This window comes from Myodes glareolus, chromosome 14, assembly GCF_982192425.1.
Source record: "Myodes glareolus chromosome 14, mMyoGla1.1, whole genome shotgun sequence".
Lineage (NCBI taxonomy): Eukaryota > Metazoa > Chordata > Mammalia > Rodentia > Cricetidae > Myodes > Myodes glareolus.
Genome location: NC_142039.1, coordinates 60,015,940 through 60,077,806, shown reverse-complemented (window position 1 = coordinate 60,077,806; position 61,867 = coordinate 60,015,940). Strand labels below are relative to the sequence as shown.

Below are 61,867 nucleotides of genomic sequence, written 5' to 3'. Positions count from 1 at the left end.
GATCATCAGACACCTGAACTATCCCCTCCATAGCACCAAGGTCATCAGACACCTGAACTATCTCCTCCATAGCACCAAGGTCATCAGACACCTGAACTATCCCCTCCATGGCACCAAGGTCATCAGACACCTGAACTATCCCCTCCATAGCACCAAGGTCATCAGACACCTGAACTATCCCCTCCATAGCACCAAGGTCATCAGACACCTGAACTATCCCCTCCATAGCACCAAGGTCATCAGACACCCGAGAAGCTCAGGAAACTGCCACAGTCGACAGGCTCTTCATGAGACAGGAAAACTCAGGGTCACGTGATTCTTTGGGCTGATCTTGGAGAAAAAAGGAAGTCACAACCAAGCCAAAGAAAGCCAAACTAGGAGTTTTAAGAATATATCAATATTTTTCTAGTAACTAGAATGAGGGTACCGTATTAGTAAGATGTTAGGCACTAATAGGAGGAGCAATGGCATGTGAGATACACAACAGCAGTCTAATATCTCCTGGATTTTTCTAAAAATGAAAGCTTTATAAAAATAAATGTATTTTTAAAATATTTACTTAATGCCTTTTGTAAGACAGCGTTACTAAGCTTATCTCATATTGTCACCTACCAAAACAAGCCAGGGACTCAAGACCAGAGCTAAAGAACACAGTCAGTGAGCTGTAAAGAAATGAGATTGTGAGCTGAGCGGTAGTGGTGCACGCCTTTAATTGCTACACTCAGGAGGCAGAGGCAGGCGGATCTCTATGAGTTTAAGGCCAGCCTGGTCTACAGAGCTAGCTCCATGACAGGCTTCAATGCTACAGAACCCTGCCTTGAAAAACAAAACAAAACAAACAAACAAAACAAAAACAAAAAAGAATGAGATTGTGTGCTTATGTTTCTAAAGTTTATATTGATATAATCAATATAAAATTCAGAAATAACAGAACCAGCAAATGTGAAAAGTGGGAAGAGATGGATATGAAATACCTCCTTATTCAGAGAGAGAAGTACATGATACTGTGCAAAGCAGACAGGTACACACTTATGCACGTGCACACATGAGCACACAAAAACACACAAGTACACTTTTGCACGCATGCTTTCTCACACACAAGTATGTATATACACAGTCAAAGGGGAGCATGTAGAGTTGGCATGGGAAAAGAAATCATTTCTTTCTCATCTGGTAGCAACCTTAATATAACTACCAGATAAGGAAACTAGGATTGCCATAGCAACTGACGGAGACAATGCATTTAAGGCAGTTAGTGCAGACTCTGGAATGTAGTAAGTGCTCAGTAAAATTTAGGATTATTTCAGGGCCTCCAGAGACATATGTGACAGGAAGGGGAGCAGGGCCTTGGATTCCCCAGAGCCTTACCATTCCTAAGCACAATGTAACTCGGAAATATAGGAAGTGACCACTTCTCAGAGACCCCATCACTTCGGGCTCAATGTGCACAGCTTGTCAGTATTCAGCAACCCGATGCTGTGCTAATTATCCGATGTACAAGTGCCAGACATTTGTACAGACAGCAGTCTCCCATCTACCTGCATAATTAGAAACAAGTGGTGCTTGACAGATGTTTATTTCTGAATTTCCTGCTAGAACAATGCTAGCATCTTGCAAAATAGGTTTTGATGAATAACTTCGCCACAAGAAATCTTTTCAAAGAGAATTATTGGCTTTGATGATCTGAGGTTTTCAGATTATGACTTCATTAATCATTTTAAGTATTATGTCTCACGTTGGCTAAAGAGTTACCGTATACCCTAGAGGCCATGGCGCTTTATTACACTTGAAGTAAAGATTTTACTTTAGATACCTTCTAAGTCAGAAACCATTCATCTATTAAATGTAGAAAATCTTAAAAAAGATTTAAAACCAAAAATTACTGGGCTCTCCCGAACACTTTCACACTAGTATAAGCGAGATGACACTAACAGTCATTATCAAAGATCCTTCCACTTTAGCGAACTTGCCACTGAAGATGGGTTTCTTCCGATTCCGAACTCCAGCCGAACACATCCATGCTTCAGGGGACACCGAGAGTGTCCCTGCGTACACTGAAGCACCCCACTCCTACTGTGCTGTGCATACACATCAACTACCTTCTCTGCAAGATTCTAAAATTTCTGGAACCCACAGAAGCTCAGCGGGCATCACTCCAGCTGAGACATACAATGAGCGCATGCTTTATCCAAAGCTGCTCCTAGGCCAGTGGTAGGAACGGCATGAAGAAGGATGCTTTAGTCATCGTCCTGGTGCTGAGAAGAGACACCATGACCTCAGCAACTCTTAAAAAGAAAGCCTTTAACTGGGGGCTGGCTTACAGCTTCAGAGGCTGACAGCCCATTATCACCATGATGGGGCGAAAATGGCACCCATGGCCCTAGGGCAATAGCTGACAGCTACATCCTGATTTGCAGGCAGAGAGAGACACTGGTCCTGGCATGGGCTTTTACAACATCAAAGTACACCCCCAGTGGCAAACTTCCTCCAACCAGGCCACACCGACTAATGCTTCTAATCCTTTTAAAGATCATTTTTATTCAAACCAACTCAGAGGGGAAGGGCTGTCAAAAACTAGCAATATATTTCACACAGAATCTTGGAAAGCTGGACAGTCAGATGTACCAAGCAGTTGAGAAACTGGGGTGGACACTGTCACAAAGGACACGGCCTCTAAGATACCCTTTCTACTGCAGGCAGCCAGATAACTGCTCCTCTCCAGCCCTTCCTTCCTAGAGCTGGGAGAAGATCTGTCCTCAGAGATGCTATGTGTACCAGATGGGAGAGCACTGCTGTGAATAGGTATTAAATAGTAATCTGAATGGCGGAAAGAGCATCAGACACCCTCCTTCTCCTCCCGCGGGACTGCAAAGCATTAGCATCCAAGGAGAAACTCATCAATGTAAAAGATGTTTAGAATGAGCATTGAGCCTCTGCCACTAAAACAGGAATCCCGCACATGCACCAGCAGGGGCCCAATGGAGACAAACCCACAGGCACACGGTGCTCCCATTGTGTTTATTTGGCTCCCACTAAACTGAAAAGGCTGTCGAAAAGTAGAAGCTCAGGAGACAGTTCTCTATGAAGCAGACCAGTGAACTCAGGAGACAGACAAAACAGGAAGTGAATGAACGCAGGAAAGATCTGAAATCGGTGTTCTCACCAAGACCCAAAATGGTAAGCATTTGTGAAAAGAAGAAGAGAAAGTAGAGGAGGAGAGAAGGGGAGGGAAAAAGAGTGGAAGGGAGAAGAGGAAAGGGGAGGGAGGGATTCAGAGGACAATAAAACACTCTAAGGTTAAAAATAACAGAAACCATAACTCAGGCTTGGTGAAGAAGAAAGGTATTTTCAAATTGTAGAGACTTACAATTTGTACTTGTGAAAATATCCATCAAGTGTTGGAGAAGGTGCTTTGTCAAAATGGAGAAGAAGAAGAAGAAGAAGAAGAAGAAGAAGAAGAAGAAGAAGAAGAAGAGGAAGAGGAAGAGGAAGAGGAAGAGGAAGAGGAAGAGGAAGAGGAAGAGGAAGAAGGAGGAGGAGGAAGGAAGGGGAGAAGGAGAGTGAGGAAGAGGAAGAAAGAAAGAAAAAGAGAGAGAGAGGGAGGGAGAGAGGGAGGGAGGGAAAGAAATAAAGGTTTGAATAAATGGTTCAGCACTTAAGAGCACTGACTCCTCCTCTCAAGGACCAGGGTTCAACTACTAGCATTGTCTCCCAGCAGCTTACAACCATCTAATTCTGGTCCCGGGGAATCTTATACCTTTTTCTGGTCACCTCAGGCACTGTTCACATGGATATAATGTGGATATACATACAGACAAAACACCCAAACACATAAAATAATCTCAAAAATCTCAAAAACAATGCTAAATGAAATAACGAAACCTGTTGGAGATGGCTCAGCAAAGTGCCTGCTGTGCAAGTCAGAGGACTTGAGATCCTCAACGTGCACATGGAAAAGACAGGCATGGTACCACGCGCCTGTGACCCCAGCACTGGAGGGCTGAGTCAAGCTGATCCTGAGGGTTCACCGGCCGGCCAGTCTCACTGAAGCAGTGAGCTCTGGGGTCAGTGAGAGGCTGTCTTAAAAAAGTGGAGAAGTGGTGGAGGAAGACATCATGACGTCAACCTCTGGCGTTAATGTGTGTCTTCATGGGTGAGCAAACCTGTATACAAACATGCACTCACATGTACCCAACACACACACACATACACACACACACACGATGAAGAAAAGGATGGCAAGGACTCAAGAAAAAGGATCAGACTAACATGGTTTAGGCGAATACTGTGAGAGTTGAGAAAGCTTGACCTCAAGGGACAAACTGGCACATTATTATATTAGTGTCACATTTAACTAGAAAGGGTGAAGTTTTAATAGTTAGAAAGAAAGAAATGTAAGGCCATTTTAGAATGGGACAGCTAATTACAGAGAAAGCAAACAGTGATGTAATAGCAAAGACGAAACACTGAGAACAAACCCTGACCACAGCCAGGAACAGTGCACAGTCACGAGAAGCTACATGCCAAATGGTTTTACCAATGTCGATGTAGTGGGGCTTCGTAACAGCTGGGTGTGTGTGTGTGTGTGTGTGTGTGTGTGTGTGTGTGTGTGTGTGTGTAGAAAATAGAAAATAGAAAAATTAAATCCTTATCTCCCACAACAGAATATCAAAAATGACTAAAACTGTGGAGGTGTTTGAGAAAATGTCATAGAAGTTCGGTTTTTAAAACTAAGGAAAGGAGTGGGTAAACAAAATTTAAAGTTGAGTTTTCAGAGTGCAAATGCTTTGCCTTGACTTCTCTAGAACAAGCTATTCAGATAATTATTCCAGTAATTATATACTTATAATGCTAGACACACAGTTTGTAGGGAGTTAACTAATACCTATCCAGCTTGATATTTTGTTAATCATGATGCAATTGTCCATTACCAAGAGTTGGCAAATATTGGCTCAGAAGTAAGAGAGCATAAGGCATGCAGACTCAAAGAAGGACTTGGACCGTGGTGTCCCCCACTGCATAGCATCTGTTTCTATCCCTTGTCCTGTGACTCCTCTGATCATGTCCGTGGGTGGGTTTCTTCTCATTTGCTAAATGAAATGGTCACACTGGAACTGTTAAGTATTCTTAGCACTAACATTAGGATCAAAATTTTACATCTGACACACATTTCCCAGAAGCTGGGATATTGGGTTCCCTTCTAAAAATCCACAGGGGAAGTTTCACAGGCAAAGAAAATAACTAGTATGTAATTACTCCATTTGAGATTTCCTTCTGCATATAGCTAGGAATTTCTGCTGTGTAGAGAGACCCAGGAGACAGATGCTGGCACAAATGTTAGGGATCAAGCTGCAATATCTGGACAGGATCTGCCAATGAGTTGGAAGCAAGTGGGATCTCCATCACCCACCACAGTGCACACTCTCAGCCACCTGTTGCCACCCTCCTTTGCACGTCACATTGTCATCCACTTGGACCCAGCGCATAACCATCGCCTTAATTTTGACTGTCTATTAAATTCATGTTCTGGGTCGGTGACTTCCCGTTCACAGTCAGAGTCTCTATTGTGGCTGGGTTTTTTGTTGGTTTGTTTATTTACCCATTCTCTAAGGCAGACTTTACAGATGTCTTCCATCAAACTAACCCCACCAAGTATCAGCAGATGTCTTGGGAAAGGGTTCTGAGATAGCTAAGTTTGAAAAACACTGCAAAGTTTCGTCCAAGGGACTGTCTTTCAGACACTGCATGGTCCAGATGCTCAGTGAGTCCCTGAGAAGATGACACTGGCCTTTAATCTCCTTCCACTCACACAGCCGGGACGTCTTCCCTTCATGGATCAGCCACTTGGACACATTCCACAACACGCATTCGGAGCAACTGCCATAAGAAGATCCTGCTTTTAAAAACCATAAACCATAATTGTCTTTATATTTTCCCAATGAGCCATGAAAGGCATGGGTATCACATCATAAAATCAGGGGAAATGTGAATATTATGCAGAGTAACAGCTAGAATAGGACTCAAAGTCATGGATCTTTAAGTTCTGCATCAAAGAATCTGGCCAGGTTCTCATCTGGAACATGAAGCTGTGGGCAGGGAACAGAAGAGGTAACTAGTGGCCTTTTCCTCCTCATCCCAAAGCCAGAATTGAGCATTCTTTGGTCTCCAGAGACCAACTCTTCATGCCACCCTCCTTTGGCAGCAGAAAGGCCCACAAAATGAGGTTGTCATTTGTCCCATTTTAACTGGTGGTTTTCAGTCTGTTGAATCACGGGTGAGTGGAAATAATTATATAACTTGAAGACCTAGCCAAAAGAAAAAAAAGACCAAAAATTTAATTGTACAGTTTGTACAGTTAGTTCTAGCTGGAATATTGAGGAAAAGTACAGCAAACAGAAGCAATGTTAACTAATCAGTCCATTGTTTGGCTAAGACAATTTCCGTCATTCAATGATATTGGACATAGTAAAACGGTAGGAATTGTCTCTGAGGCAAGCATTGGAGTCCATTACTCTATGAGCAGCAAGAAAGGTGGTTAATGATTAAAAAAAGAAAGAAAGAAAGAAAGAAAGAAAGAAAGAAAGAAAGAAAGAAAGAAAAAAGAAAAGAAAAGATTTTTTTTTAATATTACTTACCTGGATAATTCAAAGCTTTCGGGGAGACTAACATGCTTCTCTTTCACAGCTGTTACCTAAAATGCCTAAGAATATATGTGTGATGTGTGTATGCATGCATGTGTGGATCATGTGTGTAGATGATACACATGCGTGTTGTGTGTGTGCATGTGTGTGCAGGAGGAAGGTAATGGGTGCATGAGGTTCTTCCATAGATGAAATTTTAAAAAGATCAGAAGATGGGGATGGGGTAAAAGGAAGAGCGGGGGAGTTTGGGTTTAGCACATATCAAAAATAGATGCTCGTTTATTGACTAATAGTGTTCCTTAGCGTTCAAAACAACATCGCAGGCTAAAGTGTTGCTAAAATAATTAAAATTCATTAAAAATGCTGTGAGGAGACAAGCTTTTTAAATCTGGAGACAGACAAAAAAAATTTTAACATATTCCAAACTATCCAGAAGGAATTAACTGAAGCCAGATCTCTGGACCTTACCTTGGTCCAGAATATGTTTAATGACCAAAAGATCATCCTTGATGGCTCAGCCACAGTGAGATCGTGTTGGAAAAAATTAAGGTAAGTGGCAAATTGAGAATTTAGACATCATACATTTACCTAACAAAGAGAACAAACACAGCTAGGCTAGATGCTGATGCTGAGTGTGAAGAGAACCAGCAACAACTGCTCTGTTCATATGACCTAACGATTCTAATTCCACCTTCCTCCTCTGGCGTCTACTGACCACATGCTCTCTGGCTTCCATCCTTCCCCCTCAATGTTCCAGAATCTTCCCTCTGACCACTACCCCTACACATTCAGAGTCCAGGCAAGGAGAGCTCAGCTTTGGCGCTCTTCTTGCTGGGCTTCAGCGTCTCTCCAATGCCTCAGCCCCCGCTGCTTCACAAAGTCAGGTCTCCAGGCCAGATCTCTGCCTTGAGGGGTGTGGACAGAAATGTACAACACAACTTTCTTTACACACTGTGAGAAAAACAAGGTCATAGGTAACCTGCTTGTCCTTGTAACACTCTTGTAACCCTAAGTAACACTCTTTCTCCTGACACTCCAAACATCCCAATATATATGGTACAGTCAATAAATATCTGATTAGTTAAAATGTTGGCCAAGTAATTGTTTTTGCTTAATTAGATATTTTAATTAAATCAAGGCCCAACCACTATAAACGGCAAATTATCACAACTTAGTATTACAGTATTGAGGCTATAGTTTAATTTCTGACCATAAATATCCATACTGAGTTTACTTAGGTTTGGATTATACCATGGATTTAAATAATATAAGAAACTGGGATCACTCCTTACTGTGTCTGAGAGTCATTTAGAATTTACTCACATTCTAATTTTGGTTATCCACATTTAAAATCAGCACCGTTTAGTTGCTGCAGAAATGGCTCAGCAGTTAAGAACACTTGTTGATCTTGCAACAACCATGTCTAACTCCAGTCCCAGGGGATCCAGCACCCTCTTCAGGCCTCAGGCACCAGGCATGTGCATAGCACCAAAAGCACATACAGGTAAAACACCCAGACACATAAAATCGTTAATAAAATTTTTAAAAGGTGTAACATGTAGGGCCCTGCTTGTTTGTGTTTTCTGTCCCCGCCTGGTACCCCACAGCCGGCAGGCGCCAGAGAAAATCAACCACACTGAAATCTCTGTAAGTTATAAAGCTGATTGGCCTTTTAGGTCAGGCTTCTTATTAACTAACTCTCACATCTTGATTAACCCATTATTCTGATCTATTTTAGCCATGTGGCTCAGTACCTTTTTCAGTGGGGCAGCTCACATCCTGCTGCTTAGGTGATCTGGGCAGGAGTGAGAGGAATCAACTTCCTCCTCCCCAGAATTCTCCTGCTCTCTTTGCATCATTTCCACTTCCTGTCTGGTTTTCCTGCCTACACCTCCTGCCTGGCCAATCAGCATTTATTTAAAACATGATTGACAGAATACAAACAATTCTCCCAGACCAAAAAGGAAACATGTTTTAGACCAAAGCAAACTTACAAGGAAAAACCCAATAGTAAGACTACACAAGTAAATATTCATAATAAGTATTGAAGTAAAAATAAATAAATAAAGATGCAAGAAGAGGGCAAAGATATGGAAAACATATAAAATGCAAACTGCAAGAAGAAATGGTTAAGCTCAGGGATTTTGCTGTCACTGCTAGTTTTGAGGAAAGTTCTAGAATAATCTGTAGTCTAGCTGAAACAGTCCAACAAACCAAGGCAAGTTTTAAGACTATATCAGCAAGGAGGGTATAAAGAAGGAACAGGCCCGCCCCCATTGCTCTCTCCCAGGCTACCCTGTTGCCCCCTCCTCTGAGCTCCCCTCTTGGCTCTATCAGTTTGTCTAGCAACATCAGGATTCCTCTGGCTTCTCATCCGTCAGGCTGACACACTGAGAAACTTCATCATGGTTTCTACAATGCTCAAAACCCTGCAGGCATGCATTGTTCCCTAGTCCTCAGCAGCCAAGCCTGAGTTCACAGGGCAGTCACAAGAGACCGGGTAACCATCTTCCTCAACCTGCTTCTTTGCTCACTTGTGCCAAGTGAATTAAACCATTGTTGTTGATTGACAGGTGCTAAGTCACTGATTGTTAGGAACACAGAACTGCTGCGTACTCTCTAATGATTCAACAATGGTCATGATTAGTAGACCCAGTATTTTTTCTAGTTTGATCAGGTTATGCAAGGTAATAATTCCTTTATTTCACTGGATTCTATTGTGTTGAGCAGTTCAGAAAAAGTTAACCCAATCAGACAAAATAAAACATTTCCCGTACGGAGATAATATTCTTATTTCATCTTCCCCAATGTTTCGTCTCCATTTGAAACAAAATGCGAGGGCCTTGGTAGAAGTGTGGTAAATGATGTTAGCTTTGTGAGGAGATTCTAGAAATCTTCGTGCGGATGATAAAGGCACTGGCTTAATGAAGGTTCACTTTGTGGTTATCTGGAGTGGTAATGGCATCTCAACCATAAATCAGAGAAACCAAACATCTCGTTTAGAAATAATAAAATTTAATAGACAAGAAAACAGCGTAGGGATACAACAGTTAAGGGTTGTCCTTTCCACTCGACAGCATGGAGAGCTGCGTAGTTTTGTGTTGCTATTGTCAGACATTTAAAACTCTTTAAAACAAACCAACACATTGGCATTAAGAAAAATATTGCCACAGCACACACAGACACAACTTCAGCACTGCAGACATCACACAAAGTAGCAAAACACAGAGCTGGTCCAGAGCCTTCTGGAAATCTCTTCCTGCGGTTACTCACCACCTCACTCAACATTACAGTTCACACCAAATGAGCATCTTTACAAAAGAAACCTTATAAATATAGAAATTCAAACCACAAAACCTCTTAAATATTGTATTTACTCAAAGTCCAAATGCAATTCTGGAAACCGCATCCACGATACTACCTAAAACTAGGGTTTCTGGAATCATAAATGTATTCAGTTCTAACTTGGGGTTTAAATTTTATTGGACCACATCCCACATATACTTTCTCATTATATGTACTCTGGGCATACATGTTCTCAAAGTCAATCGTGGTGTAACTAAAACGAAACTCCTATTCTAGATAAGTATCCATGTTTCCTTCTATACAGTTTGGAACTGGCCCCCTGTAACTATTTCACACGACAAATATTTCACTACAAACAAGTTAACAGAGTCTTGGTAAAGCCTTTTGCTAAGCATTATGGGTATTTTATTGTTAGTATCAGTAACAAGTCTCAGACACTAAAAAGCTTTCTTTCCTCTTTTTGCCTAGTTTCTGTGAACATCCTATGCCTTCATCTAAACCCTACTACACAACTTATTCCCATAAATATATACATTCAATGTCCCCCAGTCTGTTTCATGAAAAGGGGTCCATACTCAAGTCATGTAACTTATGCTTTTACAGAAAATAAATTGAAGGACTTGAATCTATCCCCAAACTGACTGAACAGCAGGTAGCCACAAGTGAGCTGTACCCGGTCACCTTCACTTCACTCCCTGACCCATCTCTCCAAGGAGGGCATCGGCTTAGCATGGCTTCACCCTTTTCTTTGCCTGGACTTCCATAGGACATAAGCCTGAGCCACTGCAGTCTGGAACCACTCAACAGAACACGGGGGTTCTTGGTGCTAGGACAAGAGCAGTTGGCGGCCTGTTACTGGGATTTCACCATACAGCTTCCCTCAGAGTGTTGCAGGAGTCTGCGAAGTCAGCCCTAAGCAAATTTCTTAAAACAAGGGGAAGAAAACGAAACCTTCATAAGCTGATAACCAGTAATTTAAATAGAACTTCGTTCAGGATATGGCTAGGGGCGGATTGAAGAATGTGGTTAGAAACCAAACAAAACTGAAATGCAATAAGAAGTTACTCCAGTGAATCCTTCCACATGCAAAAACTGCTCAGATCTTCTCCGGGAAGCCTGGGAGAAAAATGTACACGGAAATGGCCATGCCCGGGCAGGAGGTCTACTTCCACGCAAACTTCTCAGAGTCGTCCATCTTCTGTAACAACATGCCAGACAGGAATTCTGCAGGAACCACCAAAGGGGACGAGACTGCGGGGCCCTGGGGCCGGGAGCACCACACAGAAGAGAAAGGGATCTGAGACCTCAGAGAAGCATTACCTCAAGAAAGAAAGCACCTGAAGGTGATTAAGGGCTCCACTGCTCGGAGAATGGGGAAGCACACTGATCTGTTCTGGAGCAACCTACCTCTGACATCTACCTACCATCATGGGATACCCTTAACTTGAAGGAGGCCTCCATTCATCCTGACCTTTTCACCAGGACCCTGCCACCTTGTCTGGTACCTGTCTGAAAGCACTCACTGAGCCCACACCTTTGCTCCCAGACATTTCACAACCGTCAGAGCGCCCTAAAAAGCTAGGCGCACACAATTTGCTTCCTGGCTAACCCCTACGTAGAAAGGAACGTCTCTTAAACATTTTTCAGAATCCAGGAAAACCCATCAAGCCAACATCTGGACAGAAAATGGACCACAGACGTATGGCCAAGGGCTTTGTTGAGGCTGTAGACACTAGTCGTAGAGAATACAAAAGAAAGCAAATCGTACGTACATCATTTGAACGTAGCCGTATGTGCCAAATTTCCTATTTTGCCTATTGATTAAGAAGGAAGTGCCATACAGTCCAGAAATTCATGACAAACGCATTGGCAAAAGCCATATACCATAAGGATGACAAGACTAGAGGGGACGAGGCTAACAAAGACCACCCCAAGGGTGACTTTCTTAGACACCAGTAAATAGATCCCTAAGGGCAAGGAGCTGAAGTACAGCAAACCTAGCAGCCACACTAACACCCGGATGGACGTCTGAAAGAGCAGGGAGGTGCAGTTCCACACTGTCCAGTTGTGGGACACTGTGGTGACAGAGTCGAAACTTGCCGGCCTGTAGAATTCTACCACCGGCGTCGAGCTAAGGGATGGGGAACTCTCTCTCTGCACCTCCATGATGGTGATAACCAAGCAGTTGGAGGACGTGTGGGAAGGACTGACAAGGGAAGCCAGCCTCTTGGGGGTGAGCAGCAGCTCCGTGGGATTCTCGGGCAGGCATTTCTTCCCTTTGTTTCCACAAGTCAAGTTTACAAGGATGTTATTGTCATCAGGCAGGCTGCTCACTTCGTCATCTGGCAGGCACGTCTCGAACCTGCAGAAAGGACAGACGATGACACCTTGGGGAGAGTCCCCAAAGTCTATTATCTTATAGAGGCATTTGGCACAGACCCTGTGACAACACTCCAGAACCTTGGGCTTCCTCTGTTTCAGGTTGTACCGATTGTAGCAAATCTTACACTCCAGCTCATCCGACACCTGAGACTCCACGGGCTCTTCCAGCGGCTGGCTCGCCATCTTGAATTGGGGATACAATCTTTTGTAGATATGCCTAACTGAGGGGTGACTTGGATTAAGGAATCCCTCTGAACATCACATCATCCGAGTCGGGAAACAGGGCTGGAGGGGCTGGAAAAGTAGAGAGAGAGCCCAGAAGTCTTCCGAACATTTTCAGCTCCTGCTTGGCGCTCTCTGTCTCTGATGCTTATTTTTAAAGGCCACCCAAAAGATCTGCAAGGAAAAAACAGAGAGGGTAATAGAGCAAACAGTTTAGTACAAAGGTGTTCTGAGAACTGTTCGTGGCATTTTCTGAGCTCCAAGGATCAGGAGCAATAGACTTAACAGATTAAATCCCTTTCTATTTCACCTTTCCAGCCCTGGAACAGCAAGGTGCATGGCTATGCTTCCGTCCACAAACACCCTAAGAAGGAATTAAACCCTACTGCATGTGAAGTGCACTGACGTACACCTCAGCACCACAGGCTCTTCAATGGTGTACGCTGCAGCTAGGACGGATTATCTCTCGGAAAAAAGTACCAAATTTTGGCCTCTTTGAATCATGGAGGTTATTCACAGCACCATTCTAGAAAACAGCTAAGTACCCTGCACAGTTCTCACAAACATGCCTAAGAATTTTCTTGTTGTTTCTTACTTGTTTTGTTTATTTGATTGATTGATTGAAACAGTCTTACTATATAGCCCAGGCTGGCCCCACATAGCCCAAGCTGACATTGAACTCAGTAACCCCACATCAAAGGCTCACAAACCTTGGAACTGGACGCCATGCCCCATCATGCCCAGCTTCCCAAGCACAGAGTCTTAAGGAGAAGCACTAGGACATGTTTCCGGGAAGCGTTTTACTAGAGATAAGAGCGTTTGTAAGTGAAGCAGATGGCTCTCGTTTCTTATCTGTTTTGCAAATGCCCTTAGTGTTTGACTACTGGAGTCCAATTTTTGTTTCAATGCCCAACTTGTGCATACACATCTACACAAAGTAAAATAAAACACAAAGCCTGTGACATAATCCCGATAAACACCTCTAATTCCTAAGAAAGCGACGCAAACACGGGAAACACATACGATTACACAGAGACCCCATAAACACAGGAAAAGTCGTTCCGAGGTGACTCTCAGGAAATGCTATTTGCCGTCCCCCGGGTGTCATGTCAATTCTGTCTGTGGTAGGCAGAAGGCACCATGCGACGCACAGGCCTGATACTAGCAACAGTGATGGTACTGGCACTGGCATTGGACAAAGGGCAGGGTTTATTCGTATGCACAGTGTGTCCTCTGTAGTGAGCATCAGCGGAACAGAGAAGCAGCGTGGGAAATCTCTAGATCATCTCATTAGCGCTAATATGTGTGATATTGGGGGTAGTAGATCCGTCTGGAAATATGCTGTGCTTGGAATGTATGGAAATGGCTTTGCATTTCTGAGCACATCCCTCCGAGCTATAATAGCAGGAGGCTGTCACAGCATTTCTAAGGAGAGAGCAAACGTGCCGCAACTCAAAATTTGCTATGGCTCACACAGCCCTCAAGGAAAGGGGCAGTGAAGAGCTAAATTAAGCTTGGGCAGTTTTAAAATCGAGAGCACAGAATGTCTTGCTTCTTATTTATATGGATTTTGCAAATTTCCAAATGACTTCCTATTCTGTGCATAATAGGCTTCAGTGGCCAGAAGCGTGCTGTGGCGACACCCGTCAATGTACACTCTGGTTAGGAGCCTAAACTTATAGGCAGGCTTTTCATCTATGTTCAAAACTGCTCTCTAGGTTGTTTCTGTCCTGTGTGGAGCCTGGGCAGCAAACGTTGTGTTTATTCTGAAGATGAACCAGTGTGAGGCTTCAGAACTAGTGTGAACATTAGTAAAATGTGCCCCTTAAATGCTAACGTGAAACTCAGCCACAGGTCCAGAGCCTACCATTGCTGTCTTCAAATCTGCTCTCTGATCCGTCCCCCACCTGTCTTAGGGTTACTATCCAATTCAAGTTTTCTAGCTCTTGGGTCACACTTATATCTGACAAAGAAAAGTCTACTTCGTCTGGGTTCTCCGATTCTTGGTCAAAGAGTTGAATGAAGTTTCTCCTTTGTCTTCTCTAGATGATCACTGTACCTCCAAATACGCCCCTTTTCTCGCTCCCACCTGTTAGGTTTCTAATCACACACAGATTCTTAGGCCAGCTTTACTGTGCTGACCAAAGAACTAACTATATAACGTCTTTGTCCTATTGGGCTTGTTTCCTGCATTTCGGCCTTTTCCTTGATTGCTTCCTCTGATTTACCTTAGGGTGTTTGTCATTCTTTTTCCTCATCTCATAATCAAAAACCATGCTCTGTCTTCATTTAAATGACGGTGTGTCAAGGTGGTGACCTCCTCCTGCCCGTGGTTTCACTCTCTAGAAGTTTCTGTGGACTTTTAAACAGTTTGACATTTGACCTTCTTATTGCTTGTTTTTGTGGGCACAGTCTCACTATGTAGCCTAGGCTAGCCTGGAACTCACTATGTAGACCAGGCCAACCTCCAGTTCACAGAGTCCTCCTGCCGCTGCCTCCCCAGTGCTGGAAAGAAAGGTGTGCACCATCATGTCTGGCTCATCTGACTTTTTATTTACCCTTTGATACAAAGGTTATTTCAATCTTTTCTTTTATAACTTTATAAATGATTTATAAAAACATTGTCCTTTAAATATCTTTTTCCTTTATTTTCTTTTTTTAAAAAGAAAACAAACTATCTTTTTTCATTTTACATACCAATCCCAGTTCTCACTCCCTCCCCTCCTCCCACTCTCTCCACCTCTCCCCCCACCTCCCATCCACTCCCCAGAGAGGGTAAGGCACATTGCTTTGGGGAAGGTTCAAGGCCCTCCCTGCCATATCTAGGCTGAGCAAGGTATCCATCCAAAGAGAATGGGTTCCCAAAAAGCCAGTACATGCAGTAGGGATAAATCCTGGTGCCACTGCTAGCAACCCCTCAGTCTACCCCAGCCATCCAACTGTCACCCACATTTAGAGGGACTAAGTTTGGTTTTATGCTGGTTCCTTCCCTGTCTGGCTGGAGTTGATGAGCTCCCATTAGCTCAGGTAAACTGTCTCAGTGGGTGTTCCCGTCATGGTCTTGACTTCTGCTCATGTTCTCACTCCTCTCACTTTTCAACTGGACTTTGGGAGCTCAATCCAGTGCTCCCATGCAGGTCTCTTATTATCCTCAAGGAGGACCTGAGATTATGGAGGAGACAGGTGAGCAGGGTTTATTAAAGTGCCCGGCAGGATTATATGTGTATCTCAAACAGTTTTGCTTTACAGATTTCATGGTACAATATTTTATGTAAAAATTTTGCTCACTTTCTTCATAGACTCCTCTTTAGTCTTAAGACTATCATTCCTTAACCCTCCGATGACTTTACCTCAAGCACCACCGTTTCTCAGCCTGACGTCGCTCATTTCCCTGACTGCAGCTACCTGGGATCACTATCTAGTCTGACATTTTCAACTTTGATCACTTTATTTCAAGAGTTTTGTAAGAACAGTACACATTATGTGTGATGGTGTTTGTGAGAGAGACAGTGTGTGTGCCTGTGTGTTGTGTGTTTCTCTGTGGGTGTGTGCCTGTGTGTGTGCCTATGTGTGTGAGTGTGTGTGAATGTGTGTATGTACATGAGTGAGTCTGAGTGTATGAGAGGGTGTGTGCCTATTTGTGTGTTGTAAGTACATGCCTCTCTGTGTGTGCCTGTATGTCTTCCTGTGTGTGTGTGAATGTGTGTATGCATTGTGTGAGCACGCACAAGTGTGTGTTATACCTAAGGCCTGTACAGGCTGGACAAATGAGCCACTACTAAACCCTGACGCCATTCTTTAAAATGTTTTTATTTTGATACAGGATTTCACTAAGTTACTTAAGCTGGCTTCCAGCTTTCCCTGTAGTCAGGCAAGTATCACACTCATGGTCCTTCTGCCCTCACTCAAGTAGCTGTTATTACATGCCAGCACCACCAGACCCATCTTGGGATCTGCTTTTTAACTCAGGTAAACAGTCACAAAATAAAAATAAAGAAAGAAAGAAAGAAAGAAAGAAAGAAAGAAAGAAAGAAAGAAAATTTATTACTTAAATTCATATATTTGTGCATATACATATATACATACGTATATACAGGCAATAATCATTTTTAAAATATAGGATCATGAGTTTGGGAGATGGGGGACATGGAAGAAGATGAAAGGAGGGAATGAAGTATGTAGATAGAGTGTTTCATGTATGAAGTTTCAAAAAACATTTTTAAAAAGCCTAGATATGGCCCCATGGGTAATGGTTAGCACTCCGGACTCTGAATCAGCAATCTGAGTTCAAGCATCAGTGGGACCTGAATTTCCTTCCATGATCTCCCTGCACCGTGAAGGCTGTGGTTCTGGTGAGCATGATCTTCCTCACCACAAGGGCTGTCCTAACAAGCAGACCATTTCTTTGTACTTTCCTCTTGAGTATTTTTTATCATAAAACAAGTAATGAGAGCCTTAAATTCCTACGTAACAAATTTTAATCCCCAAGGGAATGGCTGACTGCCTGTGTGCGGTACACTTGCCTGCTGCTTCTTCTCTCTACTGTTGCTCCCCCAGCTCGTCCCTGGTGCCATGGTGACACACCTCAGCTAGCCAACACGTTCTCACAGGAGGTCATCTGCTCCCTGACAGGAAGCTGCCGAGAGTCTGCTCTTGGAGCCGTCATGAGCTCCAATGTACGCAGAGGAGCCGCGAGTCACTTCTGAGAGTGTGTTTCCTGTAGTCATCTGGTCACTTCCCGTGGCTCTCCTGTCACACACATGTTCCTAGGCTGGAATCTCTCACGAATCCCACCCCTTTATGTTGCAGTTCTGTGCTTCAAATCCCTCCACTTGACCAACTAGCTACCGATTCTCTCAAGAACATCATGCCCCGCCACACACTGACTGAACTGTCTGATGGGAAAGTCCCTGTCTCATCTGAACGTCTTTCCTTGCTGCATTTGAATCTCCTGTGTGCTCACTGTTCTTGGCTGTCTCCAGCTGCCACTCTGTGTGGGGAGCAGGATTCCAGGTGTTGTTGGAAACTGGCTCCCCTTTGGCTGCAGCAATGCCATTCTCACTTGTCACATGATCCGCTATGGAAGGGCCCACACACCTGCAGCCTTGTGAGTGATGGGAAATGATGTCCAGCCCTGGGGCCATGGGGATATTGGTGCAGTTCTTGGGGTGCAGCCAAGTAACAGGAGATCATTTTTCTTCTCCAAAAGAGACAGTGAGAATGCAGTCAAGCTCTTGTGACATTTGGTCTTTTGTAGAATGTACACACACGTGCGCGCGCACACACACACACACTGAAGAAGGGTGATTTTCAATTCTAGAAGTCCCCCATCCTCCATCCTCACATTCATTGTATTCGTATTCCCCTGTGGTACCATCGGGCTCCATCTTTAATGCCAGCCCAGCTTGGAAAGAAAGTCATTATCTATGCCAAATTCTTCACCTTCAAATCTCAGGGCTTGAAGCTGCACCTGAATTTAAAGCTCCAAGTCCAATCAGGCTTGGGTGAGGAGAGGCTGACATGGGTGAGGGTAGGCTGGACAGCTGCTTCAGATTGCTGGCTCACAGATTCCAACTATAATTTCTGGGAAAATTTTCTTTTTTACGAGTATTGGTCCACATGGGGAGTTGTGACCAAGCTGAACTTGTAGGGAAACTGGTGAGACCAACCATGCTTCCTGTGACAGAAAAAATTTGTAGAGAACCTTGGTGAGACCAACCATGCTTCCCATGACAGAAAAGTGTATAATAAATTTATTTTCACCCCTTGTTTATAATTCATCTTCAAAATTCACATTTTCTAAATGTTCTGTACTTTCTTTTATTTTTCTTCTTTGATGATGGTGAACTATCTGATGTCCAAGAATAAGAATCTTTGTACTTTTCTCTTGGCTATCTTTCTTAAACACTTTTTCAAGTTTTATATTGTAATTCAAATGATTATAGTATTATATGCCAGTTAGATTAAAAAGCCATTAGATAAGAGTTCTCTATGCTTTTCTTTTCTGAAATGATTATATAGTGTTTAGAACTTGGACTGTTTGTGGACTGGGGAACAGCACACAGCATAAGGACTGAGATCAGGTCCTCAGGACCTAAAGAGTCAAATGAAGCAACCATGCCTACGCTATCAAGAAGTAGAGACAAGAGGTCCCCCCGGGGTTGCCAGCAAGCTCATCCAAGTTGAACCAGTGAACTCCAGGTCCAGACTCAGGGAGACCCTGACTCAAATAGCCAGGGGGGAAGACACCTGTATTGACCTCAGGCTTCCATCCTCCCTGCATGCATACATACATATTCATAGCATTCTCTCTCTCTCTCTCTCTCTCTCTCTCTCTCACACACACACACACACACACAGAGAGAGAGAGAGAGAGAGAGAGAGAGAGAGAGAGAGAGAGGGAGGGAGGGAGGGAGAGAGAGAGAGGGAGGGAGGGAGAGAGAGAGAGAGAGAGGGAGGGAGAGAAGCAACTTTAGACTGCTCAGGATCTTTCCTAGATTTCCATTATGTAACTCTTCTATGCCATATTGTGACAGAATTCTTAGTAGATAAGTCATTTTGCCTAATTATTATTTACCCCTGATCTTTAGCCTGAACACTCCACATAGTAACTCTCCACGATGCTGCACCAACACCCTCTACAGTATTGTTTTCTTTTTAAACCACCAAGAGGTGGAGGAACCTGTTTCTTCACCCTTTAATCAACATGTATGAGGCTTCCTCTGGCCATCAGCCTGAAAGTGAAGCAACCCTGTGGGAGTTCAGGAGCCCAACTTCAAGGTGCCTCCCACTTCTGCTCTTGCAGCCTTGAATCCACCACAGAAGAGACCCTGGTAAGACTCCTGAAGAACAGAAGTTGCGGAAGCCCAAACAAAATCCAGCAGTAAGACCAGTCAAGAGGACAAGACCATCACAGATGGTCCAGCACCGACTTACCCGGCTGAGTCAACCACCTCATTTAAATAAATGCCCCCGGAAAGACCTGCAGTGACCTCAGCATTCTGACTCACAGACTTCATGAGCAAAGAACGTTCGGGTTGCTCTGAACCATTCCACTTTTAAAGTTGTGTGTTGTCTGACAACAGATAGACACAATGAGCAAAACTACTTCCAATCTAATCCAAAGTCAGTTCTGTCCAATCAAGGTATTTCCTGTCATTTAAAGTATGATACCGTTCCTGCCTCTAGGCTCTGAAGTGCCCTGAGTTCCAGCCATTGTGATCATTGTTAGAAATGATTGGTCAAATTATAGCTTCTATGTGTTCTTCTGGATATAAGCCTTTATCGTTCTTATAACAATGCCCATTAATTAAGAAAATCGCTTTAAGGAACTCAATCGTTTTAAAGGCCTCCAGTGAGCTACATGATACTTTGGCAAGTGTAATTCTCAAAGTACTGATATGAATGCCCATGGAAGGTAAAACTCTTTCCCAGATGCCAGGAGTTCAAATACAAGAGAACACACATGAAATAGAGACCAAGATGGCCACCTGCTTACTGTCCCAGGGCTTGATTCTGTGCTGTTTGTACTACCCACTGTCCAAGTGAATTAATTGTTAGGGAGTGGGGTGAGTTCTGTTGCTTCAAAACACCTCAAGTACAGGTTTTATGTAGCCCGAGTCCTGCTCACAAAGGCCATCGCCCATTTGAATTTGGCATTAGTGGGATAGGTTATATGTTTCTCTGTGTGAAACAATTACCAAGTTCCACCCTCTTCTCCTGGATACTCCTCCTGTCCCCAAGAGTAAATATCATCAGCATTGCTGGCAGATGATGAGACATATATTTCAAATGGACGCAAGTGCTGTGTTCATTGCCTGCGGCTGCTGCCGTTGGTGACAGCACCGAAGGCCTGCTCTTCTCTGATTTCTTTTCGGACCAAATGTAGCATTACTCTGCAGACGTTTTCATTTCTTGATCATCAGTCTTCATGACATCCTAAGGTCTTTGACTAATGACTCTATTCCTTTGCACGTAGCGTGGCAGAGTATTGGTTTTTAATCTAAGCTATTACTACATCATACAGAGGTGACTTTTCCTTGCTGCCATCTCTCAGTCCTGTGCTCCTAATCTTATCACGTATGGCACTGGAGCCTCCAATGAAGTTTAAGCCACAGACTTGTGACCTACCCCCGAGAAACTGCAGTCAGAGGTTGACTTCTGGGTAGAGCTTGAAGGAGCCGTCTGACTGTGGCTTATCAATACCTGCTCATCAGCCTCTGAAATGAGTCCTAACTAATCAGAATTCTCCCTCAAAGAACTTCAGTCGCATCTAACTCTCTACAGGTGATCACCACAGAGTCAAGATGCTTGCTATGCATTTCTATTTCTAGAACAATCCTTCTCAATGGCAACTGGATCTGACTTGGAACATCCTAAATGAATAGACTCAACAGACGCCAAGCACTCATTCCTGAGGGATCAACAGCTGCTGCCTCTAAAAGAACTTAACCTGCCACACCATAACGCCCCACTGGTTGCCTAGCAACACACGGAGCATTCCAGAAAGCCCCTCTCAAAGATTAAAACTTTAACTTCAACATTCACCCAAGACCAAGATAATTTAATATGATGGAGAGACATCATCTACTCATCAGGAAGTGCCAAGTAATCAAAACTATGCGATGCTGGGTTTGAGAGACTATGCAGGGCAAACTAGCCAATGAGTCAAATCAGCAAGTGTAGTGGCATTTCACTTGTATTTTAATAAATAAAGCTTGCCTGAAGATCAGAGAGTAAAATGGGCCACTGGTCAGCCTGATACCAGGCTGGGGTAACACACACCTTTAATCCCAGTGCCAACACTGGTTGCCATAAAAAAACAGGCAGTGCATGCCCTTAATCCCAGCCCTAGAGAGGAATATAAGGCGGGAGGAGACAGCTCTCAGGCATAGTCTCATTCTGAGATTCCTGAAGACACGATCACCATTTTGGACTGAGGTCAAGGTAAGAGCCAGTGGCTGGTTCCTTTGCTTTTTGGGTCTTTAGGCTGAACCCCAATTTCAGTCTCTGAATTCTTATTAATCATGCTTCATTTGCTCTGGGTTCAAGTGAGAGACCCAGTCTCAACATATAAAGAAGAGAGAGATCAAGGAAGACAGCCAATGTCAACCCTTGTGCATGTGTGCACACATGTGCACACATGCACACACAGACGCAAGCACACATGAAAACTACACATACACATTCAAAAAATAACTATACAAAGTGCTAGAAATCAGAATATATTCATTAGACATTTTTAGAGCACTTCAACATTGTAAACTTTAGTAGAAAGAATATGCACTGAACTCAGCATTAGAAGGGGTATGGGTTTTCTACCTATGAACAGAAGAGCCCATTTGTAAACAAAGCATAAAATACCATTCTGTAATACTGTTCCACTCACTGCCTGATGAACTGAGACACAGTGGTGGTTTGAATGAGAATGGCCTCTATAGGTTCATATGTTTGAATCCTTATTTCCTAGTTGGTGGAACTTCTTGGGAAGGATTAGCAGGTGTGGCCTTGCTGGAGAAGATGTGTCAACACTGGGGGTAGGTGTTGAGATTTCAAAAGCCCATGCCAGGCCCAGGTAGCTCTCTCTGTTTCTGCCTCCTACTTTTGGATAAGTATTTAAGCTCTCAGCTGCTACTCCAGCACCATGCCTGACCGCCTGCTGTCACACTCTCCATGATGACGGTCATGGACTCTAATGCTTTGGAACCATGAGTCCCTAATGGTTTGGCTATTTTATAAATTGTCATGGTCTTGGTGTTATATCACAGCAACAAAAACGTAACTAAGACAGAAGCAGACATCACAGGTTTGTTGTTTGTTTTTTTGTTTTGTTTTGTTTGCTTATAGCACCTATGTCAGACACTAATGAATAATAAATAAGTCCTCTTAAGAGTCTGGCTTGGAACCCGGCGGTGGTGGCACATGACTTTAATTCCAGTACTTGGGAGGCAGAGGCAGGCGGATCTCTGTGAGTTCAGGGCCAGCCTGGTCTACAAGAGCTAGTTCCAGGACAGGCCCCAAAGCTACAGTGAAACCTGGTCTTGAAAAACCAAAACAAACAAACAAAAGAGTTTGGCTTGGTTACTTGGTATTTTACTCTTTGTTTGAAAAGGCAAGCAAAATATAATTTAAGAAGGTTGGCCTGGAGCATAGCTCAATGTACTTCCCTTATATGCACGAGGCTCTGGATTGAATGGCCATAAACACACACACACACACACACACACACACACACACACACACACGTTAGTAGGAATACAGCCTGAAAAAATTACACTATTAAAATTGATTGATTCCTGTCTCCTTATTAATATCTTTCTTATTAAGTCCTTCCTCTACTATCTCCCTGGTCAGGATATCAAAAATTCTGCAACCTTATAAGAAAAAAGAAGAAAGAAGGATGGAAGGAAAGAAGGGAAGGAAGGAAGGAAGGGAGGAAGGGAGGGAGGGAGGGAGAGAGAGAGGGAGGAAGAAAGGGAGGAAGAAAGGGAGGAAATAGCTGCTACTATGTACTCCTGAGTGTCTCCCCCAAAGAGGGCACCCTCCTGCTACTTACTCCATTTTCTTGGAAGAACTATTAGAAGACAGTGGAACCTTCAGGAGGTGGAACCCAGTAACAGGCCCTTAGGTCACTGGGGGCATGGCCTTGAGGAAGACTGTAACCCTAACCTGCTCCTTTCTCTCTTTGCTTCCCAGCTTGTGATCTGAGTGAAGCAACAGCACCGTAAGTTCCCACCGTGATGTTTGCCCCACTGAGGCCCAACTGCTAAGACCAGCCATATATGGCTGGAACTTTAAGCACTGCGAGTCAACCTGAGCCCACTCTTATGCCAATGACCCGAGGAGTTTCATGACAGCTGTAGGGACCTGAGGAGCAGCAACGGTTCTCTGTCTGCAGTATTTCTACAGTTTCCGACACAGACGGGTTAATTATTGAGATGCCCAGCCACTAACAGAAAGCAATGCAGCACATAGCTTAGCTCCTCCTCCATGCCAGCAGAATCGGCCTTCATTTGGAACCCAGAGGTCACTGACTTATTAGTCAAATGAAGCACACAACTCAACTCCAGAAGCTGTGGCTAAAAATCCACAGACTGACCCCCAAAGTGCTTTAGTGAGTGACAAGAACGGCATCTCTACTTGTTAGAGACATTATCTAAAAGAGCAATGTGGACAGGAGAAAGCTCACATGGCCCTGACTGACTCCTAGAAGAAGGTCTAAACAGGCAATTGATGGCTGCTAAGAGAGGAAGAATCAGGCTTCTCCAAGGACAAGAACCCTGGTAGACTAGCTAATCCCCAATTGCCATACCTAGACACACACACACACACACACACACACACACCCCTATGTGTGTATGTAGACATATATATGTATATATACATAAGCAACACTAAATGGAGTCAGCAGATTATATTGATATGTGCGCATGTGTATATACATACGTGTTTATAAGTGTGCATGCGTATATATATACATGTATGTAACAATGATAATTAAGAGGTCACAAAGATGGAGGGGATGGAGGAGCCCAGGAGGAGCTGGGGAGGAACGAGTATGAGGTGGAAATGATGTAAATACAGAACTTGATACGTTGTTGTTCTCAGTTCCCGTCATTTTAGAGAACATTTTCTCTCTTTCCAGCACTAAAAAAAAAAAACGGATCCCCTATCCCATGAAATGGAGCAGATTTACACTACTGAGTCCAACTATACCCTGACTCAGCAAAATGTGACAATCTAATTCTTGCAGAGCTTCAATTAACACTGGGCAAAAGCATTCTGAAAAGGTAAAGAAAAAAAAAAAGACCTTCTAACTTGCAGCACATCGATTCTCTGCCTACCCTGAGATGACAGGGAGAAAATGAAATACGACACTAAATCGTATTGAATTCATTTGCCCCGAATGGCGTTTCTCAGCTGGCCTTTTAGAGTCAATCCCAGTGAATGTGTCACTTTGCAGTCAAGCCCCATGATGTGGCAGCAGTGACTGACACACATTCATTCAACTGTGAAGATGAGGATAAAGTAAATACTGTCATTTTTTTTAATGGAACAAAAATGATACTTGTATAAAAAAAAGACCAGAGAAAAGATGCTTTATTAAGGTTAAGTAATTTTGCTGTGTGACTGACATATTGAATTATCTCTTCCCAAAAGGCAAGACCAGGAAAAAAAAAAACAAAAAATGCCTTTCTCTCCCATCAGCCATGGAAATAAACAACCTTTTGAGCTAAGCTTTTAAGTTAAAAAAAAGTTCTTCCTATTTTTATAGTTGAGAGTAAACAGCTCTGCTGTTGGCATCCTCTGGCCACCAGGATTAGGCAGGAACTATATTCACCAAAACAAGGGGAAAGTGCACAACTTCGTGGTGAGCTGAGGCAGCTGAAGCCCAGGCTCCCAACCAAGACCAAGACGAGCGGAGGTCCAGCAGGGGGAGAGCGACAGGTGCCTTCTGCAGACTGGGTCTTCGGCCAGCTCTGTCACTGTGTGAACAGCCTAAGGTGCACTTTCACTAAGTCAGATGGTCCAGGCAGTCACTCGTGTGGCCTCTTCAAGCCATTAAGGGACACGGTCAACATGAGACAGTAATATTTTATACCGGCAGGGACACACTCTAAAATGATTAAGAGTTTAGTATAAGGGGAAAATGTATCGCTCAATAAAAACAATTTTTATATAAAAAGAGCTTAGTATGATAAGTTTATGAGCCAGTAACGACGTCATTTATTACTAGCAAGGATGATGTGCTGTTGCTATACATTAAAGTACTTGCTCTGTTTTGTTATTTTGAGACAGGGTCTTACCACATAGTCCAGGCTGACTCACTCTCTCAACCTTCCTGCCACCAACTCCTGTATGTCACCACCCCAAGCTGTGATGTATTATTCCATACCTGCCACCATAGTGAGTTTGAGAACACCAGCATCACCACAAACATGAGTGATGTGTTGTTAGGGCATCAAGACGACTAGGATGTCACCACGAAGTAGGAACTTCCCAGCTCTGTTAGTATTTTGCAGGTTATGGTCACTGTTGACCAAGACATCATGTTATTTATTTTATGGGGTGGCAGAGAGGTGTGCACACACCACAGAGCAAGTGTGGAAGTCAGAAGACAATTTGCAGGAGTCGTTCTTATGCTACCGTGTGGGTTCTAGGACCAAACTCGGTTCATCATGATTGGCAGCAAATACCCTTACCCACTGAGCCATACCACCAGCCTCGAGACGCCATCTTCCACAGTGTATGACTATAGTCTAATGAAAAACATGGCCTGCAATTATTAGAACAAATTAGAGATGGCACAGAAGCCTTTTTTAATGGAGGAGAGATATCATTTTTGAAACCTTTAAACTCATATTCAAAATTTTTGTTATTGATCAAACTAGCAACCAGGACTACAATGAGTGGCAAGAATATTCTTACAGAGAAATTTGAAACATGTTCTCTTCTCTCAACTTTTATTCCCAGATGGGTAAAAATCATACAAGTTTTGTCCTTTGTAAGAAACAGAAATGAAAACATCAGAGCTGGAATTCATCAGCAGTTGGGGAACAGCTGAAAGCAGGAATGCGGGGCTAGCGGGAGCTGGGGAAGTTTGAAGTGAGCGGGGCTGTGTTGCGGACACAGGACAGGGCGGCGCAGGGTGGGCTAGGAAAAGAGAAAAGTGAAGACAAGCTAGATAGGGAAAGAAAGTCACGTCTCAACCCCAGGAAAGACAGGGAACCCGGGAGGCTTGAGCCTGGCAGGCAGTCACTAGCATCAGTGGCCACAGGGAGACACAGACGTCTGATAAGACAATCAGCAGAGGGCTTAGAGCTTTGGCCAGGGCAGAGACAAAGTGTCAGTGATAAATCTGAGTAGACACAATAAGCAAGGGCACTAGAGCAGCCTGGTGAGGTAACTGGACCGTGGGGGATAAATCAGGAGAGAGCATTTTCATGTGAATGACCACGTTAGACTTGGGTTCTTGGAAACAGCAATCTTCTCCACCTGGCACCAATGTAAAAGGAAAGGTCATTAAGCTAAATGGCAGACAGCAAGCCATAAACAACACAGCATCGTGAAATTTTAGAAGTCAGTGTTATGTAATAGTGACGTGTCCATTAACAGCATTTTAAAACTGGATAAAGCTGCAATTCTCTTCATTCGTAAAACACATGTTTAATACCTAGTGAAACCAAACTGTAGCACCATTGATTTTAGGGCCACAGACAGAGGCCGCCGATTTACTGTATAAAAACGGTACAAGTGCAATGTGGAAATCATCCTGGCAGGGAGCACACAGTGCCTTGGAGGACCAAAGCATTAGCTAGGTATCAGCCGTAGTGTCAGAATGAAACGGAACCAGCCCATCACCCTTCAAAGATCGCCTCTCAGAGTACAGCTCATTCTGAGAATGGAGAAGTAAAGTAAGGAGACTCAAGAATTTATTCTCTTCTTCCTTGTGCAGTTTGCTTTCCACGTATCCTCGGGGTAACCTGATTACTAACGATTCTTCCTTGCAGAGGACCAACTTGAATCAATAAACATAGAGGGCGAGGTGGTGGCTCCACTGGCAACATACTTGGCACAGAATCATGAGACCTGAGTTAAATCACTAGAACCCGCGGGGTGGGGGGGGGAGGGAGCAGGCATGGCAATGCACGTCTGTCAGCCCAGCTCTGGGATGACAGAGACAGGAGTATTGTGGGGGCTCACTGGCCAACCAACCTAGCCAAATCAGTGAAGAGACCCTGTCTCTACATATAAATTAGGGAACAATAGAAGACACCTGATAGTTCCACAACTCTGACTTCTGCACAGGCACGTGTACCTCTCTCACATACAATCATGCACACACATAAGTTCTGGCCTCCAAACAGTTGTGTGAATGTGTATGCATGCATGCACGCGCGCACACACACACACAAATACATAGAAAATAATCAAAAGGGGCAGGATTATAGTATCATGCAAACTTTCCTAAAATACTTGATTAGGTGGGCTGGTACGTCAGCGCCAGGGCCTGCATCTGAACTCCTGTTTGTTCACCCATCCAGCTCTCCCTTCCACCCGGTGCAAAGCAGGTGGAGAAGCGGGCCATATACAAATCTGGCTGGTGACACCTGTGCGAAATGACGAGTCCCCCAGGACAAAGAAAGAAAGAAGGCGTCGCCTGTCTCCTGGCACAGGAGATGGAAGTATCTAATGCCACCTCTGAAGTCTCCTGGCCAAGGCACTGAAAATCTTTCAACTCCCCATTCCTAATTGCCAGGTGAAGGGGGAGATGGGGGTAGGAGAACAAATTAAATTATGCCATGGGAGTACAAAGGGTTAAAATTCAGAATGGAGTGAATTCCACAGGACAGAGGACCTGGTTTTCTCAATTCAAACAGAACCAGACTGTAAGGAGGAAAAAAGAAATGGAGAACAGATGGATTGAGCGACCCCTGGGAGATAACCCACTAACTATGGAGCCGTTGTTTGGATTCTGACTCTAACCCACCAAGTGGGGGAAGAGTTTACAAGACAACAAAGGAAGTGTGAACGGAGGTCATACATTTGCGGGATGAGGATTCTGTCGTTTTCTGCGGTGGAGATAGCGTTGTGTTTTTTAAACCGTGTCTTCTCTTTGTTTTTTTTGTTTTTTTCAAAAACATACTACAGTGTTCGCAGATGAAATAATATGACATCTGGTCTTTGTTCCAAATATTCCAGTGGGGGAGGGGCAGATAAATGAAGCGAGATTGGCCACATGTTGATCACTGTTGAGGTTCCGTGGTTAGGATAAAGAGAGTCATTACACCGTTTTCTCTACTTTTGAATATGTTAAAATTATCCATCGTAAAAAGCTAAAAATAAAAGCCATGAGCAAGGCTTTCTGCCTGCTCTCCAGCACTTGTGTTCAAGGATGCTGTCCTCATCCCCGTTCCTTTCTCCGCCCGTTTGCCATGTGTGCGAGCACAATGTTTATAGAATACCTTCTACAGCATGAGCCCAGGTTAGGTGCTACCAATGGCCTTAACCTTCAAGAAATGAGAATGGGAGACAAAGAAGGGTGTGGGAGAACAGGGAGGTAGGAGAGGGGGGAGGAGAATGGGGAGGGAGAAGGGTGGGGCTCATTATTACAGCTCTTGAAGGCAATGCTGCAGGACCTGGAGCCAAAGGACCTAAAGGAACTGAAGAGTGGACACCTCCTGTGTTCCTTCATCACACACATCAACAGTTGGTGACAGTGTGGTTAATCTCTCCTGATGTTCTTCTTTGTCTCCTCAGAGAGATCTCCCTTCCTCTGAGAGGTCCTGATTGACCCATTTTAAGACTGGGGGTTTCCTGTTGCCTGTGCCCCGACAGTGAAGCACAGGCTCTGCCTCTCTCGGTTCCCCACTGGGCTCATGGCTACTGTGACGCTCCAGCCTCACACAAACACACATGTGTTTGAGCGCACATGGACACATGTCTATGAGCTTCCTCTGCTGTCCGTATAACTGGGAGCTGGCTCCATGTGACTGTAGGGAACAAGAGCCACACGTTACCGCCACACTGCAGGATGCACCAGTGGAAAGGGGCACCAACCAGGCAGCGGAAGCCATCAAAATGACACCCAGGCCTAGCTGTAAAAGGGGACAGGATGAGAAGAGGAAGAAAAAGGCGACAGCTTGCTGTCTGCCACCAAGAACAGCATCAGCCAATAGGGTTTATGTCAGTAACTGCAGGGCTAAACTTCAGTCTTTGCGGTCCCTAGCATACAAGTGGCCATTCCTAGGCAGAACTCTTAAAAAGGCTCACTTGTTTGGGGCTAAGAAGATGGCTCAGTCAAGATGAATAAAGAACTTGAGCTCAGTCCTCAGAACCCACATGAAAAAATGGACGTTCAAACCTATAATCCCAGTTCTGGGGAAGTAGAGACAGGAGGGACTTGATGACCGCCTGGCCTAGACCAACAGGTGAGCTCTAGGCTGAGCGAAAGACCCTGACTCAAAAGACAAGGTAGAGCGTGACTGCAGAAGGCAAATGACGCTGACCTTTGACCTCCACATGCATAGACCTGCACACATACATGTGTACACACATGACTACGCACACACATACATGTGTCATATTTTTTTCTATGTTGGCTCTTTCCTAGTGGTTGTCATGCTTTTGTCTAACCTGGTATGAGGGGGACACCCGTGTTCTGGTGGACTTTGACAGCCTGGAGGAGGGAGCTCCGCGGAACACCTGTCCAGGCCGTTGGGAGCGCTGCTGAGTTCCCATCACGACAGGATTTGTGGGAAGAACACTCAGTCAACACTGCAGCTCTTTAGCCCAGATGAATACGCTGCTCAATACTCTGGTGTGGGGGGGGGGGGCCGGGGGGTGGCCCAAAGTGGGCCACGGTAATTCTGTCTAAACAGAGCTCAGCTCTCTCTAATGAACAGGCTTTGGGTTCTTGAGTAAATCACTTGGGTAAATGACTTTACCTTTCTGGGTCACAGCTTTTCATCTGGGAAATTGAGACTCTGTACTTGAGAGCTGCAGGCTTCCGTGCTCCCGAATGCAGGGTTCTGTGAGCTCGGCCGTGGCTCAAGGAGGAGTAACAGCAGGCCCAGCCTAAGGAAAGGTACCTCCTCCACCTTCCTAGCGCTCAGTGCTTGCTATGCCCCCGGAAGTTTCCTCCTTCGAATCTGGCACAGACAGTGAACAGCTTATCAGTGTCAGCTCTCATCAATAGAAATTACCTCTAAGGAAAACAAATCACTACGTAACAGCATTAGAATTCATGCTGAAGACCAGAAAATGGTGATTTGAAATTGAGAAGATCTGCGTTTGGATTCCACTCCTGCCAGGCACTCAATGCATGACTCTGAACGTGTTATTTAAAACATTTGAGCCCATGTCCCTTACTGGGAACATGCAGACAGCAGTAACCTGCAGATTTGTGGGAAGAAAGAAATCAAAACAAGAGATAACTCGTGACTGATTCTAGACATTAAATTCTTCGCAGTATGCCTGATGGCCACTCCATTTCCGTTCCTACCCTGAACTTTTCATTCACAAAATAACCATTATTGCCCTGTGTTATTAACGAACGTTCTATCTTTAATCAAACTCTCAGGAGGCCCCTCGCAGCCTGTCTCCTCACTAAACCTCAACGAATGGCAATTTCAGTTTAAACCCTTTCACCCACATACACTTAGACATCTACAAACACCAGCATTGTTTCTATTAGTTCAAGGCCATGTCTTCAACCCCCTTAAAATGCCTGCCTGAGAGAGCCGATGCTATCCAAAAAATTCACTGCTGTACAGCTCACACCTGTTGGTAGGTCCCTAACCTTGCCTTTCTATAACATTATAAAATCTTCCCTTACTCCCTTTCTAGACTGGAGATGCAACTCAGTAGTAGAGTGCTTGCCTGTCATTTGTGAAGCACTGAGTTCTGTCACACACACACACACACACACCATACACACACACACACACACACACACACAACACACACAACACACACACACACCAAAAACAAAAAAACAAAAACAGAACAAAGCAACAAAAACATGACTGAACTTCCATTTTCTGCCACCCATCGACACCTCTTAGCTCCTCCGAGCTGCTCACACACTTCAGGCAAAGTCTCCCCAGTCTCCCAGGTCTCTCCTCAGTGAGCAAGGGCCCAGCTTTAGTGGGCAGTTTACTCTAATTTGAAATTTGCCCAAAGGTGGGAGAAGTTTGCTTCTCCTTCAGATGAGCACCAGTTAATAGCCCAGATCGGCTGATCACAAAGGCCTTCCTTGGCATCCTGCAGGGCCTCCCCTTTGCTCACCCCAGCATTAAAAAGGCTCTTTGCTTAGGTGGAGAAGCAGGACCAAACTGATCCATGGTGTTTCCTTCTGAGAGCCCTAAAAGGCAACACAAAACAGGCTGGAGACCCAGAAATGCAACACGTAGGAAGTTAAAACACTAAGTAACACTTCCTGAAGCCCTACAGAGATGAGAAGAGACATGGTGGGGTTCAGCAAGGAGAAAGAGCCTAAAGTGCCTCAGACTTTGAGTTGGAATCTCAGAAAGGCTATAGTCCATGAATAAAGCAAAAGTCAAAATAAAATATTCCTTAAAAAGAATGAAATATGGAATTAAATCTTTTTAATCCATATTTGAAAATAACTCTTAACATTTGGAAGAAAATCCAACATTCTCTGAAAACAGGCAACATTCACAGCCCTGCAGTGGTCTCAGGTGCCGCCCAGTGTTCTCTCGAAAACCCACAAACAGCCAGCCTGGTCTGCATAGTAAGTTCCAGGAGAGCCAAAGCTACATAATAAAGAAACTCTGTCTCCAAACAAACAAACAAAAGTCCCAAATCGTCCAGGCATGGCTATGCAAGCCGGTAATCCCAGCAACTGGGAAGCTAAAACAGCAGAGTCACAGGTCTGGTGTCAGCCAGGGTCGCATGGGTTCCCACACAAGACGCTGTCTCCAACAGAAGAAAGAAGGGGTGGGGGGAATGGAAGAGGGAAAGAAGAGAAGGGGGAGAAGAACAAAGCCAAATGACCAAACTCAGAGGGAAGCAGGCAACCAAGAGAACATGGTCCAGATGCTGACATTCTTAGACATGGACCTTGCAAGAACTTTGGCATCATCAAGAGAAGGGATGGCAAGTAAAGAATCTCAGCAGAGAACTGGAGTCTGTTTTTAAAGGAGAGAGAGAAGTGAGTAAAAGCTGTAGCACTCAGAAACATAACTTAGACAGGCTGGCCTTGGCACAACAGACTAAGGCAGTTGGACACCCTCTCATCACGTTCAGCTATTATAAACCTAGACAGGCCTGTCAAGGACAGCGGGCTGGAGATGTGGCTCGCTGGAGGCAATGTTCTTACAGCGTGTGTGAGGTCCTGGGCTCGCTCCTCAGTAACATAAGGGAGGGAACACTTATCTCAGCACTCTGGAAAGTTCACATGTAACAGACTGAGCAAGCAGCACTCATGTGAACTTACTGAGTTTTAGGTAAGATTAGCACAAGGCATAGGTGGTTCTGCCTGGGACCACACCCATGTGCTCCCCCGTCTTCACCATGGCATTCTACCCCAGTGTAACATCATCAGAACCAGCAGCCTCGGGGCCACTGACAAAGAAATTCTTTTGATATGAAGGGTTGGAGAGATGATGATTAGCCACAGGCTTCTGGAAAGGGACGGCAGCTCCTCTACCCTAACAATGCTCTTGTTTGAGCAAGTTGCAGACTAACCAGACACCAGACAGGGTATTCTAGATGTCAAGTCTGCCAGAGGAGGCTTGACACCTCCTTACATAGCCACGGTTCACCAGACAGAGGGCATATGTGAAGCAGAGACCAGAGTGGGTCCAAACCACTCATACATGCAAGGCAAAGGCAGCCTAAGCATATGCAGAGAGAATGCACACATGTGTTCACTGGAAGACCCTCCCCAGCTCACATTCTGAGACATGCACAGAGAGATGGAGACTCAGTGACTTGAGATATTTGAATCTATCCTCTAAGCAGTCATGGAAGACCCATAGGCAGCTTGACTTTAATATTTTTTTAAAATGAGAAAAATAACTGAGCAGAGACATAACAATTTATTATTATGAACGCTGATTATTGTAGATTTCAAAATTTAGAACAGAGCTGGCGAGATGGCTCAGTAAATGAAAGTGCTTGCTGCCAAGCCTAAAGACCCAAGTTCAACCCCTGGGACCCACACGGTAGAAGGAGAGAACCAGCTCCTGCAACTTGTCTTTCAACTTCCTAACACTTATTATGGCGTGTGTGTGCCCACTCCCACCCAAACAAACCATTAATAAATTTAAATATAATAAAAACTGTCTCATAGGGAACTAAATCACAATATGGAGTTATTAAAATATAGATGCTCCATTTACGGCTGAGTACTTCACAGTCTCCTAGTCTCTGCACCTTGACCAACTATGGGTCTCTGTGTCTCCACCAACATCTGTTGCAAAAACAAGCTTCTCTCAATGAGGGCTAAGAAATGTGCTAATATATGGATATAATGATAAGTCATTAGGAACTGGTTTAATACCATGTCCATTTATCTGAATAATAGCAGTAATATCTCCCATAGGGCCTATGATGTACCATGCCACAGTTCTTAGCCCCCAGAATGGTACTGGGTGTGTGTTTTATCTCGTGCAACAGGTCTTAACTCAGTCAGAAAGTAGCTGGCTACTCCCATGCTATGCATGCCACTATTACACCAACAGCTGTAGTTATTTTCATTCTCAGAGTTATTACATATTGCGACCCCTACAGCAATCACTAAGAAAAATAACAAAGAAACAAAATAGACTATTAAATTGTCTCTAGAATTATATAGAAAACATAAAAGAAGGAAAAAGTACAAAATAGACAGGAAATATATAGAAATATATATAACAAATATGTAATAGAATATATAAAATATAATATAAATAGAAATACCAGAATGGCAGGAATAAAATTTTATCAATGATTATATTAAATATGAATGAACCATGCATTCCACTCAGAAGATAGACATTGCCCAACTGGAAAAAGGAGGACAGCAAACTAAACCCAATCTCCCAGAGGTTCACCTTAATTCTCACAGGAAAATGACACACCAGGAAAACAGCAGCATAAGGAGCTAAAATATCTACACTAATGTCAGAATAAAACATGCTAGAAAGAAATATTACTAAAGGCAAAAGGAAGTTCTTGTAAAATTAAACTGATAAATACATAAGGAAGATGCAGTAATCATAAACGCATAAGCAATTAATAACAGAACCCTAAAAATCAGAAAGCAACATCTGACAAATGTAATAAAAAGAGGCCCACAACAGCCAGGGCAGAGATTTCGGTGCCCTGTTCTCAGTAACTGACAGGATGCTTGAGCCAAAAAGTCAACAGATGCTCAAACTGCCAACCAAGTTGACCTGATGTTAGAAAACTTCTTCTCAGTGACTGTAGGTACATGAAACACTGATAGAGATAAAACACATACTGGACCACAAAAGTCTCAAGAAACTTTAAGTTTAAACTAACAAAATAGCCAGGCTTGGTGGTGCACACTTTTAATCCCAGCACTTGGAAGGCAAAGGTAGGTGGATCTCTGTGAGTTCTAGGCCAGCCTGGCCCACATAGAGAGTTCCAGGTCTACATGAGAAACCCTGTCTCAAAAAATGAAACAAAAATGATCTAAAATATATTTTCTTATCATAATAGAATTATGTTAGAGACCCACACCAAAAGACATCTGGACAGATACTAAATGCTTGGAAAGTAAGCAACGTTCATTTTTTAAGCCCCAAGAATCAAAGGATAAATCAAATTGGAATTCTAAACACATTTTAACTGAATGCGAATATCATAAATTTAAGATATAAGGAAATGATGCCCAGATAACATTTTACTACTACATGCCTAATTAGAAAAGGGCAGCCTAAGTCAGGAACCCATTTTCAGCTTTTAGGAGACAAGGAACAAATGTCACCCACAGAAAGCCCCAGGAAGGGTCTAAGAAGGAAGTACTAGGGGAGGGTGCCAAGGGGCAGAAAACAAACAACAGGGAAAAGCATAAAACTGGAAGTTATAAAGAAAATTCCACAAACTCTTATTTAAACTGGCCAAGAGAATAAAAGAACAGAGAATAAAGAGATTATCAAATACATATAAAGTTGGAACATCACTACTATTTATAGAAATTAGATGGACAAAATGAACAGTTTCCTAAAAACCCACAAATTGAAAAGAAAAAAAAAAGCCCTCTATCTGAATAGGCCTACCGAAAGAAAAAGCATGGATGAGCCAATAAATAAAAATATTCTTCAAAACAATTCCCATGCTCATATGGCTTCACGGGGAAAAAAAATCTACCAGATCAGGAAGGGAATGAGACCAGCTCTTACAAAGTGCTCTCAGAGTGTAAAGGAGAGAGCCCTTCCAAAGCCACATGGTGATATCAAAGGAGAAGTACAGAACATGCTTCCCAAACATGGACACAAAAGTCCTTTTAGAAGAGATTAAAAGCAAATTTAGCACCACGGGAAAAGTAGAACATCCTTTCCAGATGGGACAAGTGAGATTTCGTTCTGGAAAGCAACATTGGCTTCAAGCTGAAAACTGTTAGCAGGAAAGGGTGTGTAGCATTCAATACATGCACAGGCAACAAAATCAGCACCCACCAAAACTTCAAACTATATATACTCCCATATACTCCCAGCCTGAGAGTGAGCAACCCCCAATACAATCTGTATACAATGGCCCCAGACTCACTGCTTTCCCTTCAAGGTCAAAAGCAAAGCGCGGAGGTCTGCGTTTGCCAGTGAACAGGGTATGGATGGCCACGTGTCACTTCTAACTCAACACTGCAGGGGAAGCAAGGCAAGCATGACAAAAAGAGAGGGAGGGGAGATAAAGGAAAGGAGGGAACAGCAAAAGGAGCAAGTGAAGGGGGACAAAAAGAAAAGGGTCCAGATTTGAAAAGAAAAAGTGGAACTTCATTGATCCTCAGGTTACGTGGGCTTCTGTAGATTGTGACAAGGAGTTCACAAACAATAAGTGAATTTAGCAGGGTTACAAGGCACGAGGAACAAATACAAGAGTCAAATTCATGTCTGCATATTACCAATAAACTCTTCAGTTATTCAGTATGCCATATACCAGCAAAAAATAACCTATAAAAATTAACAATGTTGCCAGGCAGTGGTGACACATGCCTTTAACCCCAGCACTCAGGAGGCAGAGGCAGGTGAATCTCTGTGAGTTTGAGGCCAGCCTGATCTACAAGAGCTAGTTCCAGGACAGGGGCTCCAAAGCTAAAGAGAAATCCTGCCCTCCCCCAAAAAAACCATCATTCATACCAGCATGAAAATAATAAAAATTCCAGTGAAGAGACCCAGTGGAAAAAATGTCAGACTTACATATTAGATGTGACCAGACCAATTAATATTAATGAAAATGTTGAGATCTAAATCATGAAAAGACATTCCATACTCAAGAACTGGAAAACTCAAAGAACACTGTGAAAAAGTCTGTTCACCACAATCTATTCATGGGGTCAACACGACCACTATCAAAATCTCAGAAGGGAATTTTTTGGTATAAATTAGTAAATTTATCTTAATATTTATATGGGAGTGGGTACGATTTGAAATAATCAAATAAATTTTTGGAAAAAAAACATTTGAACAATTTATACTAAGCAATTTCAGATTTTTAATATAAAGTAATGGCATGATACAGGGTAAAGAAAGTTATGAGAATGGATGAACAAATGATAGATTATGTAATTATTAATAGATGATAGTGATGATGTGAAGATAGATAGGTAGAAAGATGGATGGATAGATAGACAGATGATAGACAGATTCAAATTGAGAGTCCAGAAATGATTACATATAAGTACCACCATACTTAACTGTCAATTCATTTTTGATAAAAGCACTAAGACAATTTAAAGTCAAAATTATACTCCTTTTGAGGAATACTAGAGGAAAATTATTTCATGCCTATATTCAAATAAATACCTTAGCCAAGCTGTAAATACAAACACCAAATAAATAATAGAAATAGACGCTACACCAACAGAGAACTTATGAAGGGGATATGGAAAACGCCACCTCAGATGCCTCAAGTTCCTAGGTATGACACCAAAGCTGTGCCACAGGCAAACACATTCACAGTTGGAACTTAATTTAAAACTTCTATGTAGACAGTCAAGATTGTCCAGAGATTCAAGAAAACAACTGCAAGTCATACAGCCAGCAAAGACCTTGTGTCCAGAGGATAAAAACTTTAAACAGTCAGTATCGGCCAACAAGACGGCACAGTGGGTAAAGGGACTCGCTTCCAAGCCTGACAACCTGAGTTTGATTCTTGGAGTCTATATGGTGGGAGAACCAGTTTTGCAATTTACCCTCCGACTTCCAATCATGTCTCATCTCACACATACACACATGCACGTACACACACACGCGCGCGCGCGCACACACACACACACACACACACACACAAATGTAATAAAAAGGTAAAATGTGCAAAATACTTGAATAGGCATTTCTTCAAACAAAACTTTCAAGTGGCTAAAACAGGCATTAAAAACATGAGTAACAGAAGCTTTTTAGTTTCAGAAGGTCCCATTCATTGTCAATCTCAGTGTCTGTGTTACTGGCATTATATTCAGGAAGTTGTCTCCAGTACCAATGTATCTGAAGCTATTACCCACTTTCTCTTCTATCAGGTTCAGTGTAACTGGATTTACGTTGAGGTCTTTGATCACTTGGACTTGAGTTTTGTGCAAGGCAATAGATAAGGATCTATTTGCATTCTTCTGCATGCTGACATCCAGTTATGCCAGCACCATTTGAAGAGGCTCTCTTTTTTCCATTGTATAATTTTGTCTTGTCAAAAATTAGGTATTCATAGGTGTGTGGGTTTATGTCAGGGTCTTTGATTCAATTCCACTGATCCATCTGTCTATTTTTATGCCAACAGCAGACTGTTTTTATTACTATAGCTCTGTAGTAGAGTTTGGAATCAGGGAAAGTGATACCTCCGGAAGTTCTTTTATTATACAGGATTGTTTTAGTTATCCTGAGTTTTTTGTTTTTCATTGTGAAGTTGAGTACTGTTCTTTCAAGGTCTGTTAAGAATTTTGTTGGGGCCAGGCAGTGGTGACACATACCTTTAATTCCAGCACTCAGGAGGCAGAGGCAGGCAGATCTCTGAGTTCAAGGCCAGCCTGCTCTACTAAAGCTAGTTCCAGGACAGGTTCCAAAGCTACACAGAAACCTTGTCTCGAAAAACCAAAAAAAGAATTGTGTTGGGATTTTGATAGGGATTGCATTGAATCTGTAGATTGGTTTTGGTATGGTGGCCATTTTTACTGTTAATCCTACCAATCTAAGAGCATGGGAGATCTTTCCATCTTCTGACATCTTCTTCACTTTCTTTCCTCAAAGACTTGAAGTTCTTGTCATACAGGTCTTTCACTTGCTTAGTCAGAATGATCCCAAGATATTTTATATTATTTGTAGCTATTGTGGAGGGTGTTGTTTCCCTGATATCTTTCTCAGTCTGTTGTGGGGATGGGAACATGAGGGATCAGACTGGAGGCAGGATAGAGGGGGAGCATAATGACAGAGCTGTCTTGATGGGGGTCTTTTGGGGTCAGGAAGAAACCTGGTGCAAGAGAAACTCCCATGAATCTACAAGGATGACCTCAGCTAAGACTCCTAGCAATAGTGGATACATAGCCTGAACCAGCCATCTCCTGTAATCGGATTGGTCACTACTCTAATCATTATCAGAGAGCCTTCATTCAGTAACTGATGGAAGCAGAGATTCATAGGCAAGCAAAATTGGGTTGAGCTCCGGGAATCCTGTTGAAGAGAGGGAAGGAAGGATTGTACAAGCCATGGGGGAGAGGGGTCAAGGCCATCACAAGGGAACCCACAGAGGCAACTAACCTGGGCTCATAGGAAGTCACAGACACTGGACCAACAGCTAAGGAGCCCACATGGGGCTGACTTAGGCCCTCTATATGTGTGACAGTTGATATACTTGTGGGACTCCTAGCAGTGGTAGTGCAGCTTGTCCCTGACACTTTGGCAGGCTTTTGGGAACCTAGTCCTCATGCTGAGTTGCCATACCAAGCCTTAAAATGAGGGGAGGAGCTTAGTCCTAACTCAGCTTGATATGCCATGCTTTGTTGACACCCATGGGAGGCTAGCCCCTTTCTGAACAGAAACAGAGGAGGAGTGAATCTGGGGGGGGTGATGTCAGAGGGGTGATGGGAAGAGAGAATGGGAGGAAAAAAGGGAGAGGAAACTGGTCAGGATGCAAAATAAATGAATAAATTTAATTAATAATAAAAATACATGAACAACATGACTAGCCCTTATACAAAAAAATTAAGTCACAAATTGAAATCTATATACCAAGAGCTCAAAGATGGCTTAGAGAGTAAGAGCACTTGCTGCAAAAGCATGAATGTCTGAGTTCAAATCCCCAGAACCCACATAAAGAGGTGTGTGTGGTCTCACACACTTGTAACCCCAGGGCTGTGGGTCATTGGGGATGTAGGAGAGTCCTTGGGACTTGCTGGCTGCCATCCCAGCTCCAGGTTAGAGAGAGACACTGTCTCAAGCACTTAAGTCAGAGAATGGATAGGGTAGGTAGCTCTTCTGGCCTCTGCATGCCCACACAGGCACCCTGTCCTGAAAACACACATAAACCTATAGTATACCCACATATAAAAATGAGTAAATACACTTACAAAGAAATACACAAACCTACTAGAATGGCTGTGGTCAGCAGCTGTTAAAAAGGCTGTAAAGAAACTAGGACCTTCATACTCTGCTGATGGGAATATAAACTTGGGGTAAAATTTGATGATTTCTTAAAAAGTTAAATATACTTCCAGCATATGACATGACATTTTATTTGTAGGGATTTTACCCACCCAAAAAAAATTAAAGTGCATATCTACACAATGGCTTACATGGGTGCTAGTGGAAATATTCTTCAAGGTGTGCAATAACTAGAAAGAATTTTCACTAACTGATGAATGGATAAACAGTCTATGGTATATCCATATAATCAGATACTGTTCAACAGCAAATAGAAGAATAAAATAATCTATGATTTGCATAAATCTCAAAATCATTAACCTAAGTGAAAGAAGCTACAGGCAAAAGATCACAAATTGCATGACTCACTACATGTCATAGCAACAGAAAAGGCAGTTGCAAATCAATCATAGCACACTTGCCCAGCATTCATGAAGACCTAGATTCAACCCCTAGAATGGGAGAAACAAAACAGTAGAAGTCTGAGGGGTGGAAACAGAGGTTATGGAATCATGCAAAAGCATTCTGGGAATCGGTAGAAACGTCCTCACACTAAATGATGATAAGGGTGTAGAACTCTATAAATTGAACTAATGTTACTGAATTCACAAAGAATATGCCCTATGTTATAGAAGTCACACCCCATAAGCTGTAACGAATAAGAAACTAAAGAGAAGATAAAAGCATTCACTCTGAGAGAGATCATTGGAAAGTCTCCATACCAAAAGCAAAAGGGAAAATGACAATGGAAAACACAGAAGAGAGTTTGTGCCAAAGAAGACAAAGTAGAAAGGTCTGGCAGATGGGCATTCATACATCCAGAAGGAGAGGAGGGGACGGAACCAGACAAAGTACTGCTTGCTGAGATAATTGCCAAGAATAGTCCACAACTAACTCAAGAAGTCGTCCATGATTCTCCAAGCAGGAGATAGGAGGGGAATGTGCCTCAGAACATTCCAACAAAACACCACAAACCAAAAATCAAGAAAAACATGTTCATGGAGGAAAAAGGCACACACCTTCAGAGGACCAACAATAAACTGACCATGGACTTCTCTATCGAAAAGAAGAGAGGGAGGAAGGGGAGGAGGAGAGGAAATGATGACCTACGACAACCGAGGACAAGGAAGCTACATCTTTAAAACAGTAAAAGAAATTGGCAGCTCAGAGTTCTCCATGCGGTAAAAACATGATTCAAAAATTAAGACAATATAAAGAAACTTTCAAAAATTAAAATTAGAAATATCATCCAAATGAGCTCTTCCACTAGGAAGAAGATAAGCCAAGACGGAAGCGCATACTCACATGCAGGAATGAAGAGACGTTTCAAGTGGAAATAAATTCTGGCTGCCACAATGACATACCCTGTGATTTCAGCCACCTGTCGGGGTAAGGTGGGAGGTCTGTAGGCGCACTGAACATCGGGGGCGGGGATAAAGACTAACCTAGAGGGACGCAAAGAGAGGAACGGATGCCGTAGTCAGTCCCTTGCACAACAGATGAAATAATAAACTAACAAGCTGGACAGATAATAAGTAAACATAGAAACAACCTTAACGAGACTTGATTAATCAAAAAGTACAAGGAGAAAGGGGACAAAGGTGCATGGGATGATTAAAGATCAAATAGACGGAAGCTAAAACCAGAACATGCTATTGGTTGCTGTCAACATAAATGGGCCTTCGGGTACTCTGAGGACTGTCAGAAGATGTGGACAGACAAACAAATAATATGCTGTTTATAAAAGAAGCAATGGCCAAAGACTTGACAGTACAGGAAACAGTCACACCATGCAAACACTGAAAAAAGGAAGGAAGAAGGACACTGATCAGACACTGAGGCTTTTGAGTCAAGGACCACTAGAAGAACTGAAGACAGGCATTGCGTAACAGGAGGCCAACACATGAGAAGCTATTACAAATATGTATATATCTATGATAGACTCCTGACTATATATGAAAAATTATGGAATGAAAGGGAGAAATAGACACAGATTTCAAGAGAGAGATTTAGCTTAACTTTCTCTAAACTGACAGAATAATCAGACAAAAAGATGTTTAGTTACATCAGAACCCAACAAATAGATCCTTAGACCACCTTCAAAACATTGGAAATTAAGCAGTAAATGAGAAAACTGCCTCTAGGCCAAAAAGAAAAGCAGAATGGCCATTATAAAACATACTGAGCAGAAAAATAAAGACACAACATGAACAGGCAAAAGATGCTTCCTGATCCAGGCCCAAGAGGAAAGCACAGAGCTCTGAATACATGAATGGGAAAGAAAGGAGAGTAACAGATAGGAGAAAATAGTGAGCAAGACACAGCAATAAACAAATCAGGGGGAGAAGGCACATAGCAGCAAAGGGGGGGGGTGAAAGAAAGAAAGGAAGAAAGGAAGAAAGGAAGGAAGGAAGGAAGGAAGAAAAGATCAAAATAGGCTCCCGAGAAAATAATAAATTTGATAGACTCCCAAGTTAGACTGAACAAGGGCAAAGAAGGTGCAAACTGTCGATGCCAGGGCTGTAAGGGGCACCACGTGTATTCTCTGCAAAGCTTGATATGGCTTTATAATCAACTTGCCTGCATAAATTTGGAGATTTAGATCAAGTGGCAAAATCCCTTAAAAAGAGAAATAAACTCCTACAATTAAGAGCACAAAATATTCACCTAGACACATTATGTCTCTAATTTAAATTTTCTACCAAAAAAAAAAACTCTAGAACAAATGGCTTCAATACGGATTGATTTCACACAGTTCAGGGAGAACTACAACAAATCTCTCCCAGAGGACCGGACATTTCCTAGGTAATTGTATAAAAACCACACATCCTTAATATCTAAACAAGTCATGGGGGAGGGGCCTTAGAAGGCCAATTTCTCCCCCAGCACAAACACAAAAATCACAAACAAAATGCTGGTAAACTGAAGCAAACAGGACACATAAACGACAGCACACCGTTGAGCTGATGGCGAGGTGGAAATCTGCTTCGTCCAGCTTTTGCTTCCACTATGGCTGCCATGTGGGCAAACTGAAGGCAAAGCAATTGTGTGATCTTTGCAATAGAGGAAAAGCATTTGCTAAAACTCAAATTAGCTCACCACTAGAATATTGATCAAACTAGAAACAAAAATATTTTAATCAAATAAAAATAATACTTACACACCCTTAACTACTCAATTTTCCCCTGAAATTGAGTATGAGATAAACACATGCTAAGATCATTTCCATTTAAAATCACAACTGAGGCTCTAACTGGTATGAAGAGGCAACAAAAAACAAAAGGGATAAGGATTGGATAAGAAAAATATAAAACTCTATATTCACTGTGCAAGGTAACACACACACCAGAAATGCAAATTATTCTGGAACTATCAAGATTGAGCAGCAAGTTAACAAAATCCCCAGAGTCAAGGCAAATTGACAGAAGTCTATTATGTTTATAGACACAAGCAGAACAATTAGAAAGCAAAACTTTTACAGGCGTGATTCAGAAAAAAAGAATCAATGTAATGAAAAATGTGCAGGATTGCTGCAAGGAAAATCTAATTAGATGGAGAGTTATACTGGCTCCATTGGGAGAGGACTCAGTAATGCAAAGTCATCCACTCTTCCAGAGTACATGTACAGAACAATCCCAATCCAAACTTCAGTTAGTGGGGTGTGTGTGTGTGTGTGTGTGTGTGTGTGTGTGTGTGTGTGTAAACTAACACAGTGATTCTAAAATGTATATGTAAATGTTAGACATTAGAAATAGGTTAAAAGAAAACTAAAAAGAAAAAATGAGTACTTAGCACTACAAAATGTGAGCAGTTTTATTAGGAAAATAGCCCAAACAGATCAAATATAGAGGTCAGAAACAAACTCACAAACATCCAATGGATCTATAAAAAGAAAGCTTTTGCAGTTCAGTGGGGGAAAGGATGATGTTTTCAATAAGTAACCCTAAATCAACAGATACATACATACATACATACATACATACATATGTATGTGTGTGTATATATATATATATAAAAATCATTACCCTAGCTCATAACTTCACACTACACACCCCCCAAAAAACAATTCTATCTGGTTTTAGATGTGTGAAAAAGTCAAATCCTAAAACTTCTTGATAACCCAGGAGAATACCTTTAAAACCTTGAGACAGCCAAAAGTTCTCAAGATACAGGAAACACTGACCCTAATTGGAACTCATAAAATTAAATACTTGTGTGCTGTTCCAATTAATCAGGGGTTTTTTTGGTTTTGTTTTTTTTTGGTTTTGTTTTGTTTTGTTTTTCTTTTTGCTGTGGGTATAATGCTCTTGTACACTGTAGAGATTTGTCACTCAAATTGGTTTAATTTAATTTAATTTAAACACTGATTGGCTAGTAGCCAGACAGGAAGTATAGACAGGGCAACAAGACTAGAATTCTGGGAAGAGGAAAGTCAGAGACACAGTCACTGGCCAGATACAAAGGAAGCAAGATGAGAATGCCTTGCTAAGAAAAGGTACCAAGCCACATGGCTAAACATAGTTAAAAATTATGGGTTAAGTTGTAAGAGCTAGTTAGTAATAAGTCTGAGCTAATAGGCCAAATAGTTTATAATTAATATAAGCCTCTGTGTGCTTCTTTGGACTGAATGACTGCAGGACTGGGTGGGACAGAAACTTCTGTCTACACTTGTGCATATCAAAATAAGTATAAAATTAAGAAGCCACTGTATAGAAGAAAATGTTTGTGACACATGTATCTCCAAAGAATTTCCAACCAGAAAATATTAAGAATTTCATAAAACTTATTCAAAACAAAACAAAAATTGTTAAGGTAAAAACAAACTTTTTTCATGAACAACCAAAATCTTAACTAGCATTCTATAGAAGAGGTTATTCAAATGATTAATCAAATACATGAAAAATTATTCAACATCACTTATTGGGAAACTTCAATGAGATTCTGACCCTCTTTTTACTCTCCACTGTGCACAGTAATCCAAAGTGTGAATGAGAAGAGCTCCCATACACAATGCTGGGTCTGCAGGCGGCACAACCACTTTGGCCCAACTGTTAAGCATCAAGGCTAAATACTGCCTAACCTATGACCCTTCCAGTACTAGCAGATTCTCAATCTATCACACACATGTCTAAGTATAGGAAGGTTCACAGGCCACATGTGATGCTGCTTGGCTTTAATCCCAGAACTTTATTTATATGCTGAGACAAAAGGATCATGAGTCCAAGGCCTTCCTGGGCTCCATAATGAGAGCCTGTCATGTGTGTGTGTATGTGTGTGTATGAGATATATATTCATAATAGCAGTATTTATAATGAAAAACTAGAATTACCAGATGTGCATCATAGATTCTGAAATGGCAATATGCAAATATGAAAGTCTATAGAAAGATGATTCTATTTGTATAAAGTTCTAAAGTGAGTAAGACTATTCTATAGTTCTGGGGGTCAATGCTATTGGCGATCTTTTTTAAGATTTTTATTTTTATTTTATGTGTATGAGCTTTTTGCTTGCACACACTACATATGTGCCCAATGTCCAAGGAGGCCAGAAGAGGACATCCAATGACACAGAACTGGAGTTACAGATGGTTGTGAGGCTCCCTGTGGGTGCAGGAAACCAAACTCAGATCGTCTGCAAAAGCGTCACATGCTCTAAACTGATGAGCCACTTCTCCAGCCCTGGCTATGGTAATGTCTTAGGAGCAGATTATTTTTGGAAAAGGCAAAGAAAGTATAAGGGGTATAGGTATTCCGGTATTTGGGGTGTGGAGAACGGTAACGTGGAAATTCATTGCGAGGAAATACACTTCTCTGTATGTACATTACTTTTTAATAGTGAAATTTAGCTTAAAAACAAAAGCCCTGCTACCTCTGTACAAGAGAATTGAGATACAAAAAGCTTGAAATGTCATGACTTTGAAGAGATTTTTCTAAACTCAACTCTGAGCTTTTATCTTCTGTTTCAAGTATCTTGAGATCTTCCCAGCCTGGCCTTTACCTCCCCCCAGCTCCATCAGTTACCACTGCCTTATCCCCCACATAGGTCTACCCCTCCAACCACATGCTCTGGACTGACTCAAGGCAGTTCCCTCCCGACCTCTTCTGCCCACTTTCCCACTCCAACCACCCCACACCTCCTCTCCCCTGAGTTACCCTTTACTCATAGATAGCAACTATTCTCAAATCTTTAAAATGCCTCTCTTCCTGACTCCCACAACCATCACATGCCCCATAAAGCCACATCCTAGTGCGAAGTGGAGGCACTTGTAACTCCTATCACCCCTTTATCTTGGGATGGTGGGGTTGTATATGATTTGTCCATTTGTTGGTCACCAGTGCTGGTCGCAACCGCACATGTGGATAAACTGGATGAATACGGTCAGAAGAATCCCTAACCATACCTACTAAAGAGTCCTCCTTGGCTCTACGGTGTGAGATTTTCACATGCGCTGAGTACATTTTCTCTTTTCTGAAGTCACTTTATCTGGCAGAGAAATTGGCCATGACCCAGAGTTAATAATCAAACCAGTGAAATTTACTGCAGACCAAAGAATAATGGAATCTCAGCCCAATTCTGAGCTTTAAAACATTTAAAGCATCTTCTAATTACGACCCACCGTGGGAATTTAAAAAAGAAAAGTCACAGAAGGCTTTTCCATCACCAACCTGTAAAGACAAAGAAAATATTGAATTTGTCATGTTGCCAGTTCCTTACCCAAATGGTATCAATTGACAGTGGGGTCCGTTCCTAACCTCCCATTATACAAGTAAGGTTTATTTCAAATGATTCAAAGAAACATATCTTCTTTTTTTAATTAAATGTTTTAAGTCATCTTTTATTTGTATTCGGTGGAATATGCTGAGTAACTTGCCCACCCATGCACTATCATGAGTGAGAGATCATGGTACTGTCAAGTTTCAGTGACTTCACGTAGCTCTAATTAATACGTTAGTTATCCTTCTCGATGATCCAGTGCGCTGGTAGATTCCCCAAAAGTGTCTTCCTCCTACTAATATGTGCCTTGCGCTGGCTCTGCTGTCAGAATCGAGTGGGAAAATAGTCATCTGAATATCTGAATAAAGGCCTTGGTAATTTGACTTCGAGAAATGCTTTGCCAGACGGAGAGATGGCTAACCAGTAAAGAGCTGACCACACAAGCATGAGGACCTGAGTTCGTGTCCTTAGCCCCCACTGAGTCAGGCCCCCATGGGGGTCCGTTTGTAATCCCAGTGCTGGGGAAGTAGAAAGAGGAGTCTGGCACTCGCTAGTCAGCCAGGTTTTCCTAATTGGTGTGCCCCAGGGTCAGTGAGAATTCCTGTCTCAAAAACTTCGGTGGGAAGGGATTGAGGAAGACACTTGATGTCAATCTCTAGAAACCACAAGTGTGCACAAGCATACACATGTAGACACACATAAACCACAGACAAAAATAGTTAACTAAAATAAAGAGAATATTTCCTGGCTGAGACATAGCTCACCTACTATGTGTAAAGTCCCCATACATTCCCCAGTACCACAGAGACAAGCAGAGCTTCCTCTTAGCCCTCACCCTTGCCTTGGCCATGTTACAAGCATCTATCTTCTATTTGTGATGTTAGGAGCAACTCTGAATTGGATAGCTAAATGTACCAAGACTGCATCCTGTTCACTATTGTTTCTCAATACTTAGTGAGTCGTCCGAGTGCCCAGTAACCAAGTGCCTTTCGGTGCCAGGTAACCAAGTGCCTTTTGGTGCCAGGCTATGGTACATACCAAGAATCATAAGCAAAAACAGACATTGTCTCTGCCTTCATGGAATTCATAGTCCAGTGAAGATACTATCAGTTTTTTAAGATCACATAAACACAAAACTATACTGCTAACAAATGCAGTATCTCTCTCTCGGACCACTGCAATCGGCTGAGTCAGTCTCCCGGCTACCACTCCAGCCCATTCACTATCCGTTCACTACACATGACTCCTGTCTCCATCTGTGCTTTCTTTGGGTCTTGAAGTCTTTTGAGAAAGGAAGTGATCGTACCAAATTTCAAATTCAAAGAACTTGTACTGAAAAGCAGACTGTGGGTATCACAGGAAGAACTGGGGGACCAATTAGAAGAGTCCTGGAAGAAAACAAAAGGGAAATGGCAGTCGAGGGTAGTGGAGTGGCAGTGGGGGGTGAGATGAAAATGGCCATGCTTGATGGCAAACTCAGCAAAGCCAGGCTCCGTTTATTTGCATTCACTGTGAATCATCTGGGTAACCTGCCCATACATTACCATAGGAGACCATAACAATGTATAGCGAGCCAGTGACTTCCAATGGTTCTAGTTAACATGTTACCATTCTGATCATCAACTGTCCCTGAAAATGCCTCCTATTTATTAACATGTGGCTTACAGTGTCTCCACTGTCTAAGAAGGAATAAAGGGGGAAAGGAAGTTCTGTGTCAGCTGCAAAGTTACCGTCTAAAAACCTGAACAAATGAAGCAAACACTCACCTAAATGGGAGGAAAGGGGGCTGAATGTGCATCACTGCAGAGACTCGGCACTCAGTTTCCTATGCGGTGCACTGGAAATAGCGAGAGCAGCCACAAGGATGTGGTGTGAAGAGCAGAGCTCTCAGTTAGAGACACAAATTGGGGATCTGTCAGTATATTAAAGCCCTGAGGCAAAAAGGGAGTCTCTAAAAACTTGAGGTAAGATCAGAAAGGAAAGGATCCAAAGACTAGAGTTGAGGTAACTTCAGTGCTTTCGAGATCCGAAGAAATTCCCAAAGGATGCTGCACACTAGCTATTGCTTCACGCTGCTGTGGTACCAGCCCCCTTTAAGCCCAGTCATTTGCACTGAATGCCCAGAGCATTTGCACTGCTCATTGGTGTAGGCCAATTGTATTTCAGCCAAGGAAGGGGAGCTTTGCTGGTGGCTTTGCTCCAGGCTGTGACTCATCTGGCATTGACTCTGAGCTATGGATTGTGGTAGATCTGCTCCTTAGGTGTTGGATCTAGGACTCAGGCTGAGGGGACTGCAGGCAGGCCTCCTGGGACTGCCATTGTTGCGGCAGCTGTCCCCTCAGCCTGAGCCCTAGAACCAACACCTGGTGAGCAGATCTACCACAAAGCCACCAACAAAGCTCCCCTTCCTTGCATACTGGTTGAAGAAAATCTTTCCTGGAGAAATCGACTCATTGTCAGATGGTATTGGCAGGCGGGATAAAATGAAGATTAGAAACTGATCCTGGGAGTGTCGAGAAGAGAGCACTTCCAGCAGGGTGGGGGATGTGAGTGCCTAACTGGAATAGGTTCAAAAATAGAGGGGGGAAAAGAGGAGGGAGCAGTGGCTGTACCTCTTCATCGAGTTTTGTTATGCACAAGAGCAGAGAAGTGGTACAGAGGTTGAAGGAAAAAATGTAACATATGGGTCAGAAAAGACTTAAGGTACCAGTGTCACGGATCCCAATGTTGGAATTTGAAACTGATGGGCATGATTCTGGGTGGTTTGTATGGACAGTGCCAGGTAACAAATGAGAGCCCGCAAAGGGGCCTATGGGCAACATCATCTACAGAGATGAGAAACGAGGAGAGGACCCAGGGAAGAGGAGAATAAAAGGAGACACAAGATGTTTGTTTGTCTAGGACAGCCAGCTATGAGTAGATGGGGAAATGGTATTGGACCTCACACAGAGACTGTATTTAGTCTCCTAAATTCCATCACTCTGCACATGATGAGATGTGGACAACATAAGCTTACTGTACCGTACCTCCTCTGGAACTGATACAGATGTTAGAAATGAACCAAAAAGACTGGAGCCATCCCTTAGGAAAATGGGCAAAATCATGGAATATTTGGGTCTAATGAGATGGCTTTAAGCAGCTGATTACACGCCATGAAAACTACTTTAGAACTGTTAACTAGAGAAGAACAGACTCGGCTGAGTGAGGGGAATCTGAAACAGCGGGGCCATAACCTGAATTCGGAGTAGAATTGTGAGGTTAAATGTGAACACTACATCAGGGGATATATCATCCAACACAGCTGACCCTAACTGGGCCACGGAGCTCCTGGCAGGTGGTATGTAGAACTAAGAAACCAAAATTTTTGTTTTGTTCTATTCAATCAATTTACATTTAGGGACTGGAGTCATGTAAAGTGTCTGCTCTACAAATATAACTTTACCGTGTGAAGAGTACATTTAATTTTAACTCCTGAAATTCATATCCAGATGTTCTAGAAATGTAAACTACGCACCAGATTTTAAAACTGAAAAAGAACAGCTTTCATTATCTCATTAATCACGTCTATATTGACTCCATTTGAAATTATGATGAATCTTTGGGTCCGCTGCCTTTAAAATCTATTATGAAAATGACCTTTTAAAATATGGCTGTCTGAAACTTGAAATCACATATTGGACAGTGCCATTCTAAGTATTGTTTTTAACAAATCAGTATGATCTGAAAAAACGGCTTCCTGTTACCTGTTGGTATGGTGGATATAAAGGACAGGCCATCCATCAATGCCACAGGAGGAGTTATCCATGGCGGATGCAACCAAGGTGCAACACTGAACATTCAACCGTTAAATCTGTGGTCAACGAGCAGGTCTGTTTTAGGGGAGAGAGGTCACGCAGCAGCTTCAGCGTGGAGCGGTGTAATAGCTAAAGTTTACCTGGGAAAGGCACCTTCTCTTCACTTCTAAGTGACCAAGCAACTTTACAATCTAGAGAGAGTTCAGAGAGTTCAGAGAGTTCAGAATTGGACAGACACTGAAAGCAACAGGTCCCAGGGCTAGTGAGATGGCTCAGTGGTTAAGAGTATGTGTTGTTCTTGCAGAGGGCCTGGGTTCAATTCTGGGTACCCGGAAGCTCACAACCATCTATAACTTCAGTTCCAGGATATTCAATTCCTCTTCTGCCATACTCAGGCACCAGCCACACATGTGGTGCACAGACAAACATGCAGGCAAAACACTCATACATATGAAATAAAAACAAATAAATCTTTCATTTAAAAAAAGAAACAGGTTTCTGTTAATACTTTTGGTACAATCTATGAATGACTGTCATGTTTTTAATGTTTAAAAGTATCTGACAAAGTGACAGCTTAATCTTGTGATTCTAATTTAAAATGTGTGATAGATTTTAGACATGAGACTTATTTAGATTGAAATGCTTAAGAGTATTTGATTAAGTCTAGACAATATTAATTTTTGTCTAAATTAATAAGCAAGTGATAGAATATTCAAAGAAACTTGAGCTACTGTTTGGGAAGACTTTACTTACTAGAGTTAGAAATTTGCCCAACAATTATCTGATTTCTTAAAATAAAAATTCGGGTATATTAAATTTACATATAAATGTAAAATAGTTAAGGTTTAAAATGAAGTTGATAATTTGAAGAATTCAGTCTGTTCAATTTGAATGGGAGAGACATTAAAGAAAGTGAATGTGCTTTGTTTATATTTACCAGATATATGAACAGAGTAAGATACATAAGCTGACCTTACAGGCCTAAAGAAAAGTGCTTCTATTCTATTACCTGTGATGGATCACAGAGTAAATTTCTGTACATAAAATTCACTTCTAGTAAGTATTAACTAGGTACTTTCCAAATATGAATTCAATTAATCCTTACAACGAAACACCACGTGGTAGTGGTGCCCCCTCCCCCATTTTGCAAGTTAGTTATCTGAGTACGTTCAGATTGCTATAACAAATTTCCATAAAACTGCCTGTCTTATACACAAGCAAGAGAAATCTTCCTGTCACAGTCCTGGAAGTTGGAAGCCCAGGATCATGGCGTTGGAGCTTGAATGTCTGATGAGAACCCTTTGCTGGTTCATAGATGTTCCCTTCAAATTGGATCCTAAGATAGGGAAAAGATTAATAAACTCTCTGAGAACCAATTCTATTCTATTGAGATTTATGCTAATCACTCCCCAAAGGCCCCACCAATGCCATCATCACCCTAGGAGTCAGATGTCAACATAAGCAGTTGTAGAGAGGACAAGAACAATGGGGCTATTGCAACAAGGAATGGCAGCACATGCAGGGGCTACCCCAAGGTCACGAAGCCACAAAGGTGGCACAGTCAGGGTTCAAATTCAAGCCAACTTCTCCGATTGCTCTTGAGCAAGAAAAAAAATGAGTTTTAATAAGCAGTGTACCCAAGTTTCTGGTTCATCTCTTTCTCCATAATTATAAAGTTTCCACGAGTAATTCCAAGAAAACCCCATTGTGTACTGGAAAGACCCAGACAGAAATCGTTTTTAAGACTTCTAACTTCAAACTTGATCTTCAACATCCTAAAACAAGGACCGCCCTCACTGCAGCACTGAGCACAATGTTCTGGCATCCTGCAGAAGGTCCCAACCTGGAATACACAACGGTTATGGAATAGTTTTCATTAACTTCCTTTTTCTAACATTTTAGATTTATTTGCTTTGTTTTATGTTTTGCCTGCGTGTGCGTCTGTGTGCTACATGCATGCCTAGAGTCCTTGGAAGTCAGAAGCGGGCATCAAATCCCCTGGAAATGGAGTTACACTCATGCACTACAATGTGGATGCTGGGAACCAACCCCAGTTCTCTGCAAGGGCAGCCAGTGCTCCCAACCACTGAGTCATCTCTCCAGTCCCAGTTTTCTTTTCCTTCTCTCTTTCTTTATGTCTCTCTTTCTTTCTTTTTCTCCTTCTGTGCTATTCCATACAGCCCTTTCCAAATTAATTCCCAGTCTGGGACCCAATATAAAGTAAAACAAACTCAGAGGATTTCTAGTCTACCTAATTTTGCCTTTAATTCTAAAAACGTAAGTCCTCCCCCTCTTTCTGTGCCCAGACTCCACCTGTCATCTGTAGCTGGCTCAACAATGATGCCCTTCCCCTACCTGCCTCCTGAGGACAGCCTGACCCAAGACAAGCGTGCCTGCCATTCCCAATCTATCCACTAGGCTGCCCTGAGCGCCAGCTCTTTCCAGAGCGTGCATAGCTGCACTGCATCCTCCCTGCAGCAGGAAGACATTCTTGGACTGCTGATAATTAGCAGAGCCATCCTGGGTCTTCAGATGGAGAGGTTGCCACACACACGTCCCGTCTTTCCACTTACCAACTCCGTGTATTGCTGGATAAACCGTGCGCAGTTTATAGTTAGGAAAGCAAGGGTTGACTGCAGAGATCAGGAGAGAAGCCTTCTACAGAATGCTTGGTAGGGTTCCCTGCACCAAGTAGGTGCTCAGGAAATAAAAGCTAAGGTAGCATTTACTATTAAAAAGAACCTGCAAAGCTGCAGATGATTTCTGTTTGTATAGATACCTGTCTCTTCTTCAGCCCCACTGTGCATACAGCTTAAAGAAAGAGACCCTGAATTTGGAACTGCTCATCATCAGTCTTCTACCCAAAACAAGAGAACATGTGTTATGGGTGGGGGAGCAGATGGGAGACCATGACTAAAACAGAACACTCAAAAGACAAGTGTAAGTTGTGGAAGATCCATTTTCTGTTCTCTTTGGCTAGAGTACCAGAGGCTTAACCATAACCGATGCCGTCAAACTAAGCTAGCAACTGCTTTCCACCTTTTACGAACAGTCTTGTGAGACATTGGCCTCAGAACCCCAACAAGTTCAAAATGGAATTGTAATATTTTATTTCTAGTGATAATAATTCAAATAACTAAAACTTCAAGTGCTATAATGCCCTCATAATATATTTCAAACTTCGGAAAATGGAACTATCACTATAAGGAACTCAAGGAAGCTCTTTCAAGCCTTAAAACAATACTGACTTTGGTACTAGATCCAAACACCATAGTTTTACATGATACAAAATGTCTTTGAAATATCTAGTTAAGAATAACAAGTTTCTGCCCGCCTTACATTTGGTACTGGAAATTAGTAAGGACCAGTTCTGTTGACAGTATACTGGGGGGAGAGGGGACGCAGAAGGGAGGGTTTCTGTCTCAGACTTTCTTTGGGGCCACCAATCAGCTCCCAAATCATGACACAAAAAACTTATTATTAGTTATGAGTGCCTGGCCTTATCTTATGCTCATTTCTTGCTAGCTCATATAACTTCTATTAACCTGTTTCTCTTCATCTACGTTTTGCCTCAGGGCTTTTTACCTTTCTTTCATTCGGTATGTCCTACTCTGTGACTGCTGGCAGGTGCCTGGCTGGCTGGCCCTGGGTGTCTCCCTCTCTTTCTCTTTTGCTCTCTCTTCTCTTCTCCTGAGCCTAGATTCCTCCCCCTACCTATTCTCTCTGCCTGCCAGCCCCACCTATCCCTCTACTGTCTATCTATTGCCTGTTCAGCTTTTTATTAGACCAATCAGGTGCCGTGGGCAGGTAAAGCAACGCACCTTTACATAATTAAACAAATGTAGCCTAAACAAATGTAACACATCTTTACCTAGTTAAAGCAACAGTCTGTAGTATAAACAAATGTAACACATCTTTGCCTAGTTAAAGTAATATTCCACAACATAAACAAATGTAACACACATTTACATAGTTAAAGTAATATTCCACAACATAAACAAATGTGACACATCTTTACATAGTTAAAGTAATATTCCACGGCAGGTTTCTCTGTGTAGCTCTGGCTGTCCTGGAATTTGCTTTGTAAATCAGGCTGGCCTTGAACTCACAGAGATCCACCTATCTCTGTCTCCCAAGTACTGGGATTAAATGCATGTATCACCATGCTTGGCATGGCAGTGTGTTTTTTTAACACAACCTGTACAGTTCTTAAAGGAGGTGGGCAGTCATAGAATTCTGTCAAAAGAAAGAGAGAAAGAAAAACTACACAGCCCTTAGAACAAGTCAGAGATAGCTCAGGAAAGAACATGTGGTCCAGAGTAAGGCCCCTCATGAGACGGTGAGAATGACAGACATTTCTCTGATATATTTACATGAATTCAGCAAAGCCAACACCAGGGGAAATCTATGTTCTGGTAGTATATGAATTTACATAATAAATGAAACATCAAACCCCTAGAAGTTCCTCTTAATGTATTCTAGATTCTACGAGGAAAATACTAACAGATCCAAGAATGGAGGCACGTGCTTGTAATCCCAGCACTAAGGAGGCTGAGGCACAAGGAATGTGAGTTTGAGGTCAACTTCAGCTTCATGGTGAGTTTGTGACTAGCCTGGCCTACAGAGTAAGACCTTCTATCAAGACCAAACAGAGGCCACTTCTGACTTCCTGGTCGCCATTTTAACCTTCTCTTCTGTCCGTCTCTTGGCATGTGTACACATGTCTTTGTCTCTCCCTATGTTTCTCTCTATGTTTCTCTGTCTCCCTCTTCTTTAAGTAATACTATGTCCTGTGAGCCTTTTATCTGCCGTAACCACCCACCTGACTCGTCCGGCCGCATGGCGCTGCCACCCTGGAGATCTTGCAGGGACCCACAGCCATCCTTGTCAGACTAGCAGCTGCTCTGCGAGCCTGCCAGGGAACACACCCGCCTTATCTTTTTAAAGAACAAAATTGGTGCCGCAGACTCGAGAGATTCACCCGCCAAGGGCCAGGGTCCCAGCTTCACCTTTCGTCTGGGACTCTGAGCACCAACTTCCGGGACTGAATCGGGACTGAGGACTTCTCAACACCGACCCACGTGTTCCAACTGCCTGGGCTCATTCCTACAAACAACACCAGCTTCTAATTGTACAAGGGACACCAGACATTTCCATGCCACAGACACCTGTCAGGAGCAGAGACCAACTACAACTATGCCAGGATGTGAACAGCACCCAGCCTTTTCTCGGATGTCCCCCACCCCCCAAAGACAACGCCCACAAATCAGCCAGAAGCAGTCTTGAGAATTCGCCGCCCCAATTCCTTCAAACTGTAATGTCTAACCTTCTACTTTTTATTATAAAAAGGATCCGGGAATGTTATTCCTTTGCGGTGCCTTTAAGGACTAACCACACCCACTCCCAGCCACTTCTGACCTCCCTCACTGCCATCTTAACTCTCTCTCTTCTGTTTTCCATCTCTTGGCGTGTGCACATGTGTTTTCCTCTCTCTGTTCTCTTTTCTATTTCTGCCTTTCTTTCTCTCCTTTTTCTCTAAGTAATAAATGTTTATCCTTATTCTTAAAAAAAAAAAGACCAAACAGAAATAGCTAAGTGTGGTTGTGAACGCCTTTAATCTCAGCACTTGAAGGCAGAGGCAGGCAGATCTCTGAGTTTGAAGCCAACTTGATCTATGTAGTCAGTTCTAGGACAACCAGGGCTACACCATAGAGACCCTGTTTAAAAAACAAACAAGATAAATTTTAAATCATGAACTATATAAAAAACATTAGCTCCCACCTAGAATCTCCACACTCAGGAGGCTGAGGCAGTTCAGCCTGGCCACTTGTTCTAGGTCACATTGGATTACATATTTAACTGCAGGTTAGCTTGGACTATAGAGTGAAACCCTATCTCAATTCCATCATCCCCCCTTCCCCCCGAAAAAAAACTAATGCTGGTAAATGTCATGATACACAATAAAGAAATTAATCTTGTCCTGTGACTTCAGGTTTGGCTTCTCCTTATCAAAGAGATGGGAATAAGAAAGATGGGAAAAATAAGAAGAATGTCCAAGCCTAATAATTAACGATGTTATTTCTACACTTAGTATATACTGTTGAATAGAAAATAAAGCTTGGTACATTGCTTAACATAAAGCTCAAAATCTGGTAGATTTTTGGCATCTTTAAGTAAACATAACAGAGAAAACCCACCAGGGTCATCATCCATAGAATAAGGGCAATGCCCAGTACTTGCCTCTTAAGGTTCATGTGTAGAAGATAATGAGTTTGTATTTGTAATGTGCTCAACATAATGCCAAGCACACTGGTTGATATTGATTGACTGGTTGATTGATGATTGATTGATCAACTGACCAAATGACTTTTTAAAAAAACAGTTGGAAATTCAAATGGCTGCATTCGGACAGGCACTTAGGAGATCAATGTATAGCCAGAGAAAATGCCAGATAAGATCACAGAGAACCCCTTTCCCATCGATTTATAATTCAAGAGCTTGAGTAAATATCTATTCTTCGAAAGAACTATACCTGACACGCCACATCGTGATCAAACTGCGCAAAGGGCCGTGTACGGCTTGAATGGCTGTAGTTAGCGAGGAGAGAAGACAGCTGACAAGTGATCAATACTCAGAACAAAGCCCATCCAAAGTGATCAATACTCAGAACAAAGCCCATCCAAATACACCCAGCACTTGAGACAGGCACGTAGTTATAGATCCAGAGTGATCTTGAGTACCTAACTCGCATACCTGGCCAACCAGACTCCATGACTTGTATGGAGAAAAATGTCTTCTCAGCCCTTCATGTGTGGTTTGCAATGTTCGAACGTGCATATAAACCAAAATTCCAGAGACACCCATTTTATTCAGAAGAGAAAAATGGGTCTCAGCCACCAGCACAAGCACCCTGGTGTGAGAGTGCCTAGTCTCAGAAACCCTATGTAGGTGACTTTAATTAATTGCCAGGGAGCACAAAACATCAGGTATTTAAACGCTGTTTAGAGACACCAGCCTTTCCATCCTATTCTTGAACACTGTTCGCAGAGGGCCCTTGCTGTGAACGGACCTCCTTTTCATTCCCTGGACCCTCAGCTCCCAGTCTGATGTTTCAGTTTTGACTGATTTTAAGGGAAGAAGCAGGAATCTAGCATAAGACCCTTGAGGATGCGCGTGATCAAAGTCCTCCAGCAGAAGCCCAAATGTTCCTACCCACCGCAGCATCACTGCAAACAGCCAAACTGAAGAATGAGGCACGCCATGCAGGGTTTTTGTGAATGTGTATCACCACACACTGAGTTTCCAATATTTTTCTGGTTGAACTACAAATTAACAAGACCACATTTTAAGAAGTAGCTCTGAGGGTATAAACATTTGTTTTTGATCAGTGGTAACTTTTCCCCTGAAAGAAATGAAGGCAGCAAGGTAAACCACAGAAGTAGATTGGGGTGGCATTTATAGTGAGTTAAAAACATAAGAATCAAAGAAATAAGAGCATGTATAAAGCAAACACTTCCTCAACCAAAGAGCTGCAATAGCTTCATCAATAAGAAGGAAGTGCTTGGTCCACATTTGTTAACTATGTCTGAATCTATGCTATGTAACTAGAAGGGACGAGAACTCAGCCATTTTCTTTGAACTTCCATCACATACATATAAACATACTCATTTTCCACTCAGCACGTAGAGTTTGCAAAATAGCTTTAAACGGTCATATCCTTACTTAACTCAAAGCACAAAACTGGAATATACCCACAACAGTCTTTCCATCTCCATCAATCACTACTAACAATCCATGTCACCAAGCACCCCTTCCTGCCACCATGGCTAGGATCCCCCTCCATCCTCAGCACAGTGGTTATGATCAATACTCATGGTGCAGAGTGGGTCAGAAGATGATATCTTATATTTAGAGCACTTTGCCTGGAGATCTCAGGGTTGCCTCCTCTCCAGCCACATATCTAAGCCTAAGTGTTTGGGTAATGAAGTCATTAAATACCTATCCTCCTTCAGCAATGTGATTTTATAAGTGCTATAACACATTGCACTAGATGCTGACCTACCAAGCAGTAATCATGCTACCACAGTACAACCAGAAATTGCAAGAGAATGATGACCCAGAAACAGCAGAGGCTCGGTGGCTTTCGGCTGCCAGGCAGGCTTTATAGTTACAGACAACTGGCTTTCAGCTGCGCAAAGGTAACATCAGCTTGAAGCTAAAGAAAACTCCTTGGCCTGCCTTGGTACCTACCTTTGGGTACGTTTGATAAATGTAAAGGACAAGATTCATCAGGTGGAGCGATCATACCACCAACAGCCAGGATGGATTTTACAACCTGGACCAAACGTTAAGGCCAGTTTGGCTTTGTAAAAATTCCGACTGTCAAACCAGGACGGGTGTGCAGGGGAAAGACTAGCACCCCTGGGAACTGCGGAGAGCCGCGGCCAGCCCTTCACACCTAAGGGAGTGCTTGCTTCCCCCAGGGGGCTGATCTGAGTCAAGGCCCTGAGGTACAGCTTGCATTTCCTACTGCAGTAGGATGGCTGTCCCAGTGTGACTTTCTTCCAGCACCTGGTCATACACACACTCCAGAGTGCCAGGGATACATGTAAACACAAGATCAGAGTTTCTGGAAGTAAACCAACACTGGTAAGCGGTGCGTTCAATCCATGGCTGTTTATTTCTGGTTTCTAGTTAGTGTTTTTATTTTAGAAAGCAGCAAAAATTTTTTTAAAAAATGCTGTTTTGAAGATGTCAAACTATTGAATCTTATGCCTGTGTGAGCAGACATGGAAGGACAAGCAGGAGCCCTTATCTTGCTGTATTAACCCCAAGCAGTTCTATGCTTCAACACTCTAATTGTGAGCCACAACTGCCCAGGCTAGAATTCCCAGTGTGGGTTTCATATAGCTACATGCGCAGAGTCCTTGTACTCGAATGTTAGGATGCTGACAAAGAGCTAAATAAAGCCACACTCCTGGTACCTTAGAAAGAACTCGAATTGTATTTTTAGTGCAAACCGCGCGACTACACTCTGTGACTATGTAATGTGCCTTCGTTTCGGGTAGACTGATTGCCTTTCAGGCTGAATTGGGAAAATGCTGGTTTTCTGCCCTGCTTAGCTCCTCAAAACCCGCTCTACCTCATTTGAATCAGGCTAGTATTTCATTACCCCATCAAAGGGTGTTTAGTAGCGCATCTACGGGCCACTCTGCAGGTAAAACTCAGTTTAAAAACAAGCCCGATTGTGGGATAATCGGAAAATTACTGCAACTTAAGTCCTTTAGTTTTCAGTACAGTCTCAGAATGAAGTGGCGTTAACTTAAAATTGCTGGCACACAAGAACAGGCTTAGGAACCCAGTAATCAGCGAGCTAACAGGTGTTGGGATCCCAAAGAAGGAGGAGGAATATTAAACAGTCACTCTGGGCTGACACCTCCTGTAGCTATAATATCCAGAATTCTAATCAACTTAACCACAACTCAAAATGATCAATATTACCAGTTCATTAACTATAATATCAGCTAACAACAACAACAACAACCAAAAATACAGTTCTTTTCAATCCATAAAATGTTCCCTAACTAACCTACATACATATGATTTTTCTAAGTTGGGCTATTCAGCTTAATCGGGTGAGTAATTTTCCAGCTATCAACATAGCATCTGTCCCCAGTTAAAACAAGTAACAGCAGCACACGTATAATTTCCGTGATAACTGTAATACTGAGAAACGGAGATTTTCTTTCTCTCACAATGGCACATATCATTTCCAGTATAAGTCTTCACTATCACATTTTAGATTTTATTCTTTGTGTCTGCAACAAACTATTATGAAATAATCTGTTGGTTTGGGGCCATTGAAAAGGAGTGGTACCCACAACTTGAGCAGTTCCCTATCCGATACTCCAATGCCCTTGGCAACTGCATCCCAGTCCTTGCCACCACACTGGTAAACACTGAGGCAAACACTGCCTGGATACCTGCCTCCAAGGGTGTTTTGGATGTCTCCCTTGAAAAAAAAAAAAAGAAAAGAAAAGAAAGAAAAAGAAAAACACACAAGGCATTTTCCACTTGCCTAAAGCGTGAACACAATGTCTTCCAAAAACAATAGCAACGGTGTTGGTGCCAAGTATCTCCTCAATGAGGTATTGGTCCAGCTAACATCCTGGAAAGGCTAGATAAATCAGGAGCCTGGGTACTCTTTCCTACCGTGCAGTTCCAGGTTCAGATTCAAAACCCAAAGGAACTTCAGAAACCACTTCTAAATACGTGGACCACAAGCGTCAGAATGAGCTGACTTTTCGGAGATTTGTTTTAAATTACTATTAATAATAATAATAATAATAAAATCTCTCATTTGTTCCTCTTACATCTATCCTAGTCTTTAAGGAATTAACCATAAAACACGAAAGTCCCGGGGCAATTTTGTTTCCTTCTTTTCCTTCTAAAATCATCAAAGGCGATGGAGAGAGGGTGGGAGAAAAGAGAAGAGAGATACCCCGGCAGGTGGTTATGGCTCGGCCCGCCCCTCAACTTGGCCGGGACAGAACAGGCGGGGTTGAGGGCTCTGCCCTGCGGCCCCGGCGCGCGCGGCCCGAAGTTTGCCGCAGGTGCTGGGCGCGTGGGGCTCCCGGAGGCCGTGGCGGTGGGCGGCATTAGGGTGGCCCGGCAGGGCGTCCAGTGCATCCCCGCGCCGAGTGGACACCGAGCTCGGAAGCTCCTGGGACCCTCCCCGGGCCACAGACTGGTGTGCGACTTACTTACCTGGCCAGCCGGCGGGGGGCGGCTGGAGGACGGACGAGAGGATCGCTGGGAGGACCGTGAGCCGCTCCGGCGGCGGCGCCGGGATTGAGGGAGGCGCGGCGGAGGAGGAGCTCGGGAGCTACGGGCGGGCGGGCGGGCCGCTTTGTCTCTACGGCGCGCAGCCGACCCTACGTCACCATGGCAACCGCCAGGGCCGGGGCCGGCCCGGAGCCCGAACCCCCAGAGGCATCAGGGTCCGGGACCCCTTCGGACCGCGCGGCCCACGCCCTTCTCAGCAGTTGGGATGCGCGGACCAGACAAGGACCCCACCCCCCACCCGGAGCCACCGCCACCGTAGCCACTCTAGAGACTCAAGAGTCCCTTGCCAAAGACGGGGAGGATCCAGAGAGCCCTAAGCCCAGAGTCAGATCTTATTGCCGTGCCGGCACTGCTTTGCTTTCTCACACTGGACATTCCAAAGCCCTAAGGTCCCCATCGCCACCACATCTTTCTTCTACCAAGCTGTGCCCTCGAAGCCAAAATTCACTTAAGGGAGAAGAAAGGGCGATACAAAGTGATAAACTATTGAGCAACTGGTACCCGGTGCGTCTGCTGCAGCAGGTACAAAGCTGCCAACAGAGGACAACGCCCCTCCTCCTCCTCCTCTTCCATCACCACCAGCAGCAAGCTTTGATTCTGCTGCACTTCTGGTCTCCCGCCAACCAAGCCAGGCACCTGCCATGC

The 61,867-nt window shown here is 43.1% G+C and overlaps 1 protein-coding gene across 2 annotated transcripts; it reads right to left on the bottom strand.

The window, feature by feature from the left end:
• Positions 1–9,636: 9,636 nt before the first annotated feature.
• Rnf182 (ring finger protein 182) lies at positions 9,637–61,251 on the bottom strand. Of its 2 annotated transcripts, XM_048417328.3 has the most exons (3): positions 61,145–61,244; positions 41,174–41,313; positions 9,637–12,725 (listed from the first exon to the last, which is right to left on the bottom strand). In XM_048417328.3, exon 3 carries the CDS (start codon positions 12,510–12,512, stop codon positions 11,769–11,771), a length of 744 nt encoding a protein of 247 aa, XP_048273285.2. In that variant the 5' UTR covers positions 12,513–12,725; positions 41,174–41,313; positions 61,145–61,244; the 3' UTR covers positions 9,637–11,768. The 2 variants fall into 2 exon arrangements, with proteins under 2 accessions (XP_048273285.2, XP_048273207.2); XM_048417250.3 differs by lacking the exon at positions 41,174–41,313 and having other exon boundaries at positions 61,145–61,251.
• Between the last annotated feature and the right edge of the window lie 616 nt (positions 61,252–61,867).

Bases quoted from the DNA above. Each gene is read 5' to 3' on its own strand.
- Rnf182 (XM_048417250.3), bottom strand. From the start codon at position 12,512: ATGGCGAGCCAGCCGCTGGAAGAGCCCGTGGAGTCTCAGGTGTCGGAT.